This window comes from Hippocampus comes, unplaced genomic scaffold (assembly GCF_001891065.2).
Source record: "Hippocampus comes isolate QL1 unplaced genomic scaffold, H_comes_QL1_v1.1 scaffold22, whole genome shotgun sequence".
Lineage (NCBI taxonomy): Eukaryota > Metazoa > Chordata > Actinopteri > Syngnathiformes > Syngnathidae > Hippocampus > Hippocampus comes.
The window spans coordinates 3,828,021-3,888,704 of record NW_017806175.1 but is presented as its reverse complement, the minus strand read 5'-3'; the positions used below and the strand labels follow the sequence as shown (position 1 = coordinate 3,888,704).

The window sequence follows — 60,684 nt, the reverse complement described above, 5'->3', positions numbered from 1 at the left end:
CCACCCCCCCCCCCCCCCCCCCCCCCCCCCACCAAGTCCCGTCTTCTTCATCCGCCCTCCCTGCTGGTAATTACTTGCACAAGTCGTTTGTCGCCCTTTGATTTGCAGCGTTTCACAAATGAAGGTTAAGTTTGTTTAACCGTGCTGGATTTGCCAGTCATGTTAAAGCATATAATGTGGCAGGCCCCTGGTTTCTCCTCACACCTCCCCCCCCCCCCCCCCCCCCCCCACCAAGTCCCGTCTTCTTCATCCGCCCTCCCTGCTGGTAATTACTTGCACAAGTCGTTTGTCGCCCTTTGATTTGCAGCGTTTCACAAATGAAGGTTAAGTTTGTTTAACCGTGCTGGATTTGCCAGTCATGTTAAAGCATATAATGTGGCAGGCCCCTGGTTTCTCCTCACACCTCCCTCCTCGGTTACATCTGGGAAGCTGTGGGGCGGGGTGGGGGTGGGGGCTTTGCAGGGTCCAAGGTGAAGGCTTATTTGGAAGGAGCCGCAGAGCCATTGATTTCAACGAGAGGAGGGCGAGGAAGTTGTTCCAAAGCACCTCTGCTCAACCGAGTCAATCTTTGTACCCGAGTGAAGGACTATTCGTACCTCTCGTCAAAGTCTCGGTCAGCCAAATTGGTGTACATACGTCCAATGTCGTCTGATCAGTTTTTTTTCAATAAAAATACAGCGGTTACTGCAGTGGACAGCTTATCATGTTATCAGGTTACAGGGTGCATGAAAGCGGTTAAGGAACTCCGTAAGATGCAGTGACATGAGTGGTTCTTTGCAGAGGATAAAGAATATTGTTATATCAGCTGTCAACATGTCTTTCTATCCGTTGCTTCGAAAACCGCAACTTTTGTCACGTCAAGGGCGTGTTAGCACTGTTTGCTAGCATGAAGCTAAGCCAAGCTGCTGCTGTTGTGAATAAACAATACGTCATTCTCTTTGTTTGACAGAAAGATTCCCGTGACTGCCAATAAAAAGCTGAAACTTGTTTTTTTTTGTGGACTTGGTGACTATTTGTCGAACTGCTACTCGTGGTGGGATTTGAAAAATTTATCTGAGTCATGCCATTTATTACGCAATCATTTTCCAAGGTCCTCATCCAATGTATCACACATAAGAAATACATGAATCTGTAATACGATCAACAATATTACATCTATTGCAGTTTGGGTCACATATGTTCGGCTTGCACTTAGGTAAAGACAAAGGAAAGAAAGATTTTTTTGAACAACACTCAATTTGAGGTGTTTCAATGCCGTCAATGGGCATTTTAAACGACGTATGATTGACATCTTATCAAGCTCATTTAACCAGACTACCTGACCAAATAAGTAACCTAAAGATGACAAAGGCTGAATAAAGAGACCAAATGCACTCGACTTGACATAACTTCCACTAACAACCCAGGCTAAACTTAACTCCTCCCAGGCAAAGATCTTAGTCTCTCACTTGAATTGCATTACTTCAACCTGTTATCCAGGCGCTAATTACTAACTAATAGTGAACGGCGACAAAGCGGGCGATTATCGTACAATAATGACCTAAACACAATGCTATTCTTTGCAGGAAAAAAAAAAAGATTGGCTTCACAATAGTGAAAGGGAGCACGAGCGTGGCCGTGCTTTCTTGATCGGCAAGGTTGATCGATCCCCGCCCCCAAAAAAGTCACCCAAGTCAAGGTGAGCCCCCATCGATCCAAAAGACGCCGTTCAGAGCCTTTCAAACGTGCTCCGGCGGCGCTGATCTGCGGGATAACACAAGGCAGCCCAACAGGAGACGACCTCCAACGCTTGCAACCAGACAATGTTCTCCTCCTCTTGTTGTTGTTTACAATATCTTGATATTTTTTTTTTTATGAGCTAAGGAAAGACGCCGCATTCTGAGTATTACTCTGCATTTCCCCGAAAAGGTTTTGGGTTCTCCGTTGAGAGGCGGGCCAAGCCACCGGCGGCCGTAAAGTCTTTTTGGGACAACAAAAAGTGCGTTTGGAGGCGAGGCAGATAGCCCCTCTCTCTCTCTCTCTCTCTCCTCCCCCCCTTCTCTAAGCCGGGCTGTTTGGGGAGCGCCTGCAACTCAAAGCTCACGCGTGTTTGTGCAGGATGAGACATTATTCGACTCCATTGTCACGACTCCCTCGAAGACGTGCGGCTCTGCGCTTTTGTGTTGAGCCCGGCGGCCTTGGGGAGGCTCAACCGTGGTTCAGGTGCACATGTCAAAAGGCATTGAAATGCACTTGCAAAGAACAGCTCAACTTTTTCAGCTGAAGGGGCAAATCAAAAATACCAAAAAAGGTTATGGTACTTCCATTACAGATACAGTGAAGGACCGAGAGATAATTGAGTGCAGCAAACAAGAATGAAAAAAAAAGCCATCTGACAAGAATCCGGGCGTCGGCTGGACGCTCAATATGAGACCTTTAGAGCAGGGGTGTCAAACTCATTTTTGGCGTTGGCCACATCGTGGTTGGGGTTTACTTCGGAGGGCCACTCTGACTGAAGTGCACAGTGTGAAGCCAAATATACTGTATGTATGGTTGTGTCAGATTACAAACATGCAACAAATCTAGGAAAGACTACTTTTGAAATCGGGGACCGGAAATAATGTTAAATTTGTTTTAAAAATCTTTTCTAATGTTAAATTTATTTGAAGAGAGGGATTGGAAGCCAAGATTGCAAGACCATTTGCATTGTTCTTATTTCGCAAGAAACATGACATTTGATGCACATCATTTGCTTCGATGCCATTCTACGACATCGCGATGCTGAATTCGATTCGTGCTCCAGCCCTCGCCGATGCGGCGCGCGGCTTTCTCTCGTTTTGCTTTTGCGTCGCGGCACGCCAGTAAACAAAAAGTACGTCTGCTTTTTGCCAAGAAGCGCAAAGACGGAGATGAGACGAGCGTGTTTTGAGTGCACGTGTTGCCATGCGCACAAATGCTAGCGTGTGCATTAAAGGCGGGTGCTGAGAGTGTTGTGGTTCACAGTTTTTTTTTTTCGCCATGATATACCTTCTTTATTATTCCGCACAAGGGGGTACTTCACATGTGGAATGGGTTCTCTTTGATATCGACAGCAGCTTGAAGGGAGAGAGTGCACTCAAACACAGGAACAGGCGAATTTATTCTGGGAGGGACAAGCTGGGGTGGGTGGGGATGGGGGGACGACACACACACACAGATAGTTGTGTACTTCCCTGGCAGCGGTCGGCGCGCATAGGTGACGAACAGAGCGCTTTGATGCCGCGGCGGTGACACTCCACGCGCTAATGAAATATGGTAATTGCTGCCACATGAAAGCCCTCCCGGGCGCAACTGCACAAAAAGGTATTTAAAAAAAAAATAGATAAATCAAAACAAAACAAAAAAGAAAAAACAAATATGACTTACCCTCTGTGATTATTACTCCTTTTAATAAACACATTTTATGCTGTTCACCTGGTACAAAGCAGCGGGTCATTTGTTGATCCATGAACATGTCGCGGGGGGAGGGCAAAGGTCCTCTGATTAGGAACCCCATTGTCCCCTTTCAATAGAAGACCTCATCTGAGTAGTAGAATGGCTTGAAAAGAGAAGATGTCTCTGTGCTAGACTCTCAGTTAGGCTGAAAGGATTCACATCACGTCTCCTGACTGGGATTTGGATAGCAAATTCCGTTTTTAGGAGGCAAGTGGCAAATGACATTGATGAGTCTGCAGTTAATTTCAGAAACTTATCAAGTGATGAGAGTGGATAACAAAACATGCCTGCTGCTAATCAAGAGATGGGGAGAAAAAAAAAAGTCTACCATTGGTGTTCTTTGAAGAATCTCGGGCTGAAATTACACAACACGGTTCAAGTGACGGAATGACATCATAGCAATGCAAAGGACGACCAAACAACGCGGTTTGGTCAAACATCCTCCGATCTGAATCAGGCCCACCTTCGCGGGTGGGAACAAAACAGATCGGTCATCAGATATCTGTGCGGCGTCAACGCATATCAGATAATAGGATACGCCTCGTAAATGTAAGCCCGATGTCATCAAAACACACCCGCGTCCGCTCAAAGACAAGACGCTGTAAATGTCGAGCACAGCAAAAGCACGGCGCATTCAAATGATGCTTGGAATAAGAGGCATTAGGGTTGGGTCTCTTGGAATAACACGCGGTACATCCTAGATTCAATTCAGCTCCACCTTGGCCTGTAGATATTTGTGATCAACATATTGTACTTCCTTGATACTAATTACTACTTTCTAATTCGATAAGGGCACCGATTTGAAAGCGCCAATTTGTTAATTTACTGTATGAGGAGTGAAGCAGCAAGGGGTCACTGTAATGCTGATGTGAAGTTCATTCAAATCAATGGCGCAAGAGTGTCCAGGGTAACTTAATGCTCAATAACATTTATTTTATTATTTCTATTTGGATTGACTTTGTTGTGTCTTGAGCATTGACACGAAAAATGTGAAAATGTGGGTCGTTTTAAGGTGCTCCGTGAATGTGAAAATCGAATACAGGCATTCGGGCATTGGAAAGTGAAGTCATCGGCGAGTGGTTGCCGAGTCACCAGTAATGCGTTTACTACCTGTGCTTCCTACTTTGGAGTTACGAGTGCCATTATCGTTTTTAAAACCTGATTTGTTGACATTTGAAGCAGAGTGAGGTAAGACTGCTGTCTGAACGGAACTGAAGCGAGTTGAATTTGTTTGGAACCGGACAGAGAACTGTTGCATTCACCTTCTCTGTGGAAACCAGATTTATAATAGATTGAGGTTTTTCAGTGCAAGATTAAGTAAAACAAAACAAAACAAAATTGTCAGAAGAGGTACAGTGGTAGCTCTACTTACGAACGTCTCTTCATGCGAAATTTTCAAGTTAGGAAACGCCTCAACAGGAAAATATTGCCTCAAGTTACAAAAGAAATTTCAAGATATGAAAGGTAAAAATACAGGATGGGCTGGTAGTCGCAGCTCTGATTTTCCTGAACGCAACATACTTATAGCTGCACGGCTATTGGCTATTCCTGAGCATCATCCGTCTTTTCGAAGGATTGTTAAAAGCCGACAAAAGTAAACGTCCTTGGATCGGTTCTTTCGAAAACGCCAGGCAAAAACCACTTGTGAGAGAGAACATGAACCAAAGAGGGCAACAAACGACAAAGACGCAGTTGAAAGTTAAATGCCCATCATTTTCATTCTTTCCTCTTTGTTTTTTTACATGATGCGCAACTCTTATTTATTGTGCGATGATGTAATTGAAACATTTTGTTACATATTTTGCTGCATTTGTATGCTTCATAAAACATTTATGTCACAATTTCTGCGGGGCTTGGAACGGATTAGGGCATTTTTCATGAAAAACATGTCTCTACTTACAAAATGTTCTCGTTAAGAAATTTCTTCCAGAACCAATTAATTTCGCAAGCAGAGGTATCACTGTATTGTGTAATCAAGTCAACTACAATTCCCAAACAAATGTTTCGCCTTCCTTCTTCTGTTCGGCTGAACCGTAATAAACCCCAGAAGCTCATCTACACATTTACACTGAAATGACACATTTTGCGTCGACCTGACACGTCGCTGAATGTGATTAGCTGAAGTAACGCAACACTTAATGTCAAGAGGGAGAGTGAGGCAAGGAAGGGGGGGGGGGGCGCAATGTGTTTGACCATCACTGTTTACATTCGGCCAGACGGTAGAACACCCCCATCCAGCCCAGTCTCTATCACCCACACCCACACACATTCACCTTGCTGACCAGTCCTCCCAAGAGATGAGGCGCTAGAGGTCAGGGCGAGGGTGGAGGTCAAATGGGCCCTGATAAGTCCTACTAATGGGACAGTGTGTGTCCAGCTAACTGGGGCTAAAAGCTACGTGGACAAACACACAATGCGATTCACACACACGCACACACACACACCATTCAAGAGCGTCGTATGCATGCGTGCGCACTCTTTTAAGGTCAGAGAACGGGGTGAGAATGTTAAATGGCCGAGCAGGGGAGGCGCATGGGAGGGACATCAAATATTTTCCGAGCCATCACTATGAGCAAATCTCCTGGCTGAGATGTACCGGAGGAGACGTGCAGTGAGCAAGATTGGCTTCACGGCGCCGGAAGGAAAGGATGGCCAGATCTTGCCAGCTACACTTTGAGCAACGGGGCCAAATGGCAACTTGACAATTCAAGTTGCATTGGTGCTGCAACTCGTTTTGATTCGTATTGAAGGCTTGTGTACGAGGCGTCACACGAAAAGTTCCAAGATTGATGTTATTTCAAAAGCAAACTATGAGTTTTCACTTTGAATGTAGGTCAGACAATCTACCACGAGATCCTTCGCTATTTGCGTCATTCAGTGCGCGAGAAGAGGAGACAGTTTGTGGTTCAATAAAGTCCTTTCAAAATGTTTTGCGATAAGCGACGGTATTTTTGGGTGCGGCGAGTTTGCGATCGGTGATAAGGGTCAGTCAACCGACTTTAATCTGTTTGCTGATTTTCGAGTGCCACGTCGTCTCGCGCGGGGCTCGCTTTTGAATCGCTCCCACAGACGGACCGACGGACAACGCTGGCAAGCAGACGGACGGACGACTCGTGTCTCGTTCCTATCCTGTGCCGCCGAACACGCCCAGCTCCTGTTATCGCTCTCCCTCTGATGTATCCAGGTAACTCCCAAGGCCAAACCGCTCTTAAAACCGCGACAGTCAAGGTAACGGCAAATTGCGGAATGGTCCTCGTAAAAATGGCATGTTTACCTACGACTGAGCTCCACCCCCGTAAAATGCCAATCTCACGAGGTTGGAAGTGAAAGCTTTTGGGCATTAGAGTTTTTACTTGAAACAATGTTTTCATAGTCTTTTGTACTGGATGGTAGCTTGACATTTCCGCGTCTCCACAATAAAATCAAAAAGTATAGACGTTCTGGTCAAAATGATAGCTTGGTATCACATTTCCAACTATTGTCCTTCTAGCAGATAGGTTAATTTTTTTTAAAAATTGAGAAAAGGGTCGAGACGTTGAATTTACGAACGCATATGTAGAAATCTACTTAAGTGACGTCGACGCCGATAGGGCTGGTTTCTTTAGCACATTTGAAACACTCGTCTTTTGTTTGGTAGCCTATCGTCCATCATCGCCTCCACTTTTATCATATTTAACTCGTCTTTTTATCACCCCTTCTGTGTCCATATTTCTCCGAGTTTTACGACCAAACTCTGGCTCCCTCCCTCTTTTAATGTTTGATTCGGGCGATAAGAGACGACCGAGGGATGAGTCTGACGGCGGCGGTTAATGTGGTCAAAGGGCAGAGGCTGAGCGCGGTGGGAATGATGATGGGCGGCTCTGGGCGGACCGCGATGGGCCTCAAAAACGGGGGGCTTGTGGCTGCCGGCACACACACACGCACACGCACACACACACACGCACACACACACACACACACACACACACACACACACACACACACACACACACACAAATAGCCGACAAAAAGCAGCTATTGCACGTCATTATCCAGCAGCCCATCTAGATACGGATCAGGAGTTTGTATGTATCGACTGTCACATGTACTTACCCTCTGAACAGCGATAAGAGGACAGTTAACTTCTGTTTATCGCAGGGGATGCGTTCCAGACGCGCATGCAATGCGCGATAGTGAAACCTGAACTTTTTTTTTTTTTTACTACAATGGTTTCAACACTCACTTTGAACGCATTGTCAACATTTGAACACAAGAACAAATTGCAATAAAATGGGGAGAAAAATCGCATGTCTGGGGATACGCACGTGCCTTTAAGAAGCGGGATATGTGACGTCTGTGAGCATTCTTTGAGGCCGATATTTGGCAGAATAAAATTCCGAGAACTGATTAATCAGTTGATTCATTTGAAAATATATAATCAATAAAATTACTTTTTGGGGGTTAACTCAACATTTACAACAATAAAGGAATGAATTACGGTTTTACAATATTTTGTGTTTGATTTTTAAACAGGGGGAGGGGAAAAAAATTTGACAAAATGGGCAGATTTTTTTGGGTGGGGTTGTAAAAACACACAAAAAAAAATAAAAATAATAATAAAGAAATAATTAAATCGATCAGGCTCTTGCTAGTAAACACTCCAAAAAATGTTTACTGGCTTTGAACCACTGCTGTTCTTTAATTTCAGCAGCATGAAAATCCGTCATGGTGGGATACCTTGAATACTGATTTGGGTGACAAAATGTGATCGTGACCTCCCAAGTTAAAATGACACTCAAAAGTGTTGAATATGAAACTGCGTGACGACAGCAGCAGCCAATCACAGCCCAAGCAGAATGAAAACCCTGCTCAAGTGTTCCTCATTTTGTGCACGCGTTGCTTTCTTGCTTCAGTGTGTTCAATCGGCTTTCAATTCTGTACAGTATTGATATGAACGTAAAAAGCTGTCAAACAAAAAAATATATTTGGTTGCACAACATGAATGGCTGCGCTTTTGTGTAACACTCAATGACAAATAAACAAACAAACAAACCCAAACATACTCGCAGTGATGCGGCGGCCAGCCGAACAGCAGCTCAACTCGGCCGGCTTTGCCCTCGCTTGTCCTCCATCACCCTCGGTCTGATTTGGTGGCATTACAAATTCATCGTATGCGTCTTGCGGCTGATTGAAGTGATGGGCTGATTCCTCGGAGCTTCCCTGCCTGATGGAGGGTGCTATAGCAAATAGCCCAATGGGTCTGTTTAGATAACACTGACCTCTTGCAAAACGGTGCAGCATCTGCGGCGCCAGCTTTTTGGAGGGACACAATGTCATCTCTGAACCAAAGCACAGCAGGGTTCAATATCAGTTCAACGGAATAACTTCCATCATTCCAAAGGTGATGGAAACAGCAAAAAGAACCGACAACGTTTATGTAAGCATTATTATTGGCTCAAAAAGTAATCGCTCGAGCCCAACCAATTCATCGGCCGATATTAAGCTATTTCAAAATCATAATAAATCAGCTATAGCATACGGTGACTGCCCTTTCTCTGAATAAAAAGTGTTTGTCATCATCAGGATGAATTGTAAGCAGGACGGCAGTGAGGGGGTGGGGGGTTGTAGACAAGAGGCCAGAACCCCTGATCTGCATTCTGCCCCCGTGAGGTTACCACGGTAACGAGTACAGTACGGCGCGGGGCGAGGCGGGCGAGCGGAGGCACACGGGGAGGGCACTCGCCCTTTTCCTTAGAAATTGATATTCATGCTTTTGTGGAGCAGGGGGTTACAATCGTCTTGATTTGGAGGGAACATTTCAAAGCCCCCCCGCACCACCACCACCACCACCACCGAGTCCCCTATCGGATCTCCTCAAACGACGACGGCAGAGCAGAAAAGAAACAGCTGTATGACACAAGCTAAATACACGTCATCATTTAGTGGGAATTTAAGCAGCATTTCGCAGCCCGGCAAAGTAAAACTCATTTATGAGGTTCATCCTCTGTGAAAGGAAGGACAAAAACATAATTAACCCTGGCTTAAAACTATGCTCGGCTAAAAGTTGGTCGAAAATCATATTTTCACCGTCGAGTCCACATTATTGCGGCTTCTTGTTTTTTATTTTTACTTTTCCAGCCAATAAGTAAGCTGAACAAATGGAAATGTGGGGTGTTTTATATGTTATGAGTTGTATTTTTGTATTTTGACTTTGCCATCCTGGTTTCCTTTTTTTTTTTTTTTTCCCCCTTCGCTGTCTGATGTGGATGGGTTTTGGTTTTCTTCCGTCTATTTTTGACCACGTTTAAAAGGCTTTTTGTATGCTCCAATGTATAAAAAAAAAATACAAAAACAGAAAACACTGGAATAAAAGCAGCACCACAAAAGCTGGCATTAAAATGGGATATTTAACCTTTTGATGAGGTTAAGGGTACAGTGGATGCTGTCTTGTTTTTAATTATAGTGATTGGTGTTTGGAATTTAAAAAATTTTCACATACACTATAAATATTCTTTAAAATGTTGCATTATTTCTGTACTATGATCCCTTACTATGATTTAAATTTATATGAGAGCAGTGTATTAAAATAAAATCAATTAACCCTGGCAGTCTATATTAAATAATAATTACTACAATTGACATTATTCAATAAGTTGACGTGGTTTAACTGTATCCATTATACACATCGGGCGTAAACAAACCTCATATGTCCAAATTTGGTCAAGTTCATGTTTCGTTTTTTTTTTTTTTTTTTTTTTAATATAAATTGAAAAATAACTCGCCAGGATTGCTGATAAACACTCTTAGCTAACACAACATTAAACATACTTCGCTCCAGTGTATTCACCACCAGTGTGTCCGTACCCATGGCCTTGTGTTTTAGTACCCACTTTATGGTCCACAACAAAACACACACACACACACGCACACACACATTTAATGCACGCCTTTGAAAATAATGGTCTTTGGCATGATGCAACCCTTTGCACACACCAGGGTTGCTTTAAAAGTTAAAGTGGGGGCAATGCTATGGTTCATCTTTGAAAGCTGTGGGCTGTAAAACAACACCCTGACTCCGGCATGAGACAAGGTGATTTACAAACACACCAGTGAAAAAAAAAAAAAAGCTATGAGCAAAATGAGCCAAAAGGGGATGAAGAAAAGCTTCCATACCAACACACACGCAGACACACAGCATTCCACACTGCAAGCGGCTCTAAGATAATGTTGTTCTTTAATTAAACTATCTCTGCCATCCGGTGTGAAATAGCGGAGGAGACGGCCGAGACGTATGGTCGACGCAATCAATTCTGCGTGAACTGTCAAGGCGGTATTAGCACTAGTGAGTGACAGCATTTGGGAAAGATTATAAAAAAAAAATAATAATAATAAAAAGTGCATTGACGCCACATATTCACGTGTGTACTCTTTCTGGACTGATTGCCAGTTAAAACAGACTGACCGGAGAAACTGAATCTGACTCTTGCAGTCACAGGTATGAATCAAGGTTCGAACCCGACGGAAGGAAAGAGCGACGCGAGCCGCTTCCACAAAAAAAAAAAAAAGGTCTCACAGACAAATGGGGGATATTTTGATTTTTATCAGAGGTGACAAAAGCACTCGCAGAAGAAGAGATGCCAATTCATCCAATCACAACTTCGACAGTGGCGGTACAAGATATCTGACCAACTGTCAGCAATGCGTGTTGCGGGACAAGAGTTTTCGCTTCAACGGGACTAAGCATTAAAATCAGTGAATATCCGTAACGACAGCTCAGCGAGGCTTCTTTAAAGCAATCTACAACTGCCAGTTCGCGGGTCCAAGCGGTTGGAGGTCAGTAAACAACATCCCACCAGCACGGGCCAACTAGCCGAGCCGAGATTCCCGGCACCATCAATGTTACTCCTGCGTTTTTGCTCTCCAGCCAAATCGTCATCGTTGTACCTCGGTCTGCACCGCTACAGTCATTTTTGCTCATCCTCATTTGAATTGTTGAAAATGGAAAACCAAGTCATGTCTCTTTTGTATCTGTGTGCTTAGCTGTAAGCTGTTTTCCATCAGCAATGTTTTAGAATGAACGCGAAAACCCGCTTTGACCCGAGTGTCAATTTAATCTCCGAAAAATTCACATTCACTTTATTTGGGTGGCGGTTTGTGTCTGATTGCCTGACACGGCGCAGCGGCAACCTGAGCTGCCAGAGCCAGTCTGCACTTCCTCTCAGCTCAAGTGCCGGTCGACTACTGCTGAGAGTTGAGTGGAATAATTCCGCTATCGCAGCGCTGATCCGCGTCCTGCGGTTTTGTCCGCCCGGCCCCTGGGCTGCCGCTGCGTGAACAGAAAGTTGGCTGGCGGTCACGATGCCGACAATTCCGCTTCCATTCATTCAGACAGGGGGTTGACCCGCCGCCGCCGCCGATGTAGTTGACACACGACGGCTGTAATTTAGGGAGTGAGCTTCCTTGTAGTTCCCGCCGTGACCACTAGGAGGAGGTATGAATAAGGGTTGGCTCCATTGGGATATGCACCACAGACTGAAATGACAAGCCTGCTCAAGTTCTGTCAGCACACTCACCAGACACCTCATTTGGTCAAATCGTAAGAGCTGCATTAAAAACGTTGGCTAGCATGAAGAATGTTCAGTTTTGACTGAAGGGCTATTAATCTGATGCTTCTTCTTGTGGTTCAAGTTTGCAGTGATGTTTTCATCAAACGGAACTGAAATGGGCCGCAAAACAATTGTTTTTAATGTTTGGGGGGTGGGGGGGTAGAAGGAGCATAAATTCACTTGATTTGAGACACTTCATTGTGGCTGGGTGTGCGTTTTTGGCAACGGAGCTGGCATCATGTGTTTTCTTTACACGGGAAACTATTCCAGAGTTAATCCACAAGCGCCTGTTTGCAGTCACTGGATGGGTGGATGGATAGCTTTAAAGTGGACCCGGGCACACCCATAGACTCATCTGTTTGCGGGTTTTTAAATATATTTTACGACATATTTTCAAAATATTTTTGGATGAGGGGGAAATCAACGCTTATTGGTAATACATAAAAAATGGCAAAAGCTGCATATACACTTCTTTGTCTTTCATCAATAGTGCCATATCGAATCAGGTTGTAATCCCACTGAATGGAACAAAATTAAATAATTCCACTGATAGCAACCTTGAATCGTTATTGCACCCGGGACACATATCGAATCATGTTGATTTCTATTATCACGTCCAAAAATGACACAGCGATTTTCGCTAGTTGTGGTGGGGCCCCCCCATGCAAACCACTGTCGTCTCATTGACGATTCCGCATTTCCATCAGGCCAGCCCGAGAGCGACTTCTCACCCATTGTCCTGCTGGTCATTTCACTTGATGGAATGCAAATGTGGAGGGAGGTCTATAGGGTGCGCGGCGGCACAGCCATTGATTGGAGATGAATACAGTGGCTACTCTCGGGCCCTTCACGGTTATTAGGACTAATAGCGAAACCTAAAATAGAGGGAGGAGGAGGTACAGGTCGCCGCAAATAACTCTTAAGGCGGCCGGCTACTCGGCGGGCCTCTCGGAGAGTTTGGCTTGCGATTTGCATTCCTTTGTGTGACAACTTGTAATCCTCCCCCTCGGCATGCCAAGAAACACACAACAGATTTATTGTGCCCGTCATCAAATCATTTCGTTCAGGGATACTCAAACTTTTTAGGTGCAGGGAAGCCCTTACTTGGCCACAATTTTTTTTTGTTGTTGTTGAAGTCGTAACCTGGTGATGAAGCTTCTCTGTGTCACCGCCCTTGTCGCTCAACGCTGATATAAATCTATTCAGGCTAGCAGCAATCTGGGCTACTCATTAGCTTTAGCTTTTTGGCTAATGTCAGACTCGTCTGCCACCTTCTTCTCTTCTTGAGTGAAACAGCGAAACAACACCGCGTCTGGGAGTGGCGGGGTGTCAGACACAATCAACTACTCACAAAGTATTTTTGCCCATTTTCAACCCGTTTGCTATGCGAGCCATGATTTCTTTTGTTGCGGCGCAACGAGCTAGCATTCAGTGATTTCCCTGGCAATTTGCAGCCAATCCGTAACAGCGGGGAGCTCGGTGTTGTGATAAATTGATATTTTGAGACTTTAAATGTAAGTAGGAACGGAGAAAAAAAAACGAGTACGAGGAGAAGTACTTCTATTTGAATACTTGCTAATACTTGAGAAACTCATGCACTTTTGATTTTTTAAAAAATGGACTTTACTTACATTTTTTAAGTACTTTTATGGAACATGGCATCAGTTTCGCTCAAATAAATCTCTTTTTATTGACACAACCAAATATTGTTGAAAGCACACTTTTGACCGAAACTCCAACACAATGTCTTACTTAATTCACGCAATCTTATTTCACCATAACTTTTATTTCATTTCAATTTGTTTGACTTTTTGAAAAAATTGCCAAAAGAAGTTAAGAATGATCGGCTGAGTTAGTATGTTTGTTTTATTGCCACATGTATGTCGGTGCAATGCTTAAAAAAAAAAAAAAAAGGAAAAAAAAAAAGAAATGCTGGATGAACTCAAAATTTTATGATGGCAAACTAAAAAAAAAAAAAACAAAACATTTTAATTCGGGGAGCTCAACTAAACATTTTAAAAGCTGCCGTTGTGAAAAATTTTCACAAGAAATACGTTTACAGAACCGCTGTCTCTTACATTGGTTCGCCCCGCCCACCTAAAGCTATCAGTGAAAGCAACTCAGCATGCGTTTGCTCTGTTGCGCTAACTCTTGCCAGAAATGTCAATTTATGTCAAAGACGTTCCAACTTACATGACTGTTTTAGCCCAAAAGAAATACAAATTGTGCTGTTTACAGTGTATGCACTTTTACAAACGATGCAATCTGTTGCAAATTACTTTTTTTTTCCGTGGACCCCTGAGCTCTAAATTGTAGTTTGAGAACCACCGGTTGAGCTCATCCTAAACCTCTTACTGGCATAAGGCTCATCTTGGCCACAGGTCTACCGGACCCCCGTCTCCCGCTTGCCCCCGCAGCTCAGAAAAGCGTGATGTGGAGTCCACGCAGCGCGGAGCCGAGCGGACATGCGGTTTTCACGCCGCAGGCCCACACAGGCTGCGAAACAGAGACGCCGCGCGGGCTCTAAGTGCACGTTTGCGGAAGGCGCAAAAGGGCCTACTTGCTGCGGTAGAATAACTGCAAATTAGCTACACAAGCCACACCGCGCGTTTTGGAAACTATTCAACATGCATCGAAGTGAAAAGAAGGGCGGGGAAAACGTGTCGTGGCTTTCTTGTCGTCTTAAAATAGCCGCTTTCTCATCTCTCTCCCTTCCTTTCATCGTTCCAACTCGGATGCCATCTTTCTCTTTTTCCTTCTTCGCGCTACAATTGCAGCCGAAAGCATGGGTGGCATGTTGAGCAAATCTTTGCGCTCGCTTTGCATTGTTTTTGCACGACACGGCCAGAAGCGTGACAGCTCGGGCCTGTTATTGTGTTTGATGGCTTGCGACCACATCCTCACGTGTCTGCTGGGGAGGAAAAAAAAAAAAGAAGAAGAACGCTATTTTTTGCTCGTCTGGAACAGGCGTGGACTGACTGACCGATCTGCAGCTTGTTTGTTGCTAGACGGAGGGGAAAGGAAAGTGGGGGGAGAACACTTTTTTTTTTTTTTTTTTAACGAGACTTTGGATGCATTACTCACCGGGCAAACAATACTATATTGTTACAATGTTTTGTTGGTGATAACAATAGCACTGGAGCAAATATCGATATTGACTACAATACATGTTTGTGCGGTTAAAAAACAATACTCCCTATATTTGAAAAATCAGAAAACCATTTCAATCCAAAATTACAAACGATGACAGAAAGTATATTATTGAAAGGCATTATTTTATAAGTTGCAATGTTACAAGCAATCAAACTCATTATGGTCTCTTTAGATCTGTAACAATAGACAATCATTGTTGGTTTGTTCAAAATGAAGACTTCTCACAAAAAAGAACAAAAAAGATTTGTCACAGTAAGAACGACTTCACTCATTATTAAAAGTATGTCTTGAACCTAAATTATGTTGGGGATTTACCTGGGGAATAATAAACGCAAATTATTTCATTGTAAAATATTATTGTTAGCCATTTCATTTGTTTCCCACAAACAATGAGAAAAGTTGATTCTCTTCATATCTTAATTCTAGTTTTTTTTCTGTTATTTGCATTTCTGAACATTAATAAATAGTTTTCTTGGTGATTCATCATTCTTGACTCATTTCTGACTTGAAGTTGAAATCCTTTCTGGTCAAAAAAGTAAAATTCAAATTCAAACTCTGCATGCATTGAATCATTTAAAGACAATGGATGGTCCAATAAGTACACGTTTGTACACAAGGGCTTGGTTTCATTCTTGGTTTCTTTTTCATTTTGACTTACTTTTCTTCTTGGAGCGCCACCACCAGGAGGCAGAACGTATTGCCGGAATTTCATTTCAAACACCTCCTTATTGAAAAATCTGGATAAATATTTACGTGGATATGCACGCTGATGATTGTCCCGGCCCGGCCCCCTCTCACGGCGAGGCGCAAAGACGCAGAGGAGAGCAGCCGAGTGGAACGCCATTGAGCTGAATGAAAGTGAACTGGATTCACAGGAGTTGAACTGAGACTAACAGATAATGAATGCGAGGCGAGGCGAGGGGGAGAGCGGCCCATCTGCGCGTCTCGGGCCGGCGCGGCGGGACTCAAACGCGGGGTCAGCTCACAGAGAGAAGCGGCGCTCTCTCTCCCAGAGCCCACCAATCATCTTCCCACAAACACAACAGGCCCTTTGACTCGTTTGTTTGGACACACACATTCATGTCTAATTGTTGTTTTTCTTTTTCAGTCCGCCCCACAAGGCGCGCAGGCGGCACATATGGGGGACGGAAAACTGGGGCCGAAACCACACTAAACGATGCCGAGTTTTGTTTGCCTTTTTTTCCCATCGCATGAGAAGGAGCAGGCGCGGGCAGCGTCTTCCTCGCTCAGACAGACATCAGCGTAGCCATAATTATAACGGAAGTGCGGTGTCCCTTTCGGCATCAAATACAATCTTTGCAGCAAGTCACGCAGCACTTGAAGGCTTTTTTTTTTTTAAACTGCTTCATCTAATCAATTTAGTCATGATCATATTATATTCAATTAGGCGTTAAAAGAAAACAGTCACGATTACGCAATTCTAGTGCTAATGTACTTTTATTTTAATGACAGCAATTAGCAAGGAGACGTGTTGCTTGGAAATGCAACACGTGCTCAGGGTTTTTTTTTTTTAACTAAACAATTGCCTGGTTCGTTGACAAAATACAAAATCAGTAAAAGGTAGCAAATACAAAATTAAAACACTCACAAGGAGCATGAAGTAGACAAACACTGAACTAAATGTGACCAAAAAAAAAAAAAAAAAAAGCCAATTCGACAGAATGCCCCTGTTGATGTCACTCATTAGGCCCCGCCCCCCGCTAAGGGCACCTCAACAGAAGAATATACTTTTGGTTTAAATACACTGCATTGACCTGATCGATTTTGTACTTTTTTTGAGGCTGATGCTGATTCTGATAAAATTCCGAGAACCGATTAATCGGCAGATTGATTTAAAAAATATATATACAGGATAAAATTACTTTTTGGGTCCCTTAACGCTTTCAACAATAAAGAAAAGAATTAGAGGCAGAACATTTGACTGCTTTAAGGTCCTTTAGTGTTTGCTCTAACTTGAAAACAGAGAAAAAAAGGCAAAAATTGGCAGATTTGTACTTAATTTTTGGGGGGGTATGGGAACATAATTATTTTATGTTGCTATTCTTGCGGCTTTTAAAAGAGCTAACATCGGCATATTAATTTATTCCAAACTCAACACGCACATTACGCAAATCAATCTGAATCGTACCACTGAACAGCGTGCAATGATGCCATCATGGAACTGGGACCAATTAATGGTGTCAACTTGAATTCTCAGTTGGAGCCTGTCTATGACCAAAAAAAAAAAGGGGGGGGGGGGGGGCAGCTCTGACAGCTGACTTGGGAAAAAAAAAAAGCTGCAGATTCCTAAAATTGTATTTTTGCTTTTGTGAGTGTGCTGTGGATTTGGTAGGAATGCATTAAGGCACCCTAACGGTAAACGGTGGACTGTTAGCATTGCAGTGTAAACAACCGATAGACGTTTAACCATCCTTTAAACGTGTCTGCCTTCGAGGCAATTGTGACCTAATCGACATGCATCGAGTGCGACCGCTTTGCGCGTCGTGTGCACACATGTGGGGCGGCTCGGCTCGTCTTTTGAGACGCTTCCAACGGATTCCGCGCGGCGTGGACAATCGATACGCTGCCTGGGCCGATTGAATAAATGCATTATTCAATTATCGGGGATGAATCCTATGCGGCGCTGGGTAGATTAAGCCCGAATAGGACAGATTTTGCCGAGGTTAAAATATGAGGACACTTGAAGTGGTTGAGTCAGTTTGTAGCTTCGGTTCACCTCTTTGCTCTCCAGGATAGATCCTCCCCGCCTCCTCCTCCTCCTCCACCGCTTCTTCTTCTTCTTTTTGGGCCTTCGATCAAAGCTGGCCTTTCTGCCACGGCAACCCATCAGGGGAGCTCCTCACCCTCACCTACAACAACACCGCATGCTGGGAGTCACTCTCTGATGCGCACATGCGGGAACACACACACACACACACACACACACACACACACACACACACACACACACACACACACACACACACACACACACCCTGACTCAGTGACACTCGCTCCTCTCACACAATCAAAATCAAGCTACCGCACGCATTCACTCGCTAACACAAAAACAAGAGTATCACTCGCACACATTGAAATTCACCAAAGCTCTCTCACGCACACCCACGCAGATCTAGCTTCTCCCAAGGTGAACCGGTACTACGCGAGCTTCCTTCGGCACATGTAAAAAGGCTCGCGGCAAGCGAGGAGGACGGGGGAATGTTTTCCAGAGTACACAGCATGCCCGGGACTGAGCAAACACATGACGCTTTGGGAGCTGCATTTTCCACATGCGGACAGACACCAGAACAAACAAGCGCCACAGCTTGCATGCATATGCACGAGCGCTCGCTCGCACCTGTAAGCTTTTATCTGAAGGCCCGCTGCCTGAGCTACTTCCGCCTCTGTTGTTGACCTCAAACACTCCTCTCATTTGGCTTGCGTCGCCCCAATTAGAGACCCGAGAAACATTTGGGTCTGCCCTCCAGAGACAGCAGCCATTGAACATTTTACAAGCCCTGATGCGCTACTAATCATGGCGGCAAATGTTTGTTGACTGCTTTTCTTTGTCTCCTTCGGGTAGCCTTTCAAAAGTGCAGAGTTCTCCCTCAGAATTGGAAGTCTTCCTGTCGAAAAAAAAACATCTGGTGATGACTCAGGCCTGCAAATCAGAAACACATCACATGCGATTCATTATCCTGAGGTTGGCCTGTACCGGGCAAATTGGACTTTGTATATTTGAAGGCGGTCCCATACATATACATGGGACCCGGCCGGCCGTGATGACACATCGGGCCGATGAAAGTGTTTCCAGTGTTTGTGTCTCACTTCAAAGGGGCGGATGGGTACCTCCGCCGGCGTCGCGACACGGGAAGCGCTCTGGGCCAATCCACTCCAACCTCACCTGCAGCCCCAAAAGCCCCCGCTTACATTTGAACCCTGTACCCCCTTCTTTGAACAACGCTGGGGGTCAATTAACTCATCACTTGCCAATTAAGGCATTAAGTACATCACGGGGTGCTTTTTGTCACGACAAACACAAGTGCGAGCTGCAGCATGCAATAATTGCTTCATACATACAAGACTAACGATGAGGTGGAAAATAATGACATAATCGCTTCCTTTACTCACAGCCAAAGACTTGGAAGCTAGACTGGGGGAAGAGCTAGCCATTTGCAAGCGACAATGCAAAACAGGTAAGCAGACCTGCAGTGAGTTTTGTAGGATGCACAGATTAGCATTCACGTTGCATGTGCACACTAATTGACATGTATGAAATGGAGTTTATGAAGTGCTGCAGGTACGAGTGAAAATTATTTCATCATCTTTACGGGCACCAGAAGTCGGTCGCCTTGTTCAACCCAATGGTGACAAGGCGACCCCTTTTGTATGATGTGCGATTATGTGTTGACTGCTGATTGGTGGAATATAAATGAAATGGAAAAAGTAAAAAAATGAAACATTTCGTAGCATCCCGTGACTATTCATGGCATCGTAAAAAGTCGCTAAATAATTTTGTGAAGCGAGAAATGCAGCACAATATGTGTCATTGCACTCAGTACACGGACTCAAATGGACTCCCAAAAATCCTGTGCCTGTTTTTTTTTTTTTTTTGAGATCAGATTTTGCAAAGTTCAATTTTCCTTTCGTAAGTATGAGCGCGGTGCTTTAGCGTTTTCGCATGTGGGTCTAAAAAGTCAAACAAATCTCCACATGTGTTTTTCTAAGCGTGCATGTGCTCAAAGTCAAATCTATTTATCTTTCTGATCAGTTACTCTACACCCACCTGGCACGGCGTGCTGACCCCGAGATACAAACGATAGTTATTTCTTAATATTTATCCCGAGTTGAGTCGAGTCGCCCCTCGCGGCAGACACAACTACTTTTTAACACGCCTAAGCCCGATGTTGAAGAAAGAGTTCTCTCTGTAAGGGATTTTGTTTTTCCTGAGACGGACACCCTCCGCGGCTAACCTTAAGCCGCCACTGGTCAAAGTTGAAGGGGGACAAGAGAGTCACGGAGGTAGGAGCCATCCATACGACTGCATGAGCCACAAGTGGAGTTGCGACCCTGCAATCATGTACAGTAGCTTAGGTGTGAGGTCATTTCATTTTTAGATTGATGTGTAATTTCAAACTGCAGTGTGCAAGACCCTAAATGCTTTCCTTATGGCAATATCGTAAACCCACGCTATTCATGGGGATAAGGGACCGAGTCTTACCGCAAATAGTGATTTAAAAAAAAAAAAAAAGACGCCTCCCAAAATGTTTTATGCCTATGTTAATAGTTTAGACTCTAAATATACCACAAATTATAACACCAGAACAATTAAAAATCATTTTAAATTCATCTTATAACATTAACCTGAAAAGGAAAGAGCTGAGAGATGATTTGATTTTGATGTTTGTTAGCGGCAACTTTTTAATGGACACTCAACCACAGCAAAGAGGTCTTACAGCAGTCGTGATGCGTCACTTCAACATAGTTCCCATGATACCAATTACTATTTTCCTATTCGCCAGCATTTCGGCACCATCTTGGGGCATTTTAGAGCACTTCAGAAAGAACGCAAAAAAGAAAATCACTGCAAACTGGTCAAATTTGTGTACAGTATATCAAACCACGACTGGGCAGGGGTTCACTGGATTTCTGCAGCGAGTAGTGAAAAATCGTAAGTTATTGACACTCTTAGACTTCGACTATATATATACCGCAAACTATGATCACAAAACAGGACAACTAATTATCTATTCGGCAGGCTATTTGCATTTTTTAAAAAAAACCTATCCTCCATTATTCGCAGAAAAAAAAACTCATCTATTTGCTGTTTTGGGGCCCTTTCTGCAATTCCCCCACAACGCCACAAGATGGCCCCAAAGGCAAAACAATTAAAACCTATTTTTCACTTAATCTATTAATAGTGTGACTAGTTTTCCATTAGTCTGATAGAAAAGTATTACTATTTTCCTATTAGACACATCAGCCAATAGGGTCAAGAAAACAATCTGCTTGTGGGAATATGCGAGTAGCGTTTCAGCATATTGGCGAGGGAACACATTAGTTACTTTCCAACTACATTTTTCCTCTCTCGGGAAAGACGCTTTTGGACGCTTTCCTGAAGAGGACCGCCCCCTTCGCTTGTATGTTTACCCGGGCGGGACGCCGACTCCCTCCTTCGGCAGGTTCACGTAAAGTTCTGGGGTTTTAAATGGCCGCGTGACGGCGGGGCGGCAAGAGATCACATCATCGCGACATGGCAGAGCAGTTGGCTGGAAGAGCGAGGAGTGCGTTGGCAGCAGATAAAATGACTCAGACCGCGGTGACTAAGTGATGCAATCCTTGCCGAGTGAGTCGCTTTAAGCGTGACGATGTAATTCTCGCACCTTTGAGGCTCATAGCTGACCTGGCGATTACATGGAGAGGAAGTGGAAATGGATACAAATTGCTGTTGGACTTGGTTGTGCACACGCAACAACTTCCTCTCTTCTCCTGCAAAGACTTTTTTTGAGGAGTGTGTGGGGATAGGGTGAAATAATTACAGTGTGATTCATGGTGATTAGCATCAATCCATCCTCGCATTTTCGACAGCGCTTGGCCTTATTTGGGACGCAGGTGAGCTGGAGCCGATCACGGCTGAATTTGGGGCAGGCCAGCATTTTTATGGCACCCATCCATGTTTTTGCATTCAAACCTAGAAACGATGTGGACTGTTCTTAAGGGTATTGAGGTCATTGTTTTGGGCAATTCAGCAGTCAGAAGACTTGGATCGATTCGTGGAGCTCAGAGTTCAAAGCAAAACACGGTGCGTCAGCATTTAGCGGTGATGCTGCCCGCAAATAGAACGAGCTGCCAACACAACTCAAGTTAACGCAAAGTGTGAAAGCTTCAGTAATCCAGGTCAAAAAAAAATTGTGCTTTTTCCTCAAGTATATTTTTCGACGGGGAGGCGTGGATGAATGAAATTACTGTAATTACTAAACGATCCCTGTCGATGGTGGGATTGCTTATTTTGGGGGATTTGAAATCAGCACCGCTTTTGAGTAGATGATAAAGATGAGGTGGTGTAGCTCAGCTTGCCAGGTCAATTATGAGGTAGAGAAACGCCGACGCGGAAGGCGACAAGTTTAGAAAACTCACACAAACAAGAGCGTGTATTTGTATGGTATAGAAAGGAGTACTTGTCGTGGTAATTAGTGGGGACTTGTGTCAGGAGAAAAGATCATGTAGAGTAGTGGTTCTTAACCTGGGTTCGATCGAACCCTAGGGGTTCGGCGAATCGGTCTCTGTCATGGAGGTTAAGACACACCCGAATCAAGATGTCAATTAGTTATAACACGCCCAATTGGTGCGGGAAATTTAGTTCACTCAGTAGTCACCGTGTGACTCATGATAGTACGTCATACAATTTTAAAAACGTATATTTCTGCCATGTAATTTTATTTACTTTTTTACTCTTTTTAATACATGTTTTTAATGTCTTGAATTGTGTAAAAAAAATCATTTTTATTTTTCACGAATGAAAGTTTCGGTGAACGTGCATATGAACTGGTTGGGTTCGGTACCTTTAACAAGGTTAAGAACCACTGATGTAGAGTATGGAGTGGAAGAGGCTCGCCATGTAAAAATGGTTGTTAAAGGGCCGAACTCCGCGTTAAAAACTGAACGGATCAATGGCAACTTTTTATCATGCGAGTCTGAGTCTTCACTTTTATAGAGTTGAAAGGACAAATCAAAACGTTAACATTTGCATGGTCCTCTCCCCATCACTCTCATGGTTTTTCTTCTTTTCACTTGTTTTTAAAACATCATCAAGGATCGAGCTTATCGTCTTGGCTTCAGTAAACTGCGTCCGACAACCTTTGATACTGATGAAAATGTTCTGAGGTTTCTCTTCAGTATCATCGTGATATGATCGTTACGATTCAATTCCCATCGTAATGGAACGGTTTTAAGCTCCGCTGCTTCCGGGGAAGTGAAAACCGTTGTGTCATGCCCCTTAACATTAAAAAAAAAAAAAAAAAAAAGGAACACGACGAGGCGTGTAACGCGAGACAACATCTGTGGCGTGCCATCGTCATTTTCTCACAATGTATACAAGCATACACTGACACACGCAAATGCGCAATCCAAGGAATGCTGCCAACTGCCGCTCGCATGGCTTCAGCGGCGAGCCGAGGGAAGGCGCTACCACCAGGAATTCCACATATCCCGAGCAATCGCTCACTTTCCTCCAGGCGCAGGAATTCAAGCCCTTACCGAAACATCTGAGACTCATTCGTCAAACAACACCGCTTTGCGCTCGCCGCACTCGAATAAAAAGGCGCCAGCTAAAACAAATGCTTCGCCTCTATGGGCAGGTCGCAGGTTAACACTTAAACCAGCAGCCGGGGTATAAAATATTAGCCTCCGTGCTCCTGTTCCACTCTCTCTGCGTCTCTTTATCTCCGGCCTCTCCTCGGACGTATGTTTCTTCTGGCACCGAGCGTCCCTGTCTGAATGCATCAACAAACACAAGAGGAGGAACCGGCAACTGTATTAACAGATGGCCAGAGTCAATAAAACACACACAAATCATGCGTTGGACACATCTGTCGTACGCGGAGTCTTGGGCTAATCTTTCTGTGTGGCTTCGCCGCGGTGATGGAATCGCAGCAGGATGGAGAGATTAAGGGGACGGGGCACATCGCCCGGGGGACACGGAGCAGCTTTGTGATGGATCGTAGCGTGGGGAGAGAGGCCAGAAGGGATGTGTTTTGGTCACGTTGAGTTGGTAGCTTGGATACAAGAGGTCACCCCGACCCCACTCCCAAATAAAAGCCGTACAAAAGTGTCCACTCCATTAAAGTGGAAGTCATGTCAATTCATTTTGCAAATGTCACATGATCAAACTCAGAAAAGAATTGAGACTTTGATAAGTCATTACCTGAGCGGCTGTGATGGCATTTTCAGTGGACAGCAAGTGACAAAATGGCCGCCCCAAGATGAATTTTTTTTTTTTTTTTTTTAATGGGTGGATTTTGCTGCTGAATTCATATTCCACAAACGCAATATTAATTAGAATGCGGCGTTTCAACTCATGGGCTCCATAGAACATATTATCGGAAAGAGAATGTTTTGATTTGACTTGAACAATCGGTTACATTCATATTTTTCTCAAGTGAGAACTGCTAACAAAAATAAATCAATCAGCTCTTTACTTTATTTTTTTTTTCATTAAAACACAAATTAAGACACAGATAATGACATTTAAACATGTTCACAACCCAAGCCACCGAGTCCAAAAAAAGAAAAAAAAAAAACCTGCCGTTGTTTTTGCCAATGTTAAGCAAATACTAAAGGACAAAGTCTTGGAAAAAAAAATCAAATGCGCTGCGTGTAATACATATCTTTCTTATTGTAAGCATTAAGGGACTATAAAGGAAGTATTTTTTTTTTAATTAATCAGCCGATTAATCAGCTATCCAAATTTAATTCTAGCAAATTTAATAGGCCTAAATAAATAAGTAAATATATCAAATAAAATACAAATCAGTGGGGCCCTCATCAGAAATGATTCACAGTGAATTGAGTGCTGATTAATCGTGTTTTGAAGCAAGTGAGGAAAAATGCAGTGCACTACTTTTTTTCTCTCCATTTTCTCAACCAGTCTGTAGTGTAAAGCAACTTTGTTTGCACCACAGACACATGTTAATTTTCCCCCAACAGCCGGTGTGGGAATGTCCGGGCCAGACCTGAGCATCACGGGTGCCTGGTTCACAAAGATTTTCTTGGAAGTCGTAGGCAATACTTTTGTTGAATAATTTGCCCTTTTCCCTTTTCTGAAGAGGCGCTACAAATTTTTGCTCAATGGTAGGCTGACTTCCTTGTAATTGTATCACTGGCCCATGGATAGGTGGATCACGGCTGGTGACCTCAGCAATGGGCTTTTCCAATCCTATTCCAAATAGCATTTCAATTGGTTTGTTTTGCCCATTGTCAGATGAAGGAAATATAATCATATGTCCATCCCAAAGGACAACCAACCAATAGTATCGTTGGGAACCTTTACAAGGGTGTCAATTGAACTCTTCATTGAGTCCAAACTGAATGTGACAGCACAAACAGAAGCATTTAGTCGTCACAGTGGGCCTAAATATTTCGGGAAACTAACTCAGTGTGTGTGCATAACGGTCAGAGAGATAAAAATTGTGAGGCATTAGTAAAATGCTGAGCTGGAGTAATACGCCGATTCCATGAAGTATAGGTAAATATTTGAATAACCCGGGAGAGCTACGGAGCCGTGTGATTCACTTGAAAGCCGCAGTGACTAAATCATTTTAGGAAACCACACGTGCAGCAACAGGAGAATGGCGGTGAGTTGGCTGGAGAAGAAATGAATGTTGGGAAAAAAAAAAGAGCGGTAAAGTTCAAACAGATGTAATCAGATGAGCTGGATAAGCATTTGGGGCTCAGTTAATTCCCAACAAATTATCTAATCCAGATGTTGCACTCTCAGTGTAAACATGGTGTCCTGCAGAATCATAAAACAAATAAGCATGAAAAAGGTTTAAAGTTTCAAACGGGGTCTAACCTCGGACAGAGACCTTCCCACTTGAAGAAAAAAAAAAAAGTTAGAGAGAAGGGTGGGCGGTTAAGAAAAATGGACTGCACACTCCCCCTGTGCTGCCTTTTTGAAACAAGAAAATGTAAATATGGTAATATTTAGCACGTGTTTTAAAACAGATCATTTTTCTCCAGCGGGGAGAATGAGAGCGAGAGAGAGAGAAAAAAAAAAGTGGGCCACACGCGAGAAAGGCCTCCCCAGATTATGTTGTGTGCGTTGCAAATCGGTGTGACCCGGACAGGTTTCGGCTTCCTCTGTTTGTTCGCCCGGCGAGTGGAACGGGACGAACGAAGAACACCGCGCCGCGAAGGCCCACATTGTTCTGCAAACATTTGTCACGGACCGAAACTAGGAGGAAGTTCGACAGCAGAGAGACGGGGAGTGAGAGAGAGAGAGAGAGAGAGAGAGAGAGAGAGAGAGAGAGAGAGAGAGAGAGAGAGAGAGAGAGAGAGAGAGCAGAAATGGAAACAAGCGGGACATATGGATGTGTTTAAGGACCACCGGCGTCGGGAAACTTGCGCATTTTCGTATAAACCCCGATAAACTCCAAATATGTAATTACACGGGGGTTTAAGGCTTGCCTGTTGCCGATTCATTCAAGAATTCCTGCTTACGTCTGGGACCGAGTGCTGGGCTGCGAGCGGGGCGCTTTATCGTTCTCAAGTGGCGGCTCGGCACTTCAGCCCCACCCGAACCCCGTTCAGTGCGAAAAGTGCCATTGTACCCCCGCCTGGCCGGCCCGCCTTTTTAACAAGGCGCTGTGTGAAAGAAGAAAGCGCTTCAAAGAAATGCCCACATTAAAAAAAAAAAGAGAGAGAGAGAAAGGGAAAGGAGTGGAAGCCTTGTAAAATACCTGTAGCACATGTCAACACTTCAACACCACTGCCGTCGTCGAATTTATAGCTCTTCGATTCCTTGTCACCGTGTTTGTAGCCAATTTGTTGCGCTCCAATAAATAGACTGCACTATTTATCAGCGCAGCACATGGCAGCCATTTATGGCACCTAACAAGAGGCAGATGTGCTTTTGTGTATTTTTTCGCATGCAGGTTTGACGCGCCGACAGGCCGAGACAGGCAACGGCCATGTTTGAGCACGGTGCCGACTTCAAGTACAGCCTGGAAACAACGGCTGTCATTTGACCAATGGTGTCCAAATGATGGCTCGGGGCCATTTACGGGCCCGGTATCTGTTTTTTCATGGAAAAAATTTACAATCTACAATTAGTACTGTTACAACAGGGGTGAGTTGGAAATGCTATGAATCCATCTCAGTTTGCCCACAAAAAACAGAAATATATTCATCATATATTTAATGATTAGAAATGACACTAATTGTACTTCAGAAAACATAAAGCAACAATAAAGTCATCATTGACTGGTGTGTGCGCCTTGGCCACCTGCGGACACCAATAAACAAGAATATAGAAGGGGCAGCTCAGGTCCTCAGTAAGTCGCAGTAGTAGTAGTTCTCAGAGGATAAAGAATATATGCTTGCATGGTTATATTTTATATGTTTTGACCAATGGTATAAAGTGGCCCTTGCATTTTTTTTTCATTTCTCAGCACGCGGGCCTCGAAGGAAAACGTTTGGAGATGCAAAACGCCCCTCCGTAATTCTTTGTCTTCCCATCCCAATACTTTTTTTTCTGATTCACACGCATCCCGCCTTGCTCATGCACCTTTTCCCACTTCCTGTGAGGCCTGTCTACGTGACGTCTAAACACAAACTGGGCCTCCAGTGTGTTCTTTGGAGTGTCTATTTATTGTGAGTGTGTATTATGTGTGTCTGAGTGTTGCCAATTACCCCAGCTATAAATACAAGATCCCCATCCGTCACTGAGTTTCTGGGTGGCTGCAGCGCCGCCATAATTGGTTGCAGATGGTCACCCAGATCTTTCCCCTGCATGCCTTGCTGGCTCTGTGCTGCAGCGCCATCGCAGCGCCCGTGCGAGAGGAAGAAGCTGCTGGGCAGAGCACGAGGTGGAAGGAGAGAAGAGGGGGTGTAAAAAAAAAAGAAAAAAAAAGAAGAGTGACAGGAGGAATAAATAAGCGGACACCAAACGTTGCTTTTGTCCCCAAATTCTTCCTGGGTCTGCGAGGAGAGCAGAAAGGTTGAATTTATTTTCTGAACTTGATACGTGCTCTCGGTTTTGCCAACCACAGTTTCCTATTGGATGTAATTGATCACAATCAGATGAGGTTCCCGGATATGTTAGACAGCTGGGTTATAAATGGGGGGGGTTGTTATTCGCCGGGAAGCTATTAACAATTTATCTAATTGGGGAATAGGTGTTGAGAAGTGCAGTTGTGGATTTTTTTGATGAAATAATCATTAATAGCAGAAGGAATGTGTATATTTAAAACCTGAATGAACAGCTAGTGCGTGTTTTTAAATGAATCGCTAATAAAGGATTGAGATAGTGCCTGACGCTAAAAAAATAATCTTCAACTTCTTTTATGATACTGGCCTTGGATGATGCGTGCACGTGCATGCGCAATGAAGACTCCCTGTCACTTCCACTAACAACCCAGGCTAAACTGAGCTCCCCGATTCAACATAAAAAGCCCGTCTCGCTTCCTTGACCTGAGTTCCTGGACTACTTTACTATTTAGGTCGAGCTTTGGCACCATCTTATTTCAGAACAAGCACAAAACTACACTTTACACTTTACTTTATAAATGGAAATGGCCATAGTTCTTATATCCAACCACCATGGCTGAACTAAATCAGTTTTTAATGAAGCTTTAATATATTCCCTCAGTTATTGACGTCTTAAAGCAATGGTCATTTGACTTTATGATGTGACGTTGCACGGGGATTTAAATTGGATGAGCGCCCGTTTGCCGCTGCGCTCCCAGAGGACACTTGATCAATAGACAGATTAACAACAAATTAGCAGACTGGGCCTATTGATCGGCACAGCGGAGCTAACGCGTGACTCAGGGGCAGCTGCTAAGTAGCCTGGCCTGAGAAGGTTGGCTCAAAAGAGGAATACCAGAAAGTCTTTTTTTATATATTAGTGTGTGTATATGTGTGTGTGTGTGTGTGTGTGTGTGTGTGCGTGTGTGTATACACATATTTTCGGTTTGTTTGCATTCACAGTTAAAAAATGTACACCAATTCCACTGAAACAATGAAACGCATGAACAAAGCAGCCCGATCCCACAATGGTTGCAAAATTGTTGGCAAATACAAAAAAAACTGAAGATCTGCAAATGAATAAAACAAATGAATCAAAAGTGATGACGCCCATTTTAAATGTCGCTTTTTGTTAGCTGCACAGTGTCAATTTTGCGAGCGGTTCTCATGACGCGGACCTTTTCTCCTTAACATGGAGGCAGCCCAGCAGCTATTACAGATGTTCCTCCCGTGCCAGGAGCCTGCGGGTGCACAGGACTCCACCGCTGCTGTAAATCTATTAAATCCCTCTCATTAGAGCACGAGCCTCGTTGCTGCGAGGCGGGACCGCCGAGCTGCGGCACGTGCTGCTGCCGCTGGCTGTCAGCGGGGGCCTTTGCGCGCCTATTATGCGTCGCGCTCATCACTGCAGTTCGCCGCATGGCTAATTGCCTCCGTTTTTTTATTTTTTTTTTTTTTGCGCCGCTAATTGTACAATTGCAGGATCCGTTCCGACTGATATGTAACAATATGTCATGGGATCCTCATTCCAATCCATCCATGTCCTATAATGCTTATGCTCATTTGGGTTGCGGTTAGGATGGCGCCAATCCCAGCTGAACTTTTGAACGAGAGCCACGGTACGACATGGATTGCTAGCTGGAGCCAACCAATCACGCTCATGATTAGCGTTCTCTTATTCTGCATGCAATAGTCTGGGGGAATTTGAAGCTCTTCTCATTTCAAAACGACTATTCCTATTTGTTGCCATCATAAAACCTTTCATGAAATCGACATGCAATGTTTTGGGTAAAATTCGTAACGGTCACAGAAGCAGATGGTGAAGTTAATTTAAGTACGGATGAGATATGAACATTTCTTTTTGAGAGCCAATTCCCAGTCGATCCATTTGTTGGAATCATTTGTTTGCTTGCCTGATGATTCTGTTCATTATTATTTAAAAAAAAAAAAAAAACAGTTTGGCCGCTGGTGAGGCAGCTTCAAGCAGCTCGTTCTCGGCTGGGATTGTTTTCGCATCATGGCGAGAATAACGGAAAACTCCCGACTCTCTCTGGAGGTGTCGCTTTCTAAAATGTGTCTTTTTATCATCATTCGGAAGGTATTTAGGAAAAATCAGGTCAAATATGTTCTTTCAATATTATGTTTTCTGTCTGAATTAGTTTTGGACCAAGTTCAATGCGAAAGGAGCACTATTACCAAACGTTAGCAGTCCAACTGTTGTATATTGAGAAACTTATCCGATGGAGAAAAAAATATATATTTGGCGGATTAAAAGAAAGTTGATATCCAGGCAGGAATGATGAAAGAAGTTTGCTTTTAACTGCTCTCAGACTCAATGTTTCAAGTTCCTCCACCTGGTGGGCTTAAAACACAGGTGTCAAACTCAAGGCCCGGGGGCCAGATCCGGCCCGCCGTATCATTTTAAGTGGTCCCATTAAAGAAAATCATGTGTGTCAACTTGCATGATCCTTCCTTAAAAAAAATGTAACGAAAATGTCAAATAGTCATGTGTAATAAATGACGTTGAAATTTGGCAATAATTTTGTTCCCCTTACAAGTAATGATGGGATAATGCGATGAAACATTTTTGTGGTTTCACCATCATAACGGCCGTCCGAGGCAAGACGTAACTCATAAGTGGCCCGCGACAAAAATGTGTTTTGACACCCCTGGCTTAAAAACAAAGTCCTGCAACACTTGTGCAACATTTTAGTCAAACTCCAAATTTGTACGAGCGGGGAGGCTTTACAATATTGCGGATTCCACTATGACCCAATGCATGAAAGGACTACAAAAAAAAAACCCAAACAAAACAAAACAAAAAAAAAAAAACAATGTTAGTTCAGTCGGAATATAAGACCGTGTTGAATAGAAGCCACTCTGTTGAAACTTTCCCCTCTTGCGCAAACACTGTCAGTCTATACCTGCGGATGCATGAGGTGAGAGGCACATGTGTCCGTCAAGCGGGTCACACTGACACACACACACACACACACACACACACACACACACACACACACACACACACACACACACACACACACACACACACAGATAGATGAAATTTAAAATAAACACCGCATTGCTCAGGTGAATATTGCGGTGGGCCACACAGGGCGTGTCCAGGGGATTTTTTTTTTTCCTAACAATATGATTCTATTTCCTTTTTCTATAGTATCACACAGGCTTGTTTTTACGGTCGAGCTGGGGAGCAAGTGAAAGAGGAAGCTAAAATAACAAAGCCCCTATTTTCTCCCCAGCTAATTTATTGCGATTCAAAATATCCAATCGGATCTTTACTACGGAGAAGAAAACCAAGTCAGTTGGGTGCACGGTGCGGCCCCCCTGACCCCCCCCCCCCCCGGCCAAAACTTGATTTACACATCAGTCCATTAATCAGCGTGACATTTTCAGCTGAAACTTGTTTTTCACGGTGTGCTCCACACTGTCTCTCAACAAGTGATACGTCTGCGTCAGGGTGGATTAAGACGCCGATGAACGATTTCATTTTATTTTTCTTCCCCCAGTGGAGGTCACAACTGAATGAGTCGCTTGAAGAGTACAGACGGGAGACAGTGGGAGTTCACGTGGAGGAGAGATCCACGGTGAGGGGAAAGTGCGAGGAGGAAGACGGCGAGGTGAAGGAGAGGACACTCATCAGGAGGACGGCCGAGAGGGGAGCGGAGGCCACGGGGTGGAGAGCGGGCCCTTGTGTAAATGGAGATGTACTAAACCTCTGCTAACCTGGATCACCCGTGATCAAATATTTATATATGCTATTGTGTGACGGCGCGCGCTGCCGAAGTGGGAGCTGTAATTTGTTCCCCCCGCGCGCTAAATTAATTCCCTCCCCGTCATCAGCGAGGTGAACCTGCGGTGATTACTGTGCCCCTTCTCGTGCTGGCCCCTGCCGCAACAAACACTTGAAAGATTTTTTTCTAATGGTGCAAGTCCCCTTTACAATTGCACTTCATCTGTGCCATACATTTCCATAGATTTGGAAAAATAAATAACGGCTGCGACACGGCAGAGGAACTAAATGCTGATGCCTCCCTCGCTCGCTGGCTCCTGCAATCCTCTCGTCCAGGGATGGGCGATTTCAGTGATGGGGGAGGGAGGCGCAATTTTTCATGCAAATCCTAACCATATCTATGACAAAACATGTCAATTTAAATATGAACAAAATACCTGCCGGCCCCTGAATAGCTAAAATTGAAGCCCACTGAAATGGATTGGAAAAATTGGGGGGGTTAAAAAAAAAAAAAAAAAACACCGGATAAACCTCTACTATGCATTTCCCATGAAAAAGGGTACCTAGCAACATTTCAAGAATGGAATAAAACAAACAGGTATATTTTTAGTTATCTGTCTGGCTAGGGGCGGCACAATATTAGCTGGAGGCGACCGCCACGTAATTTTGAACGCAGGAAAAACCCTTCCGATGGAAAACAAGACGGGCTGGCCCATTGAACAGAAAACATGCGCAAGGCTCCAACTTATTACAACAACCACATTTAGCATAACGGTGAGCTTTAATTTAATTTTTAAAAAATTGGACTGTTCTATGCCGGAAGGTTTGGCGACCGCTGTACTGTGCTGAAAAATGATCAGTCATCGATTAATCGATTTCGACATACATCACATGAGTAGACTACTAGAAAATCTTTCAACCCCAAGTCCTGAGTGATTTAGGCTAACTAGCTACACTGTTAGAGTAAAAAGTAAAAAGATTAGCACATCCGCCTCATATTTCTGAAGCATCATGTACTTCTAGTGCTTGCATGCGCTTTGTGTTGTCTTGCTACTCCAGCTTCCTTCCTATGGTGCTGTGACCCTACTAAGGACGAGCGCGACGGATAATGGATGGATCGTGTTTGACTTGCGAGGTTCTATTATATTCAATTTTATTACTCAAATGATTTCGGCAAACGCTCACCAGTCAAACTAACGCGGCAAGTGCTATCCGATCAACTGTTTATTCTCAGGAGAGATGTACAATATAGCATCAAGAGGAAGTTTACGTGGCGTGTATGTATACGCATGCCGCCAATCCTCTCGTACTTTGAATCAATGTATAAACAAGATCAGCAGAGAGAAGGCGGCGGCAACATATGAATCATATCGTATGATAAGCAGATGTAAAACACAGTCAAAGGGGCACATGCTGCGAACAATATTTGGATCACGGCGCAGATTGAAACTGATTGCCGTGCTATTACATGAAAATAGCATCACTTGGTTGCCAGTCGGCAGGGCATAATCATTGGTGACAAACGGCGACGGCGAGGGCGCCGCAAAGGGAAGGCAAGGCGGCGGAGGTGCAGGCTCTTTGTCTCCGCCGCCTGCCATCTTCCTCATCTCTGAGTAGCGTGGAGGGGCCAACGGAACATGATAAAAAGATGGGAGCCACTCAAAGTTCAGGGCAAAGATGCCCCTTTCATCTATCCGGAGACAATCACGTTGGGTTCTACATGTGACATGATTACAAAGTACCTACCTTGGCTTACCAAAGAATTGAGGAAAAGCTGGGTCGACTTCAGGAGCTGGTAGCTTAAGCAACACCCACATAATGACTTTTCTGTTTTCTCAGTTTTACGTTGTCTTGCCGCAGCGCCAAGAATAAAAGTACTGTAGATGAATCATAAAACTATTCGACCTACGCTATGTCACCACCAGGAACTTCATTAATGCTTACGACTCAACTTACAGGTCAAGTAAATCTGACCAATTAAATATGACAATCTAATTCACTCCTGCTTTTTCTTTCTTTTTTTTTTTTTTTTAAACTTTGTGACTTATGCGGTAACGTCCTCATTAACTTCTGAGCGGTCATGCGTGCTTACTGTATAGCCGTTGTATTAATTTAGCTCTTGACACTTAGCTTAGCAGTTAGCATGACTTCTCAGTCTTCTCCTGTCTTGCCTTCTTGCTCGGTGCGTCGCACGCTTAGCTTGTCATCAGTAGCTTATTCGCAGCCACCCAGGTGAGGGAAAGTGACTTAAATGAGCGGCTCTGCACAGCGAAAGGACAGTGTTGCGCTAAGCTAGCTAGTCGGCTGCAGCTCTTAGCTGGTGCACGGCAGGGATAGTGTGCCATTGAGCATTCCCACTGAAAGCAGAGTTTGAGTTGTGGACGCTTTGTGGTCGGATGTGCCTGAAGACATTTTCGACATTTTCACAGTGCGGCAGATGCGCCACTGTCATCAAGCGTTTTTGTGATTTGTCAGTATAGTCCATCCATCCATCCATCCATCCATTGTCTACCACTTATCCGGGGTCGGGTCGCGGGGGCAGCAGCTTTAGCAAGGGAAGCCCAGACTTCCCTCTCCCGAGCCACTTCTTCCAGTTCTGCCCGGGGAATCCCGAGGCGTTCCCATGCCAGGTGAGAGACATAGTCCCTCCAGCGTGCCCTGGGTCGTCCCTAGGGCTTCCTGCCGGTGGGACATGCCCGGAACAACTCACCAGGGAGGCCTCCAGGAGACATCCTAATCAGATGCCCAAGCCACCTCATCTGGCTCCTCAGTCAGTATAGTCCACACCTATATTGAAGGCCAAATTTATACCACATAGAAACCCCTACTCTGAACTTCAGAACTGAGACGCAGACATCCTAACCAGTATGCTGCCGTGTTGCCCGAGTCAGATACAAATAAATATGATGATGCAATTTTCTCCAAGCAGACCTATTTTCTTCTTTTTTTTTTTCTTCAAACCTTCAATAAATCAGTTGTGGAACTTCAGAAAAAACTAACCAGTTTTCACAATAAAGTACAGGCTGAAATGTCTGTCTGCTTCAGGAAAGGTAATAATGTGTAACTACACGGAAAGTGTTTATAGGCTCCCCTGATTGGAGAAGAAGCCCACAACGTGGTGTAGTCAGAATGCCTGCAGGCAAGCCATCATTCAGAGCATGTGTGCAGGCGCGCACGCGCACATACGCAATATAGTCACTGTCCTTTAACATTTCCAGTGTATTTCCTCAGCGGCAGCGGGCCAACACAGCCGGAAATTTGCCAGCGCTAAGCCCAATTTCCTCTCATAACGCAAGTAAGTGGAGGGCCAAAGTCATGAGCTGTTTTGATGGTGCTACATGTGCCAGAACGAAAATTGGAACTGAGGGACATTTAGGCTTAACTGTAATTAGCCCCAGCCGGCGCTGCTGTTCCTGACGGATTGTCAATGAAATAGTACCGTTGTTCCGAGTAACTGTTTCATTTGGTCTACCGTTAAGACTATTTCAGTTTAAAAAAGGTCTTCAAATTGAATGCTCTTATAAAATTTAAAACTTCATTATTACATGATCAAGTTTGCTACAAGGTAATTTTCAATTTTTTTGGGGGGGGAGAATACAGGGAGGTTATAATTTTAGGGGAAAGTTCAACTGAAAGACAAAATGCTCCAAAACGACGATGAAGCGTTTTGATGTGACCATTCTCTTTGGTGAGCAGATGGAACGTAATCCGTTCCAAGAGAAAATATTTCTTAAATATTTTGGAGAGGTAAGGAGAAAAAGAGGGGCTAAACACAGTTTGGAATCATCTGTAGCATGACTGTACACGTTACTCTCATTTTGATGTTATAGCTAGGATATGGTTATACAATATTGCCAATTACAAATACTGTATAAATAATACGACAATAAAAATATTATGATAACTACATATTGACAGTTAAATAGCGTATTGTAAATCAAGGTGTTTCGTAAATTGGAATGTTGGGTAGAGTCATTTATTTTATGTAAATGTTGGTTAACTAAAAATGAAATTAATATCCTATTCTCCCCCCCCCCCCCGCCCTAAAAAAAGAAAACCAAAATCAGTCGGCGATGAACTTGGTGTCCAAGTCCAAAAGGCTTCCCGCCAATTATTTCAATACAATTAATGCACTTTATTTAAAAAGTTGGGTGGAACAGAAGCTCAAGGTTTAATGAACACATTCAGGACTGCCTTTTGAAAAAAGAAAAAGAAAAAAAAAAAGAAAAATCTCCAGCCAAAACTGTAAGGAAGGAAAAAAGGCTCGACGTCACCCTCTTTTCATGTCTGATTAAAATCATTTGGATCTGCAGTCCAAGCCAGACCCAATGGCCGCTTTCCATCCCTTTAATCTTTCAATTATAGTTATTCTGTGTATGTTCATAAGGAAACACTAGAAGTTGCTGTTGATGGGCTTTGGATATTGTGAGAGTGCGGATGAAAGCCCTAATAGATTCATCATGACGCTGAAACGGAAGCAGGCCCTCTGACATGAGATAACCGATAAACGATAGGCACGACTGTATTTTTATGCCTGCCTGCTTGACTTCACGTTCCCACCGAGCAGTTTAGATTCAGCTCTGCGGGATGAATTTACCGGATGAATCCCGGTCTGGCTTATATTTCCCTTCTCGGAATGTGTAGGGTGGATGGCGATAACTGAAATAGCATCACATCATGCCAATGCAACAAAGGGGAGGAAGCACTGCAGTAAACGGAAGACCTCAATGGAGGGCATTAAATATGTGCGTGATAAAAAAAAAAAAATGGATGGATCGGTTATTTTCTGACCCGAGCAACCTTCGCTTTCAGACAGAGACTTCATGGACGGGATGGAACTAAATGTTTCACCATGTTTGGAGTCGTTCAGTAACAGAGAAAATCGAAATGCCATTTCTTTTGTTCCGCCCTTCTTCCCAAAACTCTAAAAGCTTACAGTAGTAATGAAAAAAAAAATGTCAATAGAAGTAAACAGTTTTTGTCATACTGCGTTATTTGATTGACTGGTGTGCCCGCCTTGGGTAATATAAGACAGACAGGTGGAGATAGTTTTCATGACGTCATTCTTTCCAGACGATAAGGAATAGATGACTAACTACCATTATGGTCTGTCGACATGTATTGCACCACCGTTTTTGTCCAATCCTTCTCTTCGAGGGTTACAGTGCCGATGCTACAGTATACTGTACGGCGTTAGCATTAAGCTAGCAGAATGAAAGGTACAATATTCACTGTTTGGTTTGAGATTAAACTTCATCAGGGAGTGGCAACAAGCAGTGTATCTTAAGACTGCAAGGCAATACACCAAAAAAGAAAAAAATAATCATGCCAACAAAAGTTAATTGGTCCAAAAACGTGTATCATGTGTCATTCATATCTCAGGGTCCTACTGTACGTAATTGCGATACATCTATCTAAAACCCCTGAATTGCTTCACCTGCTTTCAAACCAAGATGTTCTCCTGAAGCCTCACCAGAACCCGTTGAACAGATGAGTGGGATTCCGCGGACCTTGCCCTCCCCCGCCTGCCCCTCACTCAATCACTGCACCGCAGCTGCCCATCAAAAACTAATATCCTCAAATCTGACGCTGGTGTTGTCCTTTGAAATGAGAAAGAATCTGTGTCTAATGCAGTAAGCCAAACGTGGCTGCCGTGAGCTCAAACCTCTTTTCCCCGATCACCATCTCCGCCGCCTACCCAGGAATTCTCCGAGACCAAGAGGGACACCCTGGTTTAAGGCTCCACAACCCCCCCCCCCACTCCATCTTCCCTCTTCTCCCATTGCACCCCACCTACCCCCTTCTCCCTTCCCAAACTCCAGTCATTTTTAAATACAGTAACACAATCTCGAGGAAAGCTGATATAATCTTTTCCAAACGATAAAAGTCAGTCACCCACAGAAACATCTGCATCGTCAAATTTAAAACAAACTGTCGAGGAGTCTGGTGTCGACATAAAGGACAGGGGTGAGCGGGGGTGCAGTGGAAGGAGTGAGAGATGCATTTTTCGGCAGGAATTTTTAGTGCTTTCTACTTGGCCCGAACTTAAACCTCCACAGCCCTCGGCGCATGTGCAGCTTTCGATAACACACCAACAACGGTGTCAGTCCTCATTTGTGGCCATCGGCTTTTTAACGGCGCGTTGTCAGCTGAGGCGGCCGCAAACGTGGAAGCTTTAATGACTGACATTTTCGCGGGCAGATTAGTCAGTCTGTCCAACGGGTGGATGCGGTTGACTGTATATTTAGAAATGGCTTTTCGAACGAAACCAAATGCAGATATGGTTAAGACTGCCCTGACAGGTGTCGAGGCAGACTGTCCCTAATGAAATGGCCATCGAAATAAGTATGCAGTGCTGTAAAATCCTGTGACTAACACTTATTAAAAAAATATATATATATATAATATTACACACACACACACACACACACACACACACACACACACACACACACACACACACATTCCAACTCTCAAGGAAGTATTTTTCAAGGGGCTTAATAAGAAATTAATATTTTTCATATTGTTTCGACATTTCCCAGTACCTAAGAAGTTAAAATTACAACATTTGAAAGCAGTTGCAAACAGAATTAGAAATGTTTATTCATTCCTATGATTCACGCTGATAATAAAGCCTACCAGCAAATCGGGGGACCGTATTATACACAAGTACAGAGGGGGAAAAAAAGTTAAAAGTTATTTCAGGGTGATTTTGTAAGGCGTATTATTCACGGGTATGTGTTAGTCAGAAGGATTTTATGATAAAAATGGAAGCAAATTGGAAGTCAAAACCTCAACAAATGTAAACGATATTCCGCAAAAGGCGCCCCCCCCATAAAAAAAAAAAAAACAGCACGGCTGAACAATCCGACACTCGCCAGTCCAATTCCTCTGGGTGTTAGGTTAGAATGCCGCTGAAGTACATGTTGAACAGGAGGGCACAGTGCCTGCTCCACTCTGTTCTCAGCCGCGTGTCGGATTGGTTTAATTGATTTAATGGGGGTGAGGGGGGGCATGAGTCACAGCGGGAGATGATGGCCAACGTTGGATGCTTTGGCGAAGTCAAGTGTGTTGCGCTACCTCAATTCCGTCTTGGATGGACCGTGTCGGTTGGGAGAAACAGGCAATCGTGGCGACATGTGACAGAAAGGACACGGCTAGAAAGAGCCATAGAAATTGACGCCATTCCACCCCCCCACCTCCCGTCCCTGCTCAGAACAGCGTGTTCCCTTTTAACGGTTTGACTAACACCCAGAGTGGCGGGATAAAAACCTTTGCGCGTTTGTGTTGGTACACGGCGGCTGCAGCCTGTGCTAATGCGGCGCTGAATGGTGTGCCTAATTACTTGGCCCAGAGATAGCTTTTAGCTAAATCACCCCACCTTTTGAAGAGCCTGTATCAACAGTGACAAGGGCTCGCACAATTACATTAGCCCTCTAGCCACCCAGTGGGTCCGGCGTCGACAATCAGTGTGATTTTCAGCCGCTTCATTATCGTCATCCCTCTCTCCATGACAATGATGTTTTCCCTGCGAGAGGGACGGCGAGAAGGGGATGATGGAGAGTCCGATATTGACAAAGAACAAGGGAGAGATTGCAAAAGAGAGAGGCCTAGAAATGGGGTATTATGAGAAGAGAGAGAAATATAGAGGGAGGGAGTTGTCAGTAGAGGTCTTACTTATGCTAATGTTTGGCCTGCTGGTGTGTTGGATGCTGCAAGAGAGCCAGGCAGCAAGTGGAGTGAGCTGGTGACTGTAATTGCTCATGAAGAGGGGTCGGATTGCTCGCTGAGCCCGTGCTGGCAGACCAGCGCATCCTCAACACGGTCCACAACAAAAGTGCTGTCACGATTCATTTGGAGGACAACTGTCCGTTGTGTGCGAGATAAACATGTCATATACTGTGCAATAACGTGATACATATTGCATCGTCACTGTTGGGCTGAAAGCCCGTCTGTGTACAAATATTGGTCATTTTCATATTTATCCACAAATGGATATTCCTGATATGTTTAATTGGGGAAAAAAATATGTTGGGAAAATGATGTAAGCTTTTGTGAAGGATGAAAGGCTTTTTGGTGAGGATAAGCAGGATAGAAAATGGATGGATGTCTGATCGGAGGGTTGGAGCGAGCGCAGACTTTCATGTGGATCGGTAACACGATTTTGGTATTTGGCAGTGATGGAAGGTTTTCGCTCACTCAAGCTAGATGCCGTTTTTTTTTTTTTTTTTTGCCGAAAAAAAGGCATGATTATGGAGATGAGAGGATTCCGCCTGACAGCGACGCAAGTCAGGGAAGGAAGCAAATTTCAAGAAAGTTGATACAAGTTCTGGGACCTTTCTATCCTATCAACTAATACAAAGTGGTGCTTTTTCTGCAGTACATTCCACCTTTTCATTTTCCATTTTCTGGCTTTACGGACATACGAGGCACACACAAACACATAAAAAAAAAAATTTAAAAAAGTAGTGAACAGTAGTCACCTGGGAGCAACTTCACAGTCCCCTGTTAAATGCAGGGCTGATGAAGCAACGGGGAGACAGAGTTAGTGGATTCCGGGTCAGCGGGTGACCTCTGAACTCCGGGCCACGTCAAAACGAGCAAGAGTTGTGGGTGAGCAGAGAGTTGTGGGGAATGTCGCAATACTTCAGAGAAACAACAAAACATCGGTAGGAAGTTCCATAAGGCGAGGAGGGGCGGTGGACAAGCATGGAAGAGAGAAAACGAAAGAGAAAAAGTGACGGGGACATGCACACTTTGAGGATCAGAGTGGTGCCAAGTGGGGTTGGATCACTCGACACCCTATTAGCCTCTGATCACTCCGCCTCAAACTTCTCGGAACACCACCACCCCAACCCCTTTGCACTAGAATTCCCAATCCGGAAGGGATGGCAGTGGATGTTTTATGGACGCACACCTCAGTTGTATCACTGCAACACACTTCTCGTGTATGGGAACTGCTAATTGAATTATGCTTTGGGGCCCAGATCAGTGATAAAAATGTGTTGACAATGATGCACGGAACCGTGGAAGCTATTCCCGGCAAGCTTACGTCCAATCCGGGAATCACTGAGGGACGACAACTTGAAGGCATTTTTATGTGAGGAATGTTGTGTCAACAGCATTACGAAGCTGGCGGAAAGAACGACGACAGGGCGGAGAAGGATGTAAAAACAAGTCATAAAACAAAAAAATATGACGTCACAAACTATAAAATTGTGATGTTGCCCTGTTAGCACCCCATCTATCACTTCCAAATATTATAATTCATATCTTACATGAATGGAAATTTGTACCAAAACATACAAATGAGATTCGGGGATGGCCCAAGAGTTGGTGACAGCTTTCTTACATACAGGACTCAATTTCACACAGTGCAACATCGCCGAAGTAAAACTACAGCTTTTCAGTCCATTTCAAACAATGAACACTGAAATTGTCGTGACAGTCATTTGTGATCCGCCAAGCACAAAACGGATCACTTTTAAGAAATTCAGATGTATACATTTTTGGAAAGGGCATTCAAAAGGCTTTCCAGTGATGTATAGATTGTGAAAATCAAGTATTCGGGACAAAGTGTCAATTTAAAGATGAAAATGGAGAAAATCATGATCCAAGTTGTCAGGGATCAACATCAATGGTGGCCCGATGGCCTGGGGCCACCTGAATTTCATTCATACTGGTATCACTGGGGCAGTAAAAATACTTTTAATGCATTGAAATTAACATGCTCTTGCTTTACTTAAAATTTTACTTTTGCGCTTCACCTACTTCCATTGATCAATGAATCACCATTGATATTTTTACTGCATTGTGCATTTTTATGCTATTTTATTCATTTTTTTTTTTTTTTTGCACATCAAGTTAAATTCTTCCACAATCCTCGAACAAGGTTAAAAGCGCACAGAAAAATTCAAATGTTGAATATTCTGTTCAGATTTTATCCTAGATGGAAAAAAAGATGACGACAAAGGCTAAAGGCTAAAACGAAACCGCATAAAGATGCTAAATATAAAATAATCATTGAAAGTTTTTGTATAATATTAAGAATGGGCAGTGCTGGCTCTGGCCGGGCCAAAACAACATGGATCAAAAAAGGTTAATGTTGGTCCCAGGTTGGTGAAATGTACGATTTAGCAAACCATACTAGCATGATAAGCTATAAGGCTATCAAGATCGAAAGCAGTAATGAAGCTGATTTAAGCGGACTGTAAATTGGAATAGATGCGATTGTCTGTATTTGGTCCTCTTACTGTCTTTTAACTGTCGGGAATTCAAGATGTTTTTTTTTTTTAATTGTTTACAGGTCATAAGGATTCAGCCTGGGACAGGGGTTAGCGAGTGCGCGGGTCATAGCAGGGTTGGGTGGGGCTAAGAGGAGTGAAAAGTGGAGCACTTGGAGCCTCCTGGTGTTAAGGAGGTGCTCCCGGAGGTCCAAAACAATGGCGCTAGTCAACAACAGGAGCAGACCTGCCTCTCCTGTTCTCTCCATGTCGCGCTCTGCCGCGCTCTCTCAGTGCCTCTTCTCTGCAAGCACAAAGGATTGCCGGGGCAAGAGTAAGATAGACGGGGTCAGTGCAACATTTTAATCCGAGTGGAAAAAAGGAGAAGAGGTGGTGGGGTTGGGCGGCATCGAGGAAAAGAAAAGCCCGCCCCCAAAACATCTTGTGCAACACACACGTACACATAAGTAGAAGCAAACATCTACACACACACACAACGGGGGCAGCATCATTGTCGAGGGCTTTTTACCTGAATGATTGCCCTCAATTAGATCCATGCTCAGAGTGGTTGAGAACACATCAGATATCCAGAGAGTAGAGGGCCGGGGGGTCGGAGCAGGCAGAAAGAAATAAGGGAGGTGAGCTACTCCTTGCCACTTTAGATGGGGTGGGGATGGGTAGGTTGGGGGGAGGGGGGCAGAAGAGAGCAGAGAAATCACTGGAGAGGTAATGATATTAATGAGCTCATGTATACGAAATTGGCAGAAAACGCATCCGAAAAACTATCGGGAATGAATTAATTCCAAGGCTCACGTCAGTCGTAATACTTCCACATTGTAAAGGCAACGTTTTAAGTCACATCTCAACATTCCCGATGGCCGACGAGTTAAACGCCGTCTTCCCCTGCTGATTTCCTTTTTTCGAAACCAACTGCCATTATTCCGTGAAAAAGACTCATCTTAACTCTTTTAAATGCTCGGCCCAAAAACTGGCCGAATCTAAAAGGGTTTTTTTTAAGCGACATCTCGGTGCCAAAGAATTATGTTGGTGTGAGCAGAGGAGCTTCATTTCGGCAGGCCGTAGCCGGTCGTAGGAATGCCGTTGCTTGTTGTCATCTTGTGTGCTATTCTTACAGCCTGTTTATTATTTTTTTTGGGGGGGGGGGGGATTCAGTGTCATATTTAACCCTTTCAGGGACAGCGGTCACTACAGTGGACAGCCAATCATGTGATCAGGTTACAGGTTATCATTATTGGTGCATGAAAGGGTTAATTTTCACAGAGTACTTTTTTTTTTAATCCAGTTCCGTTCAATTTAAGTACAAAACATTTATTGTTGATCTTTAAGAACTTTTTTTTTAATCATTTATGTCAATTTTTTAAAAACTTTTGAATGGAAACCATTTGAATTGAATCAATATTAAAAGTACACTTTGCGCCAATTCAAACACAGCGTTTATGTTTCAAACTGCGCATCATGTCACAGATGCTTGCCAGAACAACACCATGACGATTTTTTGGGGGGAGGCGGGATAAAACCTCCGCCTCGTTTTTGATCACTTCCACGTATTACGCTAAATAGTATTGCAATGTTGGTCATCAGGAGAGCCGAGTATATTTGAGGCACTAACTTGGGGTAAAAAGTTTGAAAACCGCACGAGAAAAGGAAGCTATTATCTCAGTTAGAGGCCATCAACTTGAAATTGTTGTTTACTTATTGTGTGTAAATGTTTGAGGTTCACTGAGCAGAATGATATATGGGCATCGGTTCTCTCTCTGTGGAATGTTTACACATCCACTTGCTCAAGGGATGAAAAAAAAAATGTCACAGAGCTGACAACAAACCTCAGATTTATAGCTTTATAGGATTTCTTCATGTCAAAAATGCTGACTGCAGCAGCGACATTTAAAAATGGATGTAAACATGAAAAAAAAGAACTGGCCAAAATAGGGTTGTACTGTACTTCAAAAGGGGGGGGGGGGTGGAATATAAATAATACATGCGAAGACACTGGATATACATTTGGAAAATAAATAGCAACTTTGATGCTTGCCCAACAAAGAAGTAATCATTCAAGGGTGGTCAAATCGCGTTGACGTTAAAAACCACCGAGAAGACGACCCTTGTGAGTTTGCCGCTTTCGCGCATGAGTTGCTGATGGAAGGCTTGCGCTCCTTTCGCCGCACGCATCGATGGACAGCCGCCATTCAAACCGCCGCCCGCTAAAAACCCACTGTTGACTCTGTTTTGTTTTTAATCAAAGCAAGCCCAAACTCAATCTAATCCCACCCCCCCGCACACCGAAACACAAACACGGACACGTCGAAAGATACACATACACACTGGCGCGTACAGTACGGCACACTCAGCGCTACAATTACCCCTCAATTAAAGATAATAACATGACCACTTCCTGACCAATCGCCGACAGTCTTACTGTGACTCACACGCCGTCTAATCTCTCCCTGACACAGACAAACACACGCGCACAAAACAAGGGGGGGGTCAGACAGTTTATAAGGATAGCGGTGGACGTCGAAATCACTGGTTATTTTTCTCTGACCGCCCCGCTTTTGGTGATTTTCGAGGCAGGTGGAGCAAAACGTCCTCGTTTTTTTTTACAGGAATAAATGTTAGCTTTCGGTGGTTTCCTGTATATACCAACCACCGTCCGGGCGCTTGCGCGCTAGAGTACAGTACGGACGCATTTTCCGGCCCAACAGAAATAACGTCGTCCCTCCCGCTCATGGATGAGTGAGCAAAAAAGCAAGTTTCCAGCAGCCGTGAAGATATACTTTCTGCCGTTCGCCTTCCCTCGCCGCCGCGGGATTTTCTTCCGTCCGTCGGGACATCAGGGCAGCTATAGTTAGCAAAGCCCTACCTCAAATGACAGACTGCAGAGGCTCTTAGCTCAAGTAGAGGGCTTATTATTTAATAACGGGACTTATTCCCACTGCAATCATTTCTGAGTAAAGTCATACCCCATCTGGGAAAGCTGGCAAAGTCTAACCAGCATTTAGAGCTGAAATTTTTACATACTGTATCGCCACGAATAATGGCCGGGGTTTAGTCCGGTGCAATGACTACAAGGTTTATATTTGAAGTTAATTGATGCAATTGTGACTTGTGTTACAACGGGAAGGGAACATGTAATCCCTTCACATTTGACGTTTCTATTTTCTGCGTTATTTTATTGTTGACTCTTGTCAACGCCACATCTAATGAGGAAATTAAAAAATAAGCGCTCCGGCCAAGCTACTCTTCATACGTTCGTACTTGTTGCACGGTGTAACACAGGGCTGATGTGTGTTTCTGGGTAAGTAGATGACGTCCCCTAAAAATATTTATAGTTGCCTAAATGAATGGTTGAAACAAAGGATGTCCTTATGACAATTTAATGATGCATCTGTCAATGAATACAGAGTCCCAATGCCATACCACGGCACTACACTAAGAAAAAAAAAAAAAAGAATGCATCCAAACTGTCGTAACTGGTTTTTTTTTAAACCAAATAAAGATTATATGTAATTTTTTTTTTCCTTTTGTCAATCCACCCTCTCTGTGTGGTCTTCTTTTTTGGGTTCATGAACAAATACATGCTGTGCAACAATTTGAAAGTTGCAACTTTAAAAAAATCAACGCACATTTTTGTGGAATCGGTTTTCCGCCTTTTGTCTTTGTTACGCCACCACACAAACTCAAAACGTAACAATGTATGGTACTTCTTTCCTTTTCCGACAATGCTTAGGCACCATCTTGTGGCATCTCAGTGACTTTCAAACAGTAGCACAAAACTGTAGATAGGTCTGTTTTTCACCGAAGAGCTGCGGAATGGTTCCAAACGTAAGAACGTGAATTTGTGAGTACTGAACGAAACAAAGATTTTGCGAGTGATAGCTGTCAATTAATAGGTCCTGATCAGAGTGCTTGAAAGTACACAAAGCTGACATTGGCCCGGATTGTCACGTTTTGGTAAATAATCTCTTTTTTCCACAAATCTGTACTACTATATATAGTAGTTAGTCCACACACGTTTTTGGGGTCTCCTAAAAAATGATTCTGGAGGTACAAGGATTCCGCCCAACTCCAGCGATAAGTACAGTATACCGTACTGTAAGTATTATATTTACAAGAAATAAGTATATAGTACGGAGGTTATTTTTGGCACAAGTAATCCGGGTCTTGGCACCAATCAAAAGTCCTGAGAGAACCTTCACCCGGTCCTTTTATGTTTAATGCTTGCAATTTTATCAGTAGCAGCAAGAGAAGATTTTATATTCTCAGTTGAACTATTTAACGGCTGCATTAACAGTGCCTAATAAACAAACCAAACAGGGAAATGTTTGAAGCTAGTCAAAAGGTCAAACTGTTTCCGTTCAAATAGTAGTCCAAGAGACACCAACAATGTTATACTTTTCACCCAGCATTCAATTTGTCATAGTCTCTTCATCAATTTCCTTTTCCAAAAATAAATAGTATGATCTACTTGCCAAATACGGAACTCGAAGGCAGTGTGAGGATAACTACATGCTAGCTAGAAAAGCTTAAAATAAGCTAAAGCTTAACAAAGGCTTTTATTTTTTATTTATTTTGTTTTTTGCTGTCACTCCCAAATTCATGACCACTGAATGGAAAATTACCGCCAAATAACTAGTGGGTAAACACTGACAAAAAAAAAAAATAATCCACTATACAAGCACTCTTGCTTGTGTCGTCCGTCCGCAACATAAGAAAAAAAAACATTATCAGATTGACACGATCACACTGGCTATCCGGGCAGAGACGCTTCCACGCATAATCGCAGCCTGTCATTCCCCCGGCGTGGGGAACAGGTGCAGGAGGAGAAGGAGAATATTTCAGGCTTACTGTCTCCTTGGGCTTAGGACCTTTTCCTGGCTCTGAGTGCTCTGCACTGAAACAGAGGGAGACGCCAACTCCAATAAATCACGATGAACATGTAAATGCCACCAAACCACATTCCGCTCAAGAGCAGGAGGCCAAATGGCTACAAAGTAAAGTTCCTTTCTCTTTCTTTTACTGTTGTTTTAAGACGAGACCCCTCCTTCCACCCCAACACATACGATCTGTGCCTGTTTTTGTTCCACTCTTCCTCCATCTTTCTCTCACTCTTTGTCCCCCCCCCCAAGCAGCTAATAGCATAATTTGAGGAAGAATGTTCTTGGGAGTTTCCTGCGAATTTGACCGTTTGTCACCCAAGTGACCTCTCTGCTCCTATCTTTCTTTTCCCCGACCATGACACGAAAACGGCGCTGCTTTGGAGCAATGGCTGTCTGGGGAGGAGGGAGGCAAATGGGAACCAGGGCTAGACCATGTGTGTGTGTGTGTGTGTGTGTGTGTGTGTGGGTGGGTGTGTGTGTGTGTGGGTGTGTGTGTGTGTGTGTGTGTCTGTGTGTGTGTGTCTGTGTGTGTGTGTGTGTATGTGTGTGTGTGTGTGTGTGTGTGTGTGTGTGTGTGTAAGATCTGTATCAAACAGCAGAAGTGGCTATAGTGCTCAGATATTTGTGTTTAAAAAAAAAAAACAAAACAACAACCCTGGCGATTGAAGAAGCGATGACACAACTAAGTAATTAAGTACAGACGAGTACAGTACGAAATATACTAAAGTACGGAAGTAAAAGTACAAGTGAATTGTTACTGTTAATGACACACAATAACCGTTTGGTGGCCGTGAAAGCGTGTCTGTTGTGGAAGAGCTAAGTGCTAGCTAGCGCTGGCTCAGGCGTTCAAAACTTCTTGAACCCAAAAGCTTTGCCACTGTTGTGACTTGACTAACAAAACAAGCGAAATTAGGCCATAATAACTAAACACCGAAAAAAAAATTCACAAGGTGGTCTGGGAAATTAGATGCAGATTTTTTGGGGAACACCAGAAGCTCATGTTTTTTAAGCTAGCACAATACGACGCATGCGCAAGGCACAACCAATTCTCTGTGATAAGACAATGGATCATGAAGATCTGTTGCACGATTGTCGTCAATGCACCCTCACTCACTTTCCTCCATGTCGCAGCTCTTTGTTTTTGTGACGAAGCTCGCAATATCTCAATTAGTCAAGATCGCGACCCCAGTTGATTTTATTGTTACGTCTTTTTTTACATCGTGTCACCACCTGGTCAGGCTGAAAGAAGTTAGGAGCCCATTTTCGAAAAAGACAGTCAGTTTTCAATGGAAGTACAGTCAAACCGAGGTTTTCGAACGTCTCTGTTCTCGATCAAATTGGTTTTCGACCAGAAAATTCAAGATTTTTACGCCTCGGATTACGACCGAAAACCGGTTTTCGATCAAACTGAGCAAACCCGAATACGCCACTTGACTCCTCTCGGCTTCCTTAAAGCGTCCCCGTATAGCGTTCATTGTGAGCAGATGTGTTTGTTGTGATTTACGCAAATCTGACTGTTTTTATGTTATTTCTGCATAGTGTATTAGCCCCTAATCATGGGCTAATAAAATAGTTTCGGATTTCGAACAAATCGCTTTTCGAACAGCCTTCTGGAACGGATTATGGTCAAAAACCGAGGTATGACTGTACAAGTAAAATGACATCGGATAAACAAATGCTCAAATAAAACATTCATAAATGAAAAAAAGGATAAGTGCAAAGGATGTGTACTCTCTGACTTCCCGCCAGTGATAAATAGCAGTTCTGTTCCATGCGTTCTATGCGCACTATCATAGCGCACGTGCATGTGTTTGACACATTTTATGATGCGTATAAATACACAAGCTGAAATGCAGGCGGGCACTTGTGCGCAGTGGAAACTGCCGCACTCAGTAGGGTGCTGAGGTAGGGCCCCCACTACTTACTCTCTTGACACTGAGCTAAGAGTGGAAAAGGAGACGCACAGGGTAGAGCGAGTGGAGGAGCTACTGGTGTGAAACTTTGTATCACCGCTGAACTCATGGTCAACACTGACATTTAAATGTGATTTGAGGCTAAGTTGTTTTGGGGTGGGGGGGGGGGATAGCTTCAAGAGGGAGGAGTGTATTCAAAAAGCATACAAACATGGATACATACACACCCCCCGAGATGAGATGATGCTACTTTTGCTGGACGGAGAAATAGATATGGGAATATGAGACCCATTATTTACAAAAGGAGATTTGGAGAGATTAAGAGGTAGCTTTCCAACAGATGTTTTTCTAACTTTTGATTGACTCTGGACAGAATTATTATTAGCAGCCCAGCTCAGGTTTATCCGGCAAAATCCCCCGCGGAACAGGTTTTTGGCAAACCTCCTGCCAGTGTTTTGCTCTGCATACAGTCAGGCTAGCTCACTTGGCAGGGTACATTAAGTTCTTCTTCCTTTCTAAATGTTGACAATTTATTGTCCACTTGGCCAGATTGTACCAAGTAACCTGGACAACGATGCATGTACGGAATACAGACCACATACAGAATTTAGTCTGTGTTGCAGTATTACTTCAGAAAAAGTACATTTTCCAGTACAGAAACTTAAGATCACATTAACAAAAATGCACTGCGCTGTCATGCTAAACTGGGAAATGGGCAAAAAACGAGACTGCCGTGGCTTTTTAAGCTAATTCGGGGGGCGGTATTCTCAACATCGTTGTGTTTAGGTGATAGGTCGGCAAAGAGGAGTGTTTTATTTTGCAGTGACATAGCTTCCTTGACTGCGTGGGTCTCCACTGCTTTATGTTGGTTGGTGCTTTGAAAGTGGTGTTGCGTGACTGTTCGACTTCACACTTCAAGAATAAACATAAAAACGACCAGCAAGTCATTTTTAGCGATTGCTAACATCAAGTGGTTCAGAGTGGTGCAATAATTTTAAATGTGTTTTATTTTTTTAACAACAAAACTATATTACTGTATTTTCATCGTAACGTTTTTTCAGATTTTCAATTTTTGCACTCTTTGCTTATCGGAAAAACAAAAACATCCAAGAAATTATTAAATTCCACATCTGGCATTTGCTTTATTTCTCCTGAGACCAAGCAAACTTTGAAAATGTTTTTACCGAGAATCAAAGTCCACGGCATCCATCCATTCATCCGTTTTCTAATCCGCTTATCCTCACAAGGGTGGCGGGTGTGCTGGAGCCGATCCCAGCCGTCTTCGGGAAGTAAGCGGGGTACACCCTGAACTGGTCGCCAGCCAATCGCAGGGCACACAGAGACGAACAACCATTGTTGCACGCAATGGCACCGAGGGACAATTTGGAGTGCCCAGTCAACCTGCCATGCATGTTTTTCGAATGTGGGAGGAAGTCGGAGTACCCGGAGAAAACCCACATCGGCAGGGGGGGAACATGCAAATTCCTCACAGAAAGGCCGGCGCCAGAATCGAACCATTCGGCCAATGTGCTAACCAATACTTTTGTTTTCTTTACAGAGACTGTGAAAATTGGCCCATCCTCTTGGAAAATATCCTCTTTGTCAAATCATGGATATAAACAGCTGAATACATTAATTTTTCAAATATTCAACAATTTAACATCATAAAACGACACATCAAACTGCTTAGCTCGGCTGGTCACTATGAAAGAGTGACATCGTACCCAGTCCAGCTCTTCCACCGTCCTCTTATGTTAAGTAGTAAAACATTTGTGGCTTGGAAGCACATACCTCGGGTCAAAACTTTACAGCACATCCAAATTCTCATTTTTTGTCATACAAAGGACAATACTGAAATGACACCACTCCTGAGCTTTCCCTTTTGGGAATTATAGTTGCTCGTCTTATTTATTTATTTTTTTTACTACTCCGTACACTCTGCTTTTATAAAGCCCTAAAATTGGTTATAGGAAAAATTTAACACTGAATTTTTATGGGTTTTTTTTGGTCAATGCTGCAATGACGCCATTGTTGAGTGACCAAATGTCCAACCCGATCGATTGTTCTCATATCAACCCTTTGCTGCTTACAGCCACATTAGGATGTGCTGCGCTTTACCACACTAAGTATTTCACTTAATTCATTCAAGCGGCGATTCACATCACAACTGTTCCAACTCTACGCAGCACATTACCACCCAGCAGGCCCCACCTGAATTGCCCTAAACTCAATTCACCCATCCGTATATACGCTCCCACTCTTCTCTAACCCAAAACACCCCCGCGCCCCCCCTACATCAAAGGCCATCAATCTCCCGTACTACAGGGGGAAAGCCAAATATTTAGAGAAGGCCCGAGCCCCCATAAATCTGTAGTAGGAAAGAGAGAGCGAACACGATACCCACCGTACACCTCCAAACATCCAGCAAGCACCTCCCCACCCCAGCCCACCCCCTTCACCGTCATCGCAGTCCCTCGGCAGACTTATGTCTTGACAGCTAAAGGAAGGCCTGGGAGGCCACAGGAACCGGTGAGGAAGAGAGAATGAGGTCTGTGGTAACACGGCTGAGGAAAAGGACCGGCCAGTGTGGATAGTGCGTAAAAAAAGAGAGCAAGCCCACCCTCCCTCATTGAGTGGAGAGTCAAACAAAAACACACTCTCCTCCACTAATAGAGAGCTCACACACGCAGCAGCGGCACAGTGGTGGGACTCTTCGTATGCTTGCCGTTTGATTTACTGCAACTCTTGGTTCCCCTCCAACGAAACTTGGAATATTAGCGAGTATTTATGTCCTTTTTTTTCAGTTGACAACAATATGGCTTTCAGTCTAGAAAGGAACGCTGCACTGACAGGTCAGGGTTGCGAGGTCACCGGGAGAGTAAATTCAGGGCAGATGGATTCCCACTTAAAGCGAGAGGACCTTTGAAAAATAAATTACAAAAATTCCCAGCAGAGATTCAATGAAGCCGCTTGTGATCAGAAGCGATGCAGACCGAGGAGAGAGAGTGAGAGAGAGAAAGAGGAGGGGGGAAAAAGGGGTAGCCATTGCTTCATCGGATATGTCTGGTTTTAAAAACTATTTTCCTGAAATTAAATTATAGGAGAAGAAGTAACCTTGTACAGGGTCACCACCACTGTTATGAAATATTTAGAAACTGCCCTGGCAATGTAGCGGTGGAGTAATGTGATGTGACGTAAAACTCAAGAGATTTTGGGTGAATTGTGAATTCTGTGAGTTCAGACGCAGCGCTGGTAGGATAGGCAAATGGCACCTAAAATCCCAGCTGTTATACGAGAGTCTGAAAAGTCCTGGCAACCGGCCACAAACTCTCTTCATGAATGTGGGTCTCCAAAAATTGACGTGATCAAGAGTACCGTCATATTTGTTGCATTAAAGTTAGCCGTTGTTTCCTGAAATTTGGTTTGTTCAAGTTCCTTCAATCCATTTAGCTCATAAAATAATTGTTTGATTTATTGTAAATAGTTATGAAACAGATTAAATTAAAAAAAAAAAATCGAATTCAAATAAACGACACACATTCACTTTTTGTCACCTCGGCACATGACGTCATCCATCTGCCCACTTCAGAACAAAAAGGTTTGCACCGCTGCCGGGTAGCGATAAATACAACTGTACATTCAAACACTATTTGCTCCTAAGAGCAGAAATGGCTGACATCATCCACATGCTGCAAACGAGCCTGTGAGACCCCACTCAAAAGACACACTGGACGCAAAAAACCCCGTACCCTTCAGTCAGCTGTCAAAGCGGCGCAAGGGATTTAAACAGCTTTGCATGGATCCCGATGCCCCCCCCCCCCACCGCGAAGCGTGCGTCCCGCGAGGGTTGCGCGGAGGGCATTGATCCCTGCGCACAGAGCGTGTCGGGCTCCCCTGACAGACTTGTTGATTGACTTTTCAGCCCCGCTGGGGAGCCCCGGCACATGCAGATAGAGACAGCGAAATGCCTTAACACCGCCGGGCTTTGCGATCGTCATGCATACACATGCAACTGAGTGAGTTGACATGTGAGGACACGCATACATTGCCTATAGGAGGTCTTGTGGGCATATATACAAACAAAGCTGGATAGATATGCGGGCCCACTAACACCTTTTACAACCGGCAACGTTGCCATATTCATGAGCAGGAGCTGCATTATCATGGAACGGATCCGGCCTTTGTCCTGCCCTTTGTTGGCTTTGCTATCTAGCCGCGTCTCTGTCAAATGTCACGTCTCAGCGGACCCTGTATTTTCAGCAACGCTGTCAATAATAAGACATACGGGCCTGATGGAAGCTCTCCATCTCTCTGCACGAAGGCATGGACAGAATTTCCCCCATCTATTGTCTTTTCTCCCATCGCCGGTGATTATAACAAATGCGTTTTAGACCTTGGACAGATGTGTGATCCTTTCCACCATGGCCACCGAGAGGAATACATAAACCACAGAATAGTGTGTTTAAAACCCCATCTATCTTTGAACTTTGAGAACACTGTATTTTGGCCAAATTCCGTCGCTGAATCAAAAGAAAGGACAAAACATTCTTCTAGCGGCAAGTCAAACGACTAGGAAAGGCACATGTTGAAAAAGACTATTTTTGTACAGATTTCCCAAATCAAAAGAACATTGGGAAAAAAATAAAAAGGCCCAAAACTTGCAACATGGCATCCATAAACCATGTGAGGCGGATACAGTGGTACCGCTACTTCCGAAATTAAAATTGGTTCTAGAAGAAATTTCTGAATTAGAAAATGTTGTAAGTAGAGACGTGTTTTCCATGTAAATGCCCTAATCCGTTCCCAGCCTCCCCTAAAATTCAGACATAAATGTTTTCTAAAGCATAAAAACTCATCAAAATATGTAACAAATACGTGTTACAATTAGATTATTGCACAATAAATGAGAGTTGTGCATAATGTAAAAAAAACAAAGAATAAAGAACAAAAATGATTGTCATTTAACTTTTAACTACATTCTCATCGTTTTTTGCCCTCTTTGGTTCATGTTCTCTCTCAGACGTGGCGTTTGCCCTGCGTTTTGGAAAGAACCGATCCAAGGACGTTTGCTTTTGTCGGCTTTTAACAATCTTACGAAAATGTCCAAGGCAAACATCAGCTTCGTGATCCGTGTTATTATCTGTGTACACACATACACATTCGGTCGAGGTCCTTCTTAGCCAATGGGATTTCATACCTTGAAAATTTCATAAGTCGAGGTACCACTGTATAACCAATGGCAGTGCGCCAAATTCAAAAGTGTGTCCAGACTTGTTTTTCTCCAGCTATAGCTCGAGCATGAGGCTGTTACACTCACTGTATTTGCTCTACGAGGGGAAAACATTTATTTGGTGAGTGCCATTTTTACGGCAAGCTTTGCGAACATCGTGGCGAGCTTTCACAGGCCACAAAATGATGTCTGGGCTTTGAGTTTGACACGAGTCGTGCTTTTGTAACTTTCCTCATCGCATAGGCACCAGTAGCAGTGTGGCTAAATTCTTCATCAACGTAATCTGAGGAATTTTTAACATTGGTCTCGATTTTAAACGCACGACCGTGCCCCCCCCAAAAAATACACGCAGTGCATGTGCCTGGGGGAGGAGGGGAATGGAAGGATCGGGGGATGTGCTGGGAATGGGCACCTAATTGCTTCTTACTGATCCAAATAGCACATCAGAGGCAACGGCACTTGAGAGGACCCCCGAAGAGGTCCGCTGGTTCGGGCCCGTTCATTACCCCACTGACCCCCCAGCTCGACCCCTCATGCGCACAGATATTACCCACACACCTCCACCCCTTCACCTACCCCGGCACATTGTCTCCGGGGTTTAATTGGAGCGATGTTCCCCATTGTGAGCCCGCTCAATGCCGGTGGAGGACTCCATTGTGGCGCTGAATGAGGGCAGGAGTGTTCATTAGGTGAGTCTCTGAATAAGGCCCTCTGGAGGTACGCTACAGAGAAACGGGGCCTTCCAGGGACAGCAGAGGTGAGTGAAACTGCGCGCTCTTCCCCGCTCCTCTCACTCTTTGCTTCCCTGCTCCTCTTATGTGGTCTTCCTTCCTCAACAGCCTGACGCTTGGCCCTGAAAGGCAGCTGCATTTTTTTGGGTGTGCAGGGGGCGGATGGGGTGGTGGTGGTACTGGTGGGCCGCCTTTGTAGGATGAATCATAGCGGAGAAGAGAGAGGTGGATCAAAGACGGCCATCGGTAAAAAAGCGAGGACCACCTCCTCTGATGGAGAGAGCAAAGGGAACTGATGAGCCTTTGCCTGAGAGAAATTTCATCGCGGCCGCACCGGTGAGCCGGAAGAAAGTACTTAATAAAACAGCGCGGTAAAAGTGATAGGTCGGTCATTGATGCTTGCTGGAATTTGTTGTTTTTTCTTCCTTTTTGCCCGTTCCCGCCTGCACCGAGGCATTTTCACCGAGTTCTTTCACCCATCTGAAATGGTGAAAATGCTCTTTAAGCTAACAGTTTGTGGCAAAACTCCAAATGAAAAATGGAAGTGAAGAGTTGGGGGCCTGGGGAGGGGGTGACAATTGGAATGGCACAAATATTGACAAGCAAGGATTCATGGGGAACAATGACGGTTTCTTGTGTAAACAAATATCAGTGTAGAGACAACGGACGGACGTCGGATCAAGTTAAACCTTCCACGGTTGACCAAGATTTGCTCCGTTCCAGTGTTGCTGAGATGGTCGATATAATCGACTTGTTTGTTGCAAAGTCAAAGTACAGGGAATGTAATCGAAAGATTTTTAGTTTCAAACTACAAATTGGATGAACTTTAAAGTGTTTTCGAAAATTGAGGTTGCACCGCATACACAAGACCACCAGGATTCGCCTCGACATACGCTCCCAATCAAAATGTTTGCATTCGGCCAGACAATATCATTGCGCCCCATTATAAAAATAAAAAAATACAAATAAAAATTTTTAAATCAAGACTTTTTTGCACCAAAGTCCAAGTCATTTGTTATGAGGTGTCTGCCGACACAAATCTCGATCGGATACCCCAACAAACGTATGGCGAAGAATAAAAAAAAAATGGATCCAAATTGTCTTAATTTTCTTTTGAATAAGGGCATCCGAACATAACTTTTTTTTTTTAATGACTGTAAATCGGTTGTGGTTCAAATAAAATGAATACATTTTAAAATATAATATTCAAATATTGGTCAGGTAAAGAAAAAAAATCACATGATTGGCCCCAATTCCGATCATGTTATCGGACTTAAAATAACCCTTGTGCATGGACACTATGTTCAAACATTTATGGGGTCACATTTTGTTTTAAGAAGAAAAAGAAAAGCATTGTGTTTGGAGCAAATTTACAATGTCTGGATTTTATTTGATTAATTTCACGTTATTTTCACAAAGAGAAAAAAAAAAAACAACATGATGACGTTTGTATGCAGAGTGATTCCAAACGTTTGAATAGTAGCGTATTGTTTTGTTTTGTTTTTTTAATCAGCACGCAAACTGCTTTGAAGCCTAACAATGTTTTTTGGTGACTTGTTACCTTTTACCACATGTTCAAATTTAGTACTTTCGATTGCCCCTTTTCCCTAAATTCATCATTCATTGCCTTTTCTGTAAATTACATCGAAAAATGACGAAACAGCCATGGGCTAGAGTGCCACCTGTTGCTACTCTGTGAGCTCCACAGCCTGCAAATGCGCTTTTATATGCATCGACTTTTTTTTTTAAAGAACACTGACTGGCCTGGGATTTTTCCTTCCTTTTATGAAAGCCGAGCGGAAAACCTTTTTAAGTGTAATGTGAAATCCAACGCCAACATTGACTGCGATTGTGACTTCCCGCCTCCCAGGCTGTAGAGCTTAAACATTTAAGCTGCCACGGAGCTGACAGCTCTTGGCAGACCACCATCAGCCAGCGCTCGGTCCCCTGCCAGTGGCGGAGTCTGAGTGCTCTATTGTGAGTCTGGCGTGCGATGCAGCGGCCCGACGTTTGTGTGACAGACTCAACTTCACACTGACCAGAGCCCTTTCACTCATTGCCTGCTCCGCCGCCGATGTCGTCATCTCCTTTGCCACACAAACATACGCATGCATGGAACGTCTCTGCTCTTTGATTCTTCTTTAGCCCCGCTACCTTCCGCTGTTTACATTTCTGTTGGTCCCCCGGAAAAAAAAAAAAAAAAAAAACAATAGTAGACATCACGTTTGCTACTCACAAGGCCTAGCTTACGTTTAATGCTAATCTGACATCACCGGAGTGGTGTGTAGGGTTACACTGGCTGATGTGTACACACAGAGCCAAGTTCTGGAACTGTGTTATTGCTGCCACACACAAACACATATTACCGTTTCTTAACAAGGCTGCGTTCAGGTTTCTGTCTCTAAACTCCGCTCTGCAGCTCTCTTGACTTCAAACAGACTCGCTTTGCTCTCCTCTACCTCTGGCGCTATTTATTTTTCCGTCTGAAAAGCTTGCATAAAAGGCCGGCGTGCATGGACAGTGTAGCGTCGTCTGCTTTCTGCCTGGGTTACCCGCGCACGGAAACGGGAAAAGCAAAAGGCACGCGCGCTTGCTAAGTGTGCGTGCAAATTCATTCGCGGGGTCCGTACTGACAGATATTTGCCACCCACATGAGGTCATTCGGAGGTGTTTGCGTGATGGACATGTTTGCGATGTTCGTTCAAATGAGAAATGGCGAACTTAATCCATCCTGAGAGGGCCTGTGGATGCGGGTCTCCATTCGGAGTCCCCAGTGACGGTCTCTTGTCCCTTCCTGTTTAGCCTGGGCGTCTGCCGCACATAAACACTCCGGGGCCTCCTTAGCCCCATGTGGACACAAGGGGTGGAGGGCAAGAGTCATGGTTTCAATCCGGACGAAAGGCCTGAACATTAGTCTTGTGACACTCAGGACTTGGGCTTGACCTCGAGAGCGCATTTGGAAGGTCTTGGTCTCATCTCGGAATAGACTCCCCAAAGTCTTGGTCTTGTCTTGTCAATGCCAAAAAATAAAATAAAATAATGTTTCCCAGACTCTGTTTCAACTCCGGTCTTGTCTTAGTCTCCTTTAAATATGGCCTCCTGCAAGTTTTGGTCTCAGGTGGGTGCAGTCTTGAGCACAACACTATCTGCTGGGGGTGGTGACTTATCATTTTCAGCAAGTTGGCGCTTTGCCATGCCGACATCTCGCTGTCAAAAGATTTCCCAATGAGAACCTTCCAGAGAGATTGATGGGTCGTGCTGGAGAAGAAAATCAGGTGTTCTGCAAGCCGTCTGCCATGTCTCTGGAATCACTACGCCTGACCACTCCGGATATTATGCAGAGAGTAGCGTGAGCAAAACGACTACATCGATGTTTGCAGAGCAAGTTCAATGCGTCATGCTACCCTATGAAATCACGAACCTGGAGTTATCATTGCAAAATAATTATACATCCATCCATCCATTTTCTAATCCGTTTATCCTCACAAGGGTCGCGGGTGTGCTGTAACCTATTCCGGGTGTTTTCGGGCAGTAGGTGGGGGCCACCCTGAACCCGTTGCCAGCCAACCATCCACGCTCACACTCACACCAAGGGACAATTCAGAGTGTTCCATCAGCCTGCCGTGCATGTTTTTGGAATGTGGGAGGAAACCGGAGTACCCGGAGAAAACCCATGCAGGTATGGGGGAAAACATGCAAACCCCACACAGGAAGGCCGGAGCCAGAATCGAAGTCTGAAACGCTGCACTGCAAGACCGACGCGCTAACCAGTCGACCACCAGGCCGCCCAAGAATTATACAGTAAAATTGAATTTGTTTTAAAGTGGAGTGTTTGGTGAAGACACCCTGCACTTGTTGGTGCTAAATGCTACTTGCCTATTAGTCGAGGCTTTAGCACCATCTCCTGGCATATTGGAGCTTCATAAAAAGCACAATTAGCAGAGGATACACAAAAAAAAAAGAATAATAATGTTACAGAATTTTTTTTTTTTTAAATAGGTACAGGTCCATTTGTGAAAAGCTATTTGTGAACAGTTCACAGTACTACTTTGTACAGAAAGCTCAAAAAGGTATTGTTAGCCATCTTTTGAGTCATATCACAAGCAGAAAATATCATCCAAATCGAAGCTATATCTGACCCATGTTGACACGTGGCAGCAGTGTTGCAAACAACCCAAAATTTGATACCTTTAAAATGCACCGAGAACGCACAAGTGTGTGAATGTGTCGGCTTTGTCTCCGATAGACCCAGATTGCATGTTTAATAGATGAACAGGAAGAGCAAGTTTCCTGTCCCGATGTGTGCTCTGATCACAGGGACAGATCTGGTCAGGCGTAATGTATTCAAGAGCACCAAGCAAATGTCGCCGCACCCAGCTCGCTTTCATCTCAGACATGGACGGGAAGCATTATGACACCATGTGCAAGAGCCACAAGAAGGACCACACGCAGGAGCCCAAAACCATTCTTCAGTCTGAACATCTACTTATGGTCTGACAATGATAAGATGTTGTGGCACATGGCTGTCTGTCCTCGGCGTGAGCACAATAAAAATCCCACAACGGCCATGTGCGAGACCGTAAAAAAAGGACCATTTTTTTGGACCGTATTGTTTTGCTTGGTGTTAGTGACAAAGCTACGGGCCACAAAGAAATAAACGCCCCTGTCACCGGTGTCTTGCTCTTTGTGAACCAAGTATTGACATGATCTCACATACGCACAGTCACGTATACCGCAAGCTCTCATGCCCGTGTGCTGGATATACACGAAGAGGCGTAGGTTACTCGGCAACCTTTGTCCTCTTGTAGCACTGTGAGAACGTTCCGCAGGCGAGCGCATGACATTCTCCAGTTTGTTTGTTTGCTTTGCTTGTGTACCATAAAAGCTTGTGGGGACGGCCCATTGGCACCGCCCTGTTTACATGCCGATTGTGTGACTCCGGAGAGATGAAGGAGAGTAGGTCTGGGGAGCAAATGTTTCCCCACGCTACCTCACCACAGAGGGGGCAAACATGAAGGCAGCCAGGGGGAAGCCTGATGTGCGAACAACTCGCTGTGGTCGGAACGGATTAACTGGGGAGGAAAAGAGCCGACGGTCTGCAGGAAAAACGATTTCCCAAGCAGTCCCGCTCCAGAAGCGCAACTTCAGACAACCGCCCTATGGGAAGTTAGAAAGAGGGGAGAGAGAAAAAAAAAAACAGAGAGGAAGAGGAAGGCAGAAAATAAAAGGATGCCAAACACATCCCCCCCGGTGGTGAATATGCTGCCTGAAGGAGTGCCATCTGTGGTCAGGGTCTGAAAGGGAGAACACAGAAAGGAGCACCCGAACTGGGGTCCACAAGGTGGGAGTCCAGCTGGGTCCCATTAGGACTGGACCACATGTGCCTATGAGGGGGTGTGGAGGGGGTGGCGGACAACAGAGGGGGCAACAGAGAGCAGAGAGGGCAGCGGGGAGGAAGTGCTGAGAGCGATGGGCCTAGACCCTGTGAAGCTTTATTAGTCTTGTCGTCTTGCTTTCCTCAACGAGGCCGCACCGAAAAAAAAAAAAAAAAAAAAAAACGCCGCCCTGCCTCGCTCCCCTCCACCGACCCTCGGGCACCGCCGCGGCACAACAGTATAAAACTATTAGGGGGAGGGAGATGGCGCAGGACCACCCAGACACACATACACACACACACACCCATAATAGCTACCAGGAGAAGGCCCCAGCAGGAGAGCTACAGCTGGAAAGTGAGAGTAGCGCACATGTGCGAGCAAAGTGTTCGGTCTTTCAATCATGTCACAAACATCTGTGTCACTTCTTTGTTGTGATGAGTTCATATTTGGACACTGTGGGACAGACTCTAAAACTGTGACATTTGCATCTGTGTAATTACTTACGCATGATAACCATCTGGAGGTCTCTAGCCGCACCCCCTTGGCGAGCGCATCCATTTCAGAGCGCTGGCATACCTGACATGCCTGCAGGCTCATCTGCCTGCCGCGCACAACTCCAACCGTCCAC

The 60,684-nt window shown here is 44.2% G+C and overlaps 1 long non-coding RNA gene across 2 annotated transcripts; it reads right to left on the bottom strand.

Moving 5' to 3' along the window:
- Window positions 1-16,685: 16,685 nt before the first annotated feature.
- Window positions 16,686-49,078, bottom strand: LOC109531901 (uncharacterized). Of its 2 annotated transcripts, XR_002171275.1 has the most exons (3): window positions 48,948-49,078; window positions 27,600-27,756; window positions 16,686-18,061 (listed from the first exon to the last, which is right to left on the bottom strand). It is a non-coding gene; the product is annotated as an uncharacterized LOC109531901 (long non-coding RNA). The 2 variants fall into 2 exon arrangements; XR_002171276.1 differs by lacking the exon at window positions 27,600-27,756 and having other exon boundaries at window positions 18,001-18,061.
- Between the last annotated feature and the right edge of the window lie 11,606 nt (window positions 49,079-60,684).